The sequence below is a fragment of the Heterocephalus glaber genome, unplaced genomic scaffold (assembly GCF_053883595.1).
Source record: "Heterocephalus glaber isolate CG9 unplaced genomic scaffold, H.glaber_assembly_v1.0 deba00000331, whole genome shotgun sequence".
NCBI classification, from domain to species: Eukaryota; Metazoa; Chordata; class Mammalia; order Rodentia; family Bathyergidae; genus Heterocephalus; species Heterocephalus glaber.
Genome location: NW_028258142.1, coordinates 54,570,165 through 54,642,253, shown reverse-complemented (window position 1 = coordinate 54,642,253; position 72,089 = coordinate 54,570,165). Strand labels below are relative to the sequence as shown.

Sequence of the window (72,089 nt, the reverse complement as noted above, 5' to 3'; positions counted from 1 at the left end):
ATTTGAGCTGAGTCTGACTGATAAGAAGCAGGTTGTATCAGTTAACCTTGATCTTGATTGAATTAACAGACTTCTAGATCATGGGGGAGCTATACTCTCCAGTGGATTATCCCTCTGATCTTCAGAGCACAGGTAGGACCAGTGACTGGAGGTGGGTGACTAGGGAAGTACCTCTGGAGGGTATATCTCTCCCTAGCACCCTTCTTCTCTGCTCTGCTTCCCTGCCACCATCAAGGCAGCAGCTTGCTTCTCCATACTCTTCTGCCATGATCCAGCCTTGTATCCAGACAACCATGAAATGATACCTCTGAGACCATGAGCCAAATACACCATTTTCCCCCTTTAAGTTGCTGATGTCAGGTACTTTGTTCCAGCAATGGGAAAGGGACGAATACATCCATCATGTGGAGATGGGGAGGAAGAATACAAGCACTATGAACAGCTTTTCCACATACCAGGCAGACAAAGCTGCATGTGACTGGAAACTAGAAAGAAAACCAGTGTGGTGGGAATGGAGAGGGAAGTGGGGAGCAGGGTGTGAAGTGAAGTGACGCAAGAAGACAGGACTGGTGAGGGGCTTGGGGTTTATTCAGGGTGTTTGGGAATCCATGGAGGGTCTTGGACAAGTGATACTCTGTGTGACATGGTCTGATTAGATAAATGGGGGCATGATCAACAAGGAATTCTATGAGCAGTAAAGCTCACGGGAAGCTGCAACATGGAAAAGAATTCAGTAGAAGTGGAATAAAAGTTTTCCTGTAGAAGAAGGTGATGGGCCTGTTGGTCACAGCTTTACAAGGCTATGGCTCAGATTACTGAACTTTATTCAGTGGGGGAGGGAACAGAGAATTCTCAGCAGAATGGTGATATAATCAGATTTGAAATTTCCAGACTGCTCCTCAGCAGCTCTGTGGAGAAAAGAGGAGCCAGCTAGGGGAAGAGAGGTGCTGGGAGACCAGATAGCCAGGCAGGAAGTGAGAGGAGCCACAGAGTCAGAGGCAAGCGAGAGGTTAAGAGGGAGAATAGTTGAAGGACGTGAGATGAGAAAAATTTTAAAATGCCAGCAGTGTATACAAAGGACCATTCAGAAAAATCCTGGGTTTTCTGACATGACCAACTGGTTGGCGGTGATTGAGAATACAGAAGTAGGCTCCCGGGAAAAGGTGGAGGGTCCAGTTTGGACACAGTGACTGATTTAGGGGCATCTGAGAGGAGATGTTCCCCAGGTAGAGCTAAGGAGCAGAAGTGTAGTGGAGTTGGGGACCAAGGTGAAGATGGTGATGTTACTTATTTCAAGTTGGTAACCTGAAGCCTGTGGGCCCAGAGAATCACCAGGACAGTGTGACAAGGGTAGACCCAGGGCACCGAAGGACACAGCCCTGGGAACTGCTGACATTTTGAGGCTGGATGGAGGAAAAATAAACTGTGAAGTAGATTGAGAAGGACTGCCAGAGAGGTAGGAGGAAAATAAAATGTATCATCAAGTAAAATAAAAGCAGAAATTAGCTCTGACAATTCACAAGTCTGTAGTAATCTTCGCAAAAGACACTTGGCTGGGGTGGAGGAGGAGACAGGCGCTGTCGGCCGCACTTTCTAACGCCTTTCTGGGAAGAGAAATAGAAAGATGGACAAGGGTATCCGAGAGGGCTGTTTTTCATAGAAGCAGAAATGGTAAGTGTGAGTTTGTGCTTCTGTGTTACAAGGAGCATAGGGGAAGGGACTGACTTTTCCCGACTGCATCGGTGACTGAAAACTGCAGGCCCCCTGGAAAGCATGCAAGGCCAGCCCTGGACACTGCCATACAGAGAGGCAGGGGGCAGCGCCTTCCCACATCTGCCCCTCCCTGAGCAGCCTCTCCTCACTAAACATTGGCTCACTGGCACCGACTGCATTTTGACATTTTCACTTCTTTGGTCAAAACAACTGACAATAGTCTGTCCGTCCGTCTGTCTGTCTGTCTTAAACTTGGCACTATCCAACCCTGGCCCAGTCAGCTGTAAGCTGCTGGGGTCACCTGACATGTGGTGTTTCTTGTCCTGGAGGCTATGGGTGGGGCAGAGGCTATAGCAGACAGACACTGAGGCTGGGCCTGCTTTATGGATGTGGCCTGGGTTACAACTTATCTCCAGTTTTTACTTCCTGGAGTCAGTGTTCTTATCTCCACTTTCCGGAGGAGGAAACAGACTCAGCAAGCCTTGCTAGTTACTCGAGGTCTTGCAGTCAGTAGGGTAGAAGCTGGGAGCAGTGTCGGCCTGTCTGACTCTAAAGCTTGCTCTTCTCCAGACCACATTGTTGAAGCTACTTTCCACTAGGTCTGATGGTAAGAGGCTGGAGACAGGGAGGCCAGTAGAGAGGTGGCCAGTAGAGAGGTTTTTGCAGAAAACACACCTAAGGGTACAAAGCGGGCACTGGGTGTGGGAATGGAGAGAGGCCTACTGGGAGCTGTGCTGAGACTCGTGTTTTAGGTAGAAGGCACAGGCTTAGTCTTGGAGAGTCATAGGCAATCAGCTTGATCACTCTGTCCCCAGATGGCATTGTCAGTGTCCCAGATCTTGGTTTCTAAATGACAATCCAGCCCTGGCTGATTCCAAAGCTGGGGCAGAGAAAGTACAAGGTGAACCCAGGGTGTCTTATTGTGCCAGAAAACAACAATGTGCTCAAAGATTAATAGACTTGGGTCAAAATGACAACAGGCACTGGCCACAACTGCCTTGAAGCAATCTTTACTGGCTGAATGGAGACAATAGAGCAACACAAATAATAATGAGCAAATGAAGCAAAGAGTTTGCATCAGTGATGATGACAGTGATGGTGAGAGAAAGGGCAAGTGCAAAAGAAGTGGGAAGTTATTCTTTACAGAAAATGGAGAGTAAAGATAGGAAACCAACATTTAGCAATGCAGTTAGTGATTTCAAGCAAGCACTGTCAATGATACTAAAACTATTGAGTTGTTGGGAAGCAGGGTTTTCAGACAGACTTGAATCAACGGCAAATTACCTATTAATTACAAAAGTGAAAGTGTATTTTTATGATGGAGAGAACTTGTGAATAATTAGTATTAAATTTAGCATCACAATGGTCAGTATGTGCTCTTTATGTGATGCTATGGGAGGTATATGTTATAATTTATGTAATAATCTTATCATACATTTAACCTGGGTCTAACCGTGAGGAAGCAAATGTACAACATAATAGGTCTAAACTCTTTAAATATTTCAGTGTATTAAAAGACAACAAAAAAGGAGGGGTGATTGTTTTAACTTAGAGGAAACTAAAGAGACATGACAACCAAATGCAAAGTGTGAAGCTTTGTTGGATCCCAGAGTTTTGAAGAAAATAAGTTAACTTTAGGGTAATTAAAGAAATTTGTATATTGACTCTATATAGATGACATTTAAAAATCAGTCCTGAGGATTTTCCAATTCTGAACTAGCATGTAAAGAGCTTAGAAGTTGATACTTTATCCTAGTGAAAAGCTAAACAAACTAAAAGAATCAACCAATCTTCTTAGACTTAGCAGAGCAGAGAAATATTTAAAGTTCTGAGAGAAAAAAAAACCCCCACAAACCTAATGTTACTCTTACTTTTCTTGGATATGATAATAGGATTGTAGTTAAATAGGAGACTGTCTGGGTTTTAGAAGATAGAAATAAGGTTACAACATCATAATGTCAGCAATGGCTTTCAAATTTATAGAGGAATGTTTCCACTTAATAAACTTAAAAATGTGCCTGTTGTTATAATAACTAAACTAGAAAATTACCAAAATGATAAGACAGAATAGAATGTTAAACTATAAAAATGCCATATTCTGATCTGTGAACTGTAAAAGATTAATTCAAACTCTCAAATACCTGAAGTTTTGCTTAACCCAAGAAAGAGTTTATTGATCAAAATAACGTGTAGTGTAATGTTAGCTTGGTTTAATAGAACCATAGAAATGGTTTAGATCCAATAATTCCACTCCTATATATTTACCCTAATGCAGTGAAAACTTATATTCACACAAAATGTGCATTTTATGATTTTATATATAGTAACCCAAAACTAAATGCATTCTCAAAGGTTTCCAGTAGGTGAATGGATAAACAGACTGTTTACGACCATGTGATTGAATACGACTCAGGCATAAAAATGAATGAATTATTGACACATGCAACAAGGTGGAGAAATTACAAAATCATTGAGGAAAGTTAAAGCAGACAGACTTCCAAGATTGGATGCTATAAGAGTCTATTTGTATTATGACAATTGTGAGAAGATAAGATGACATGACATAACAGATCAACAGCTGCCAGCACTGACTACAAAAGGAGAGAAGGGAGATCTTTGCGGTGATGAAATGGTCCTCTATACTAAGGTGGTGGTGGTTTTGTGGATCTATACATGGATTAGCATTCTAAGGACTGTGCACAGAAAAGTCAAAATTATTGTAGGTTAATTTAAAATATACCAAGAGAAAAAAACATAAAAGCTTTAGCTTTTGAATTTTAAAATTTTAATAATTACATATTCAAAGACAAAAGTATCCTAACCCATGATAACAAAGAGTATATTTAAATGACATTAAAATATAAAATCATTGCCATCTGTAAAAATTCATCAAACTAGATAATACTTCTGGGTTGTGCACATTTCTGAATGTATGCTATACATCAATTAAAAGTTTAAAAGTATAAACAAACAATTTACTTGCTCCACTGAATTACTATGTTATAGGCAGAAATAATGCTTTGTTTGATTGAATAACATGTTAGAAATATGCAGGTCTGGAGTTAGGGTGTGATTTCAAATAACTGTAATACTCTTTTTGTTACTTCAAACTTTCCTTCATTTAGGACAGAGTAAAGGGGCATGAAAATATGGACAATTCAAATTCTGTGGTCTTCTTAGCTGCTTTTCATCTAAAATATCACATGAGATCCATGTGCTTGCTGACATTGCTGATAAGCTACCACCACTTCCCTTTACCCAGCGAAAAGCTACATTTCTATGTGCAGTACAAGTGGAAATGGAAGTATTGGTCTGCCCACTGGTGCAATGCCTGATGATCTACAGATTCTAGAGTTGAATAATAACATAATACATCTTGCATTCATATTATGTTTTATATTTTTATGGGGAGGAAGGAAGGAAAGGGAAATTATTGAGTGTTAAATAAATGTCAGGCATTGTGGTAGTGCTTTTGATTTGCTATTCAATTCTCAACATCATCAAGATAGCTGAGGGTATTATCCCCTTTTAACAAAAGTGGGAAATGACTATGGTGATTTTTCAAGGTCTACAAGGAAATGTCTGGTCGAAGTAGGAGTCAACCCCACTGCATGAGCCCCAGAATCAGAATTAGCAGAATGTAATTCCTATCCCCACGACTGTTGTCCCAAGGCCACTCAGACCAGAGTGGTCTCTGCTGTTCAGACAGTTATACAGCAGGACACTTTGCCTCTGATAGGACTGATGGTTTCTTTTGCCACACATTTGTGTCCGCTGAGCCCCTGAGACATACACATGTCCCAGGCATGTGGTATGTTTTATTCCCAGTAAAAGACTGACTACATCATTGGTTGGCTGAAGCCATGAGTATCACTGCCACAGGAACATCAAGTTCCATAAAAATCCTATTGCCTCAAGTATTCAACCTAAGTTCTACAAAGTGATGGAAATTTGTCCTCAAGTGACAACCTCCTTACTACAGAACTTATGGACTCATACACTTGGATTTCTTCCATGGACCAATTCCAGCTGTCCTACCTTTTGATGATTTATTTCCGATACCTTCCAGGCTTTACCTAGGAACTCCACCATGAAAAGACAGCAGGAATTCTAGAGAGTTGTCATGGCAACCCCTAGATATCATCTTCAGAATGCCCCATGGCTGTTGAGTCCAGATTTATCACAATTATATTTCTATATGGAAAGTGGGCTCTTGTACAGACAACCAGACCCCGGAAAATGGATCTGATTTGTAATGATATGGATCACTGTAACACTCCTTGTAGCAAGATTTTAAGAAGCTGCTCTTGATGTGGTGATAATTGTCATATTGACATGGGCTCGTCCCTCAACTGGTGTTGTGTCGAGGGAGGGGATATCTACCCAACCTTTCGTTTTGTCAAAGGAAAACATTGAGTCAAATTTTATGAAAATATTTGATGAGAAATTGGCACCAGCTCCCCTTTTCTCCCTCAAGTGAAGAGAACAGGCTGAGCCCTTATTTCAGGTTCTCATTTTTATTTCTCTTTGTCTCATGAACCATGCTTGAAACAATGGGAACACAAAGCTCACTGACACCAGAGCGGCTTCCAAGCAGGATGGCGCTGGGGCTGCCCAGCATCTTGTGCAGTGGGTGTTTGTCTAGCAGAGTCGTTGCAATTTTTATTGCATCTCATGATGTGCACAGATGTGCTTGGTAAGCATCCCAAGAGGTAAAGAGACTCTGCTCAATATCCTTGTTCCCAAATGACACTACCTTATAGAATTACTTTCTGGGCTACCTCCTTTGGGATGCTGCAACCATTTAAAGTCTCTGGATTTTGGTGTTTTAACAAGGGTTTAATTACTAAGGTAAGTGTATGCACCTGCTAAGGCATTCCTAATTATTTGATAATGGTGCAATCTTTCTCAATACAGCCAGTTTTGTGGTGTAAGCTACACTAATGAAGCACACTGAGAGAACACATTCCCCCAATGTTGGGGAGGCTTATTTAAATTAAATAAATTTGCAAAGGACTGAATTTTTACCACTGGCCTCAACAATTATGCATCAGTATTTCATACTGGGAGCCAGTATGCTTGTGTCAGAATGAGGCGCACTTCCCATTACCATTACTTTTGTTCTTCGAAGTGTCTTTAAGTGAGATAGTGTCACTTTTCAATTTTTATCTTTTCCAGATTGCTTCACACACCCCAACTTGTCCCACTCTGTCTTTAAAAAGCCCCAAACTTAGCACTGTTTTGACAACGCTGAAATTTTTTTTTCTTCTTTTCCACCTGACTCTTACCATTGCCACATGTGGTCTATAGTGACTTAGTAGTAAGATCTTTGCTTGTAACATCTGCAAATTAGCACCTTGCACTGCAGCCTCTCTGGAAACTTGCTGATGGTTTGCAATTGCAGTAAGTCAGAGTTGACACTATATCCAAGTGTTTCAAACTTTGCTGCTTTGGACTAAAAAAAAAGTAGGTTCCAACTGGCAGATGGTTTCCAAATCACCGTTAGGAGCTCCATTAGCAAAGCATTCTGCATCTCACTTCTCAAACACATGCATTCATTTTATTACATGAAGTTACTTGGGAGAGAAATATAATCCTATCAAAAATTGGCTCTATCTTGTTTCTGGTCATTTACTTTTTCTTTCAAAATATTGTAGTGAATCAGCCTAGTTCCACCAAAGGCCATCACTGATGAAATTTTCCAAGATGAGATAAAAGAACATCTTTCATTGTCTGATTTTCCCGAATCTTTGTGTAAGACAAATTAATTTTTATATATTTCCAATAAAATAAATACACCAATGACCTGTCATTGAGAATTGAAAGTATTTACAAGTGATAGTCAAGACAAAAGAGCAATGAGTGAGAACACAGACAAATGAAAACCCCTTACATAAGGGTTGAGGGCTAGCACTGTGTCCAGCCATGGTGAGGACCCATAGGCTGCTAAAGGACAATTTTCAGCTGGGCCAGGGGACAGATGCTACCAGGGGACAGAGCTACCTGGAGCTCCTAACCATGCAAATGGAGATCACACTCCCCTGTTTTGTAGCATCATCAAATAGGGCTGGAGACAGTAGCGGCTGGGGATAATAAGAGCAAAGTGTGTGGGGGGGGCGGGGAGCGGACACACAGCAGAGAGGGTAACTTGCAGTGCCAGGCAAATCAGAAGGCGGAGGGGGCCTCCCAGCTGATTCCTCAGTGTCCTAGAGATTTCTGTTATTAATGTGGCTTGGGGCATGTACTGCTGATAATTACTCCTAGCTGGAATAATTAATAAGAATAATTGCTCGGCATGGAAAGGGAAAAGGAAGCTCTGGGAGGAGGAAGAAGCAGACTAGAGGAGCAAGAGACTCCCGAAGCGCATTTATATAGACAGGAAGCTCAGCAGCAAGCATCCTGAGAATCGAAGAGTTGTCTGGATGCCAAGGGCAAAAGTTAAGAGATATTGAGTGAGGCCAAATTTGATAGTCTTATCGTGGAATGCACTGGAGAAGCAGCCTGTCATGGCTATGGTGAGGGGTGATTCCCCTTGGAAATAAAAGGTGGACGTTGTGGGGGAAAAAATTCAGTGAGAAGGAAATAAGGAAGTGGCCTTAAATGAGCAGATGAATCTGTGTATCTGATATAAACCAGGTTGTGACAGCAGGAGAGGAGCTGCAAGGAAGATGAGGAAAGAATGATGTCTTGATGAGAGTCTGGGAAAGTTTATCCCAGCTTGAAGGAAGAAAAGCATCCATTAAAAGCCAAGCATCAGTGTCGACAGTGTGTAAAATAACCACAATTGTGATGTAATAGGGTAAATTTTCTCAACACTACGTAGGAGTTGCCAGCACAGTTCTTGATATTGTAGCTTTCTACACGTTAAACTTAAACATTCCCCCAAAGGCAGGACAAGCATATGGCTGGCAAAACTTAAAGGAGGGAGGAAAGTGGATGGGAAAATTTAAGCATAAGCAGAGTAAGGGGTCTAGCAGCCAGAGTTCTGATAATGACATGCAGAATAAGGTGGTCAAGTCAAGGGCTGGATGTTCAGTGACCCACTGCAGGAGACAGGGCACCACGTGCAGTGTTGTGTTATGAGATAAGAGAAGCCCATAAAGGCCAGGAATGATTACTTACAATTTCCTTTTCCTAAGGGAATGATACAGGAAGCACAATTAAGGCCAAAAAAGATGGATTTACCAAATTATCTCTACCCAGTATTTGACATTTAGCATTTCAATCGATGATGCCCTTAACCCTCTCTCCATCTGTGTAACATAAATGGATTATAACTGTAAGGCAAGAGAAAGAATTCTACTAAAACAACCAAGGCCATGTGATTGGTGGTGGGCTTTCCAAGGTCCTGCTGCTGCTCAAAGTGGGGTGATACTCCTCTCACTCAGTTCCTATCATCTTGGGGAACCAGCCTGTGCTAAGTAAGGGCTCAGATGTCCTGAGGACAGCTGTGGCTCATCCTGGGTTGAGCCATGTTGTGTCTGTATAACTTTTGGGAAATTAAAAAAGTGAAACGCTAAATGAGCAATGACTTTTTAAAGGCTATGGCAAGACAGCCATGTGTACACCAGCTTCTTGGATTTAGACCAAGAGACAAGGCTATCTAGTGCCACCATGTGAAAGCAGGAGTAAAAGCCTAAGTCCAAGCTCTTATGTTTTTAGGAAGCTTTACTCACCCTAACTGAATAAGGTATTTCTTGGCAAATCAAAAGCAGAACTAGAACTTGAAGTTGGTGGCTACCCTTGGAGGATCCTTCACCTGTAGTCTTGTCCCTGTCCTCCAATCAGGGATGCAGAGGAGAATGGAGGTGAGGCATGAAGAGGGAGTGGGAGTATTTCTGAACAGCCATAAGAGGGCCAGCAGAACCCAGGGTAAACCCGGGCATCCTTGGGACTCCAGTAGATCTGGTAGATGAAACATGCCCTCACTGTTTCTCTGTCAGCTTTCAAAGGTGACGGCTGAGGAAGGTAAGTACTGGCACACAGAGTTGAGCTGTAATATATGGACCTGTGAGGGCTGGGAAGTGGGCAGTGGTGGGAAGAGTGGAGTCCAAGTACAGAGAAGCTGTTGGTCAGTCCTTAGGGAGAAGGGAATAATACACTCTGTACCCTCGCCAACCTATCCAGCTGAAGAACATCTAGACTGCTCAGCTCAATGCTCCTGTTTATGCAGAAGAATCGAGAGTAAAATCTGTTAGCAAGGTATACCCAAAAGTCCAAGGGCTTTGAAGTCACACACATATGAGACTGAATCCTGGTCTTGTGGTTGGCCATAGAGTGGCAGAGAAAGTGCTTAACCTCATAGTCCTCTGCACTATGGACAGTAAAACCTGGTATTTAAAGCAAGTTTGGAATACGGCTAGCTCTTTCCTGGTACATTATAGGTGCTCTATGTATGTCAGTTTCCACTTCTTTCACCCTTCGTAGACATGCATAATGGAATTTCCATTCTTCCTGTCAAATCTTCCTAGCTCATCCATAACTGATTAACTAACACACCTAATTATGAAAGGCACAAGGAGGATGACTGGCTATCTTGCTTTATGATGTTTGAGCATTGAATCATTTCTCTTTCCTCTCCACTAGGTAGCATACTCATTAAGAATGGCATTAACAATTTCTACTCTTACCTGAGTCCATTCAGCATGTACCTTCAACATGAGTGCCTCCCCGCGGTCAGGGAGGTGTATCTGCTTCCAGCATGACCCATGCCTTTATCCTCTCCAGATACTAAGTCCAAAGCTGTAGCTGAGAGCAATAAACTGACGTGAGTCCCTCACCCCACACTTCCACAGGGAGTCTTTTATGGTGCAATAGAAAAATAGTTCTTAACTGTAAGTGGTAAGAAGAGAAAATAATCAAGAACCAGTTGGATAAAGGATCTTATCTCTTAACCCTAAGTTACAGTGCACTTAGTCTATGCATGGCATGAGTTTAATGCATTAACTCATTTAACCTTCAAGTCCAGGCAGCATTGAAGATGGCTTTGAAGATGATGAAACTGAAAGACAATGAGGCTACAGACTTTGCCTAGATGACAATGCTAGGTAGTGGCCAAGTTCAGAGTCCTCCCTCTTGACCTCTACAACACCCAGTCACACAGTAGTTCACTTCTACTCACTCACATCCATTGACAAAGCAAGGCAGGGATATAGCCTCCTCCCTACCTCTATGCTCCACCTTCTCTTCAGTGGCTCATCTTAGTGTTGATTTTCATTCCTCTTAATCCCTATCAAAACATTAGCCCGGGATCAGAGGATGCTGAATGTACGCTGACAGTGTGCTGCGGCTGAAAGAACACATTACCTTTGCTAGTTTCTGGTCTAGGTAGATGTCTCCTCTTCTTTCTCAGTAGAAAGGTCCAAGATGGGTGCATTAAGTTTCTAAACTTTTTTTTTTTTCTTTTTGGTACTGGGGATTGAACTCGGGTCCTTGTGCTTGCACAGCAGGCAGCGAAACCACTGAGCTAAATCCCCAGCCCTGAGTTTCTAAATCATCAAGAGACCAGACTGAGCCAAAAGGAAAACCTCTGTCAATTTGCAAAGTGTCTTTGTTGAGCCAATTTTGAGACTGAGATGGTCTCCAGCAATGCTCTGGCAGTGCCCTGTCCTCGGGGAGTACAGAGGCAGGATATGTGAGCTTCCTGGATGCCTAAGGATACGTTCCACTGTGAGTGGAGCTGCAGGCAATCTGAAGCCCCAAGGGAAGCAGTCCCCAAATATAAGTTTTAACTTGTTTACCTTCAACTTGAAGCCATTCCCTGCGGATCCTGCCATTGGCATTCAATCTATCTCATCTTCTAGAGTTAGGGGCTTGTCTTTTCCCAGCTACACGTAAGGCTATTTTATTTCTCAAATGTTTCAAAACTGAGCCAAATTGTCTCAGTCCCAGAGGAGCAAACAAAACCCTGGCAGGAAAGGCGGCTTTCAAATGTCCTCTCCCCATGGTTCCTTAGGGACAAAGCCACATCAGAGGGACCAGCCCTTTAACCTTGTCTCCCACTCAGCTGTCTGGCCCAGACCAAATAGATGGTTCTATTTCCCTGGCTGTAAGTCTTTCCTTTTTTCATCTCTGCTTGCTGACCTCGAGATCCTTCTCTCTTTTTAGGCTGAAGGTCCAACTTTGCAGACACAGAAGGAGAATGGTGAAGTTTTTAAGTTTAGAGTCATGAGGCAAGGATAAAAGTCTACTTTGTGCACCATATTATTTTCAGCAGACAGAAAAGTAGATGTGCAATGAACAAATAAATCAGAAGATAGCATATCCAGAGGAGGAAGAAAACATTTTCATATACTCAACTGGAGACACACTGAATGCTCAGTTATATAAAAACAGCTTAGTGTGGTGAAAAAAATAGTACGAGAATAAAGTATTCTGTTCATGGCTCCCTATCTGTGAAGCAGAGGGTAAATCTTTTTACTCCTTGAAATCTGAGTTTCTTGTCTGTAAAATAAAAAATTTGGTCAAATAACCTCTGGGCCAGTGTATCAATTAGGATGCTACAAGCAAACTAAGTAGAAGTGGCTTGACAAGTAATGAGAAGTCCAGAGGTTAAGTGGCTCCAGGACTGGGTGGTTCAACTAGAACTGATGTTCAAGCCATAAGGTTTGCTCCTCTTTAAGTTTTGTCCGCTTTAGCATATCTGATTTTCTCCTAGGCTGGTTTTTTTTTCAGGATTCAGTGCTGCTGCCACAAATACCTTTGGCAGGTGGCCACAAGTGGAATAAAATATAGGGACTTCCTTATCTTTTATCGCATCCTCAAAACAAAAAACAAATAAACAAAACCTAATAGACCTCTTCTTATGTCTAATTGGAGAGTATTACATAGCAGTCACTTGAGTTAAATCCCCAAGGACTTAGATCATTTGAGATATGATTCAACCTCTTTGCTTGGGGATAGGATGTTCAGTCTCCTGTCTGTGAAGGGCAGGCTAACTCCAAGGTCAATGATCTTGAAGACTGATGACAATGATAATAGCAGAGAATAGTGGTTCGGTAGGAGGCCAGTAGCATCTGCCACAAATAACATGTGAATGGAAGGGAATAAGAAAGACAAAAAGCTAAGTTGGAGAGAGGAATAGAAGGAGGATAATGGAAAGGCAACACCCCATGTGACAAGTCCCTCAAAAGCATGATTGTCACATGCAAGGTTGTCACATGTTTATCTAAAGCAGCTCTAGGGATTCACCTGATACTTGTTATAACTTCATCTCCTCCTTTGCACTCCATAAAGAGTGCATCTATGAATTGGGTAGAAGGAGGAAGGGACCTGCCCTTAACTTTCAGAGGACTCTTGGAAGATCCCAAGCAGGTTTTGATGGATTAGGTCACTGTGCTACTCTCTTCTGTAGAAGCGCAGGGGAGGGAGTCCCCCACCTATGTGGGTAGACTACACCTGTCCAACCTCCTTCCTTGCAATGGTATGTTTTTGTTAGTCCCCTTTCCGAGCATTTGTGCACATCAATCCATTTACTTGGACTTCCTCCTACACTTTGTTTCCATCCTCCTCTCTGTCTTCTCCTCCAAGGTGTCCTTTTCTCTGGGTAGCTGCCTCTGATCTTCAAGATCCTGAGTCATCCTGGTCTCAAGGATTTGCTCCACTTAACTTCTGGTTACACTTTATTATAGTTGCCTGTCCACTGCCTGTTCTCTCCACTAGGTAGCATACTTCTTAAAAGCAATGACTGTGCCATGCACATGACTATTCCCAGCACACAGTATAGGGATTTGCATTCAGTGAGGACTCAAAACATGTTTGTTGTGGCTCAACTCTGTAATCTCAGCACTCTGGAAGGTTAAGGCAGGAGGACTGAGAGTTCAAGGCCAGCTTGGGCAACTTATCAAAACTTGTTCTCCAAACAAAATTAAGAGAAAACTGGGGATGTAGCTCAGTGGTAGAGTATTTGCCTAGCATATGCAAGGCCTTGGGTTCAATCCACAATACCACAGTACAAACAAACACCAAAAACCATGTTTGTTAAACTAATGAATAAATAGTAGGCCTGGCAGTAAAAATACCTTAGAATCAATGGTTGATCCTTTACAAGTACAGTGTCATTGAGCTTCTTTTTTTTTTTTTAATTTATTTTTTATTAAATTCTTTTATTGGTACATTGTAGGTATACAACACAATTACAATTCTCATTGGGAATTGTACCTTTACATAACGCATCTTGGTTCTTATTTTTTCCCCATTCCTAGCCCTCCCTTCACACCCTCTACCCTTCCCTATTTACAAAGACTTTATTTCCATTTTTGCCATTTCTCAGCATTTTTCCTTTCCCTTCTTTCCTTTCCCCTGCCCCTCCCACTACCCATACCCCTTTGGACCTTTTCTTCCTATTTTGCATTATCAATTATTCATTTTAATCAATGGTACATTTTAGGTATACAGTATAATGGCATTCATCATTGGAAATTTGCACCTTTACATAGTCTCTCTTGGTTCTTATTTTTCCCCCTTGCCCAGCCCTCCCTTCAACCCCTCCAGTCCTCCCTATTTACAAAGATTTTGTTCCTATTTTTCCATTTTCTCATATTAATCCCATTCCCTTCTATCCTTTCCCCTAGCCCTCCCACTTTCTTCCCCTTTGCCCCTTTTCTTCCTATTTCACATTACCTATTATACATTTAGTCCTTATTTACACTTTCAGTTTCTCACACCAGAGAAACTATTCAGTATTTATACGTGTGTCCTATTTATTTCACTTAAGAGTATCGCCTCAATGTGCATCCACTTAGCTATAAATGTCTCTAATTTCTCACTTTTTATGGCTGAGTAGTACTCCATTTTATTAAAAAACCACATTTTCTTTATCCAATCTCCAGTTGATGGGCATTTGGGCTGTTTCCAAGTTTTAGCTATTACAAACTGTGCTGCTATGAACATGGGTGCACAGATATCACTGTGGTATGATTCTTTGAATTCTTTGGGGAAGATCCCCAGCAGTGGAATAGAGGAGTCAAATGGGACTTCCAGTCCTAGTTCTTTAAGGTATCCCCATGCTGATTTCCACAGTGGTTGCATCAGTCTACACTCCCACCAGCAGTGGAGCACTGTTCCTCTTTGCCCACAGCCCCGCCAGTATTTGTTATTGGTTGATTTCATGATAGCAACCATTCTTTCTGGAGTGAAGTGGAATCTCAGCATTGTTTTCATTTGCGTCTCTCAAATGACGAGTGATGTTGAACATTTTTTCATGTATTTATTGGCTATTTCTACTTCTTTGTCTGAGAAATGTCTGTTCATTTCAGATGCCCATTTTCAGATTGGGTCTTTAAATTTGGGAGGTCTGATCTTTTTAAGTTCTTTATAGATTCGAGATAGTAGACCTTTGCCTGAGGAAGAGCAGGTGAAGATTTTTTCCCACATTGTGGGTTGTCTCTTCACACTTCTGGTGGTTTCTCTTGCTGTGCAGAAGCCTTTTAATAAGAAGAGATCTCACTTGTTGATTGTTTGTGCTAGTTCACTGGGAACTGAGGTTTTGTTCATAAAATCTTTTCCTACACCGATGTCTTCAAGGGTTCTACCTAACCTCTGTTCCAACTGGTTCAGAGTTTCTATTTTAATATTTAGATCTTTAATCCATTTTGATTTTAGTTTAGTGCATGATGAGAGATACAGGTCTAGTTTTAATCTTTGGCAAGTTGAAGCCCAATTTTTCCAGCACCATTTATTAAAGAGGCTATCTTTCCTCCAGTGAGGGTGTTTGGCTCCTTTATCAAAGATGAGATGGCTGAGTGTGTCTGGCGTTGTTTCTGCATCTTCTAATCTGTTCCACTGGTCCTCAGATCAGTTTCTTTGCCAGTATCATGCTGTTTTATCACAGTAGCTTTGTAGTAGAGTTGCAGGTTGGGGATTGTGATACCCCCTGCCATGTCTCTGTTACCTAGAATTGCTTTTGCTATTCTGGGTCTCTTCTTGTTCCAAATGAATTTTTAGATTGTTTTCTCAAGGTCTATGAAGTATGCTGCTGGGATCTCAATTGGAATTGCATTAAATCTATATAGCAGTTTTGGAAGTATGGCCATTTTCACTGTATTAATCCTTCCTACCCAGGAGCAGGGGATGTCTGTCCATTTTCGGATATCATCTTCAATTTCTCTTTTCACAGTGCCATAGTTTTCAGAGAAGAGGTCTTTGATTTCTTTCATTAGGTTGATTCCTAGGTATTTCAGTTTTTTGGATGCTATTGTGAAAGGAATTATTTGCCCTATTTCTCTCTCAGTGAGTCTGTCATTGGTGTAGAGGAAAGCTGTTGATTTTTGTGTGTTGACCTTGTAACCAGCTACTTGACTGAATTTGGTTATTAAGTCTAGAAGACTTTTGGTGGAGTTCTTGGGGTCTTCTATATAGAGTATCATGTCATCTGCAAATAATGACAATTTGACTTCTTCATTGCCTATGTTTATTCCTTTTATTTCTTTCTCTTGTCTAGTTGCCATGGCTGTTTCCAGAACTATATTGACCAAGAGTGGTGATAGTGGACATCCTTGTCTTGCTCCTGATTTTAGCGTGAAGGGTTTCAGTTTTTGACCATTTAGTGTGATACTGGCTGTTGGTTTTTCATAGATGGCTTCTATCAGTTTGAGGTAGAGACCATCTATTCCAATTTTTTGTAGGGTTTTTATCATAAATGCATGTTGGATTTTGTCAAATGCTTTTTCTGCATCTATGGAGATAATCATATGGTTTTTGTCCTTGGCTCTATTGATATAGTGTATTACATTGATTGATTTTCGTGTATTGAACCATCCCTGCATCCCTGGGATGAATCCCACTTGATCAGGGTGTATGATCTTCTTGATGATCTTCTGCATTCTATTTGCCAGTATCTTATTAAGGATTTTTGCATCTATGTTCATTAGTGAGATTGGCCTATAGTTCTCTTTTTCGGTTGGGTCTTTCTCTGCTTTGGGGATCAAGGTGATGCTTGCTTCCAGGAATGAATTTGGGAGTATTGCTTCCCTTTCAATTTCATTGAAGTGTTTAAACAGTAGTGGCAGCAGTTCCTCTCTAAATGTCTTGTAGAATTCAGCAGTGAAGCCATCATGTCCTGGGCTTTTCTTAGTTGATAAGTTTTTAATTACATTTTCAATTTCATTGATTGATATTGGGTTGTTCAGAATTTTTAGGTCTTCTTCGTTCAACTTTGGTAATTCATATGTATCTAGAAATCTGTCCATTTCTTCTGTGTTGTACATCTTATTGGCGTATAGGTTCTGGAAGTAGGTATTGATGATCCTCTGGATTTCTGCTGGGTCTGCTGTAATTTCACTCTTTTCATTCCTAATTGCATGGATTTGGGCCTATTCTTTCCTTTTTCTGACAAGGTTGGCTAAGGGTTTGTCCATTTTATTGATTCTTTTGAGGAACCAACTCTTGACTTCATTGATTTTTTGTATCATTCTCTTAGTCTCCATTGCATTGATTTCTGCTCTGATCTTTAAAATTTCCTCCCTTGTGTGAGATTTGGGATTGTCCTGCTCTTCTTTTTCTAGAAGCTTGAGATTCAGCATCAGGTTGTTTAATTGGGCTTGTTCTGTTTTCCTAATATGCATATGCACTGCTGTGAATTTCCCTCGTAAGACTGCTTTCATTGTGTCCCATAGATGCTGATATGTTGTACTGTCATTGTCATTTAATTGAAGGAACTGTCTGATTTCTTCTTGAATTTCCTCTGTGACCCATTGGTTATTCAGAAGTGTGTTGTTCAATTTCCACATGTTTATGAAATTTTTTGAGTTTCTTTTGCTATGGATCTCCAATTTCATTGCACTATGGTCTGATAATATACAGGGGATAACTTCAATTCCTTTGCATGTGGTCTCTTTTGGAGAATGACCCATGTGGAGCTGATAAGAATGTGTATTCTGATTTTGTGGGGTGGAAGACTCTGTAAACATCTGTTAAGTTCATTTGTTCAAGAGTTCAATTGAGTTCTAGTATTTCATTACTTATTTTTTGTCTAGTTGATCTATCTATTTGTGACAGTGGGGTTTTGAGGTCCCCCATTACAATTGTATTAGCGCATATATGACTTTTCATGTCCGTTAGTATTTGTTTTATATAGTTGGGTGCACTAGTGTTTGGTGCATAGATATTTATGATTGTCATCTCTTCCTCTTGGATTCTTCCCTTTACAAGGATGTAGTGTCCTTCTTCATCTCTCTTAATCAGTGTTGGTTTGAAATCTACTTGATCTGCAAAGAAGATAGCTACTCCTGCTTTTTTTGGGGTTCCTGTTACATGGAGTATTGTTTTCCACCCTTTAACTTTCAGTCTATGAGTTTCCTTTTGAATGAAGTGTGTTTCTTGTATGCAGCATATTGTTGGATTTTGCTTCTTGACCTATTCTGACAGTCTATTTCTTTTGATTGGTGAATTGAGACCATTAACATTGATGGTTATCACTGAAATGTATTGACTTGTCATTGCCATGACTTTTTCTTTTTGTTGGGTTCTCCCCCTTTCCATTTAATTTCTTGTCATGCCAGATGGGTTCACTCTGCTTTGCTTCCTGGGGTTGTGATCCTCAATGTCTGTTCCTAGGATATTGTGTAAAATTCTTTGGAGTGCTGGTTTGGTATTCATGAAGTTCCTAAGGTGCTCTTTGTCATGAAAGTATCTTATTTCTCCATCCATTTTGAAAGATAGTTTTGGAGGGTACATCAATCTGAGTTGGAGGCTGTTTTCTTTTAGGGCTTGGAATATGTCACTCCAAGATCTTCTTGCCTTGATGGTTTGTGTTGAGAAGTCTGCTGTGATTCTGATGGGCTTTCCTTTGTATGTGATTTGTTTCTTTTCTCTAACTGCTTGTAAAACTTTTTCTTCTGTTGTGTTTCTGGAATCTTAACAATTATATGCCTATGTGCAGATTTTTTTTGATCAAGGCTATTTGGAGTCCTATATGCCACACTTATCTGTATGTCAAGTTCTTTTCCCCTGCTTGGGAAGTTTTCTGCCACTATTTCTGTGAAGAGATTTTTTATGTCATGTCCACTCTCTCCTGTTTCTTCATTGAGTCCAATCAGTCTTATGTTATTCTTCTTTGCATCATCTAGCAGCTGCTGGATTGATTTCTCATGTTCCCTTATAATTTTGAAGCAATTTTTCTTTTCCTGGTCACTAATTGCAATCTTATCTTCTCTATCTGAAATTCTGTCCTCACATTGGCTCATTCTGCTGTATAGACTTTCAATGGAGTTTTTCATGTCCTGGAAATCGATTTGCATCTGTTTTATGGATTCCATTTGTTTCCTATGTTGGGATTCCATCATGTTCCTGAGCTCCTCTCTAGATTTATTAATCATGTCTTGCACTAGGGGCACAATTTCTCCTGTTATCTGAGAAATTATTTCTGATTTCCTTTTTTCCAGATCCCTTTTTGTTGCCAGTTCAGTGGGTCCAGGTGGTTGAGTATCAGAGTGTTCCATCTCATTTCCCTTTGGGGTTGCTATAGGTGATCTGGAAGTCTGGTTTTGAGACTTATTTATGTGTTTTCTCATTTTGACTGGGGTGGGGGGCTGTTAGCACCTGCACGGATTACCTCCTCTGAGCTGGGAGAGGTGGGACAGGGGCCGGGAGCAGCAGTAGGGATGGTGGGCCAAAAGCCCTTTCTTGTGGGCTGGGAGCAGTGGGAGGGATGATGACTGGGAAGCCCCTTCCTCTGCACCAGGAGCAGTGGGATGGCAACTCAGAAGCCCCTACCTCTGGGCCGGGAGCAGTGGGAGGGATCGTGGCCCAGAAGCCCCTTCCTCTGGGCCAGGAGCAGTGGGACTCTGTACCGTGGTCTGGTGGTCTGGTGTCCTCTGTGTTTTTGTAGTGTGGAACCAGGTGGCTGCCTGTCTGCAGTGGGGTGATTCGGTGTCTCGTCATTGAGCTTCTTAATGAAACTGTTACATAGTTTGGTTCTAAAGACCATTACTTCTCCCATTAGGAAACTGTTGTCTGAGGTTGCAGCTTTCTATGTCTAACCAGAAATCAAAGTGCATCAAAATATTAGATCTTATAGATTTTGGGATGTGTGTATGTGTGTGTGTTTATGTATGCTAAAGAAGACTAGTCGGATTTTAATACAATCCTTTCTATCTTCTTAAGTCTAAAGTAGATCTGTCTTTGTCATATACCTGATGGGAGCACTAAGGATGCTGTGAAGAAACATTTCCTTCCTTCCTTTTCTTCCTTCCTTCTTTCTTTCCTTCCTTCCTTCCTTCTTTCTTCCCTCCCTCCCTTCCTTCCTTCTTTCCTTCCTTCCTTCCACTGAAAAATTACTATTGCTTCTGTGATGAAAACTGCTGGGCACAGAAGCACAGTGGGGACAAGAAAAGCATTCCTTGCATTTATTTTTTATTTATTTATTTATTCTTTTTTGGTACCGGGGATCGAACTCGGGTCCTTTCGCTTGCGCAGCAGGCGCTGAAACCACTGAGCTAAATCCCCAGCCCTATCCTTGCATTTAGATTTTAAATAAGCAACTGCTTTGGGAAGAGACAGGAGCCCATTACAGTTCAAAAGGAGGAAGGAATTTCCGTTCTGCAGGAGGAACTCATAGGAGCATCTCCAGCCTTTCTGTCCATTGTTCACACTTTTCCCAAGAGTGGAGCCTACTGACCAATGAGAGGGAAAGAGGAACTGAGCATGCCCAGTGGACTCAGTTACCCTCTTCTCCCCTTTCCAGGCTGGTCTCATCCAGGACCCAACCCTTCCTCTGCCCACAGAAGATGGCCTCGTCCTAGAGTCCTGAGGATATCAAGTGTGATGTGTACTGGGACACACAGGATCATGGGAGTATGTGAAAGCTGAAGAGAACAAACTTTAGGGGAGAAAACTTTCTTGAGCAAGTAGCATTTGAGCTGAAGCCAGAAACTAAACCATGAAGGAGACACGATAAGGTGAAAAGGGAGGGTCTGTGTGAGCCTGGGAAAGAATGGTAAGCTTGGAAAGTTCTCATGAAGGATGAGGGTAGAGAAAGAAGAGCTCACTGATTTAGTTTTCTTCCTGGTATTACAAAGGGTCATAGCTTGAGCTGGAATAGAAGGGATGTTGTTGTACTTTCTCATTTATTCATTCACTACCAACACTATCCTAGGTAAAGTGAAGATAATCCTGACTTAGACTTGGTTCCACATCTCAGATACTGTACAATGGGACTGCAGAGTTGTAAATAAGTCTGCTCATCAAATCTTATAGTAGGTGCTCTGTTAGAAGACAAGGACACAGAATTTATGGGTGGTAGAAACTGGGACATCACAAGAGATAGAGAAGAAGTGACCCTTGAATTGAGTTTTGGAAACGAGTGCATTTTCACCAAGTCAAAAAGAAATCTTTTTTTTTTGTTTTTTACCAACCTTGGTGTCTGCCTCCTTGAACCTTTCTGCTTTATGGATCTAGAGACCATGTGATGCAGTCTTCTCCCATTGCGGTCTTCCTTCCAAATTCCAGCCAGGATGATGTCACTATGAGACTGTGCCTAGTGTCCATGGGATAAAATTCCAAGGCACATAAAAAATGAAGTGAGATTGCTTTAAAAAAGAACGAATAAGCCTCAGCTTAATAAAATAGTCATAACTTTGTGGGAGATATGTAAAATAGTTTGCATCACTGACCTGTCCCAGATGGAAAACATAAGGAAAGGCTGTATCTTGCCACAGATGTATGGTGGGCATGGTTACAAGTGGACATGCATAGTGTATAAGTATGGAATAAATGTTTCAGAGACTAATTTTTTCCAGCTTCTTGGAAAATAGGTATTTATGTTAATGTACATCCCAAATATACTCACAAATTCCAATGTATTAAAAGTGTATCTAGAATCAATGAGATGTCAGAGAGAATATGGTCATCAGAAAAGAAAAAATGGTACTACTAAATATTCAAGAGAAGGTAAAGAATGTTAGACTCAACACAATCTGCAGGCCCACACAAATAAAAAGGTGTATAGGAAAGGAACTTGCAGAAGACTACAGAGCCAAAAGCTTATCAGTGCCCTCTGGGAATGGCATGGCTGGCATCATGCTGGGAGGAGGCAAGAACACACAGCAGGTGGGGAAGTGAAATGCAAGATGCCAGGGAAACCCACTGGCTGTAGCTGAGGTCACTCCACTGCAAACTGCAGGTCAGACACAGACAGTTAAGGCTGAGGAGAGGAAAGTGGGAAGTATTCTAATGAGAATACAATTAATTCAAGGAATCTCAGAAACCAGATATGAACTCTGCCAGATGTTAAAAGATCCAAGAGAGGGTATTTAGGGTTTTGTAGCAGGCTTGATCAATTTCAGAGGAGTAGGCAAATTGGCAGCTGCCCTCCTGTAGCTGGGCTTTGCCTAACAGGTCCAAATAAGTACCATCCTTCCTCTTGGAGCAGTGTGACTGGAAACCCTCAGCCAGGTGAAGGCAGCTCCAGCTGGCCCCTATGTGCCATCTCAAGAAGCTGGTGAAGGCCCTACCACCTAAGAAATTTCTCCAAGAATTGCAGGGCTCAGGAGGAAGGCATGGCTTCCTGTGGGTGTTGGACTGGAGATAATAAAATGACACATGACAGTCTGATGCTGGGGCTAAAAGCAGCAGGAGCTTAATACCCAAGGGGCAAAAGATGAAAACACAGCTGAAGAACAATGTCTTGCTGAAGAGAAATGTTGAGTGCGACCCCCACAGGGGCCACTGTGAGGGCCTTTAAGGACTTTATGTCCGCATGATTAGCCAAGATGAAGGGGCCAGCTGCAAACTTTAATTTCCTGATGACACAAAGGAACCATGAACAATATATAGATAGGATTTGAATTTGTAATAAGCACTGGCCTAATCCACAGCCAAGGATAGTCTGAGTGGACAAAAAACAAAACAAAACAAAAACTCATGAAGTATCTGGGTCCCCATTCAGACCCACCCTTTACTGGGAGTTTTACTTCAAGCAATTTATCTTAGAGGAACTACTAGGGTTGGCTGTGGGAAAAATAAAAAGTCATGCACTTTTGCATGACTGGGACCCTGAATTCCTGACAAATCCCTCTGTTCTCCCAGCAAGATGACAGCGTTTGTGTAACAATGCTGTGTGCACCTGGCTGGGAGAATGTTCTGGATAAAGGATGCCCACAATAGCCCGCTGAGAATACTTTGTCAGACACCAACCTTTTCTTATTGAACTCTTAATCTTGAGCCAAGGAGGTAAATTTTCAAAAATAGTACTTTCCTCATTCTTAGCAGACAAAAATATAATATTTGGGATTTTTTTTTTCTGTTGTTGTCCAAATCAAAGTAGCTGCTGGAAAAGAAAAGCTCAACCTTCATCTTTGTTCTTACCCTTTCAGCTCTAACCATCTTGAAGTGTTAAGGTGAATAATTAAAAAATGTTTAGGTCAACAGGAAATGGCTCTTGATGGGGACTGGTTTTCATAGGGCAGGGAAAGCCCAGGACAAAAGGGGCCAGATGTTTTGACAAGGCACTGAGGAGCTAGGAATTTGGGAAACGGAAAGATGCTTTTCAGCAATTCTCAGAAGAGGGGCATTTTGTCCCAGACACTTGGGCGGATCTGCTGGCAAGAGCATCTCTTTAAAAGGCAAAAGAGAGCTTTGCATGTGCATCGGTACTGTGGCTCTGACAGGGTAATCTTATTAATTATGAAAAGCTCCACAGAGGAAGCCCTTACCCATGTTAGGAGCTTCATTGACATCTCCTTTAGTGCTCTGTGGCAAGCCTGCAAAATTGGCTTCATCATTCTGGTTTTAAGGGTCAGTTTGTTTAGCCTGTGCAAACTTACTTCACCATCCCAGACAGTCCCACTGCTAAATATTGTGGTTAAAATTGGAGCTCAGACCCTGTGACTCCAGAGCCTTACTGTAGTCCCCTTAGGATGTCAGAAATGATGAGAATGGCAACGCTATCCCATGCTGACTGCTGAATATCCAATGCTGACTGGGACCTGATTCTATTAGACATTAATGCTGTTGCTAAAAGCAAAAACCCCTGGTCCCATGTGAGGGTATTTATCCTGCTCCTCCCGTCCCTCATTGCCACCTTCGCCCCCAAGAAAAATATCAATAACAAGGGACTTCCCAAGCCATCATTTTCAACCTGGACTTCTTTGCTTTGATGGCTGAATCCTTTACATGGTGGCATCAGGGAAGGAGAATAATAGGGATGATTCTAGTCCTGAGAAGAACTCAGGCTGGATTTTCTTTATTCCTTCTTTTAACACAAAAAGAATGGAAACAGTGAGCTTGCTGTGCTGGCTAATAAGAAAATCCTTTAAATCCTTCTGTGCGATACATAGATACGTGTGTTCTTATGAGCCAGACTTTGGAAGCCAAGGTCAAGTTCTAGTGCTCAGAAACTCGATCCTTGAGTCCCCCTCTTTGGGACTGAAAGGCACCTCAAGGTCGAAGCTGGCTGAACACAGCTTTGCCAGCTGTCAGGATCAGGATCTGGTGGCCTCCTGGGCACAGCTGCTGGAGCAGTTGGGCTCTGTTCTGAAGGGGAACGTGCCACCACAAACTGCCTGGGCGGTGATGGGGATGGTGAGGTTTAGAATGAAGAAGGTCCATTGTCATGGGCTGGTTTTCACTGCACGACCTTGCCTCTGCCTAGCAACTCTGCCTTCATGTGGCTCCTCCTTTGCTTCCCATCCCACTTGGTCTCCAAAACTTTCTGAGCAGAGCAGGCTTCCTGGTCATCCTAGTGGGGGAAAGTTGGCTATTTAGTCCCTGAATATTTCTGATCCATAATGTTCCTCTGAATGATGCTGGGAAATGTCTGTGAGGGGAGGTTTGCTGCAGGCTGGGCTGCCAGAGTGTCCTACACCCATCCATCCTTCTTGTCTAGGACGATAAAGCTAATTAATGTGACCAAAGAAAAGATGAGCTGTTAATAATAGGTGCCAAGAAAGTGTTGGGGAATCCAAGACTAACGGCCTTTGACTCATGCTGCTCAACAGCTTAAATTTCAGTTTTGAAAATTACTTTGGTTTTACTTAAATCATCTTTTGTGCCAGGCAGCCAATTTTAAGAACCAATGCGTGACAAAGCCTTCCCATCTGCAGGGAAGAGTCTTTCCATTTTATTTGACCCCTAGATACTACAGGGGTAAAGTGGTTTATTCACAGCTTGTCCAAAGCTTCACTGAAGAAGGAGAGAGAAGGGAATTTATAAGTGATTTCTTTGGTCGGTCCAGTTAAGAAGGAATGAAGTAATGAAGTTAAAACTGTCTTTCAATTTCCTCCTCTGAAGAATGTGCTGCTAAGTGAATTAATGAGTTGTTTCTTATATCTGAAGATCTGTGATAGCTCATATCTTCTGAAAGGAGTCCAACATGCTTAATTTTAGTGGAAGTAAGTAGCTGTGCATTATTGAAAACTAGCAAAGGAATTTTATAAGCTCTTAGGAGACTACCATGTCTGTTAATACATGCATGGATCAGTCACTAAAGTAGTAATGCTGTTCATGGTGCAGGAATACCATGCAGTTTGATGCACCAGGGTTTAGATTCTTTTGCTGCCCCTTGATAGCAGGTGGATCCAAGAATGTTACTGAGGCTCAGTTTTCCAACTTACTAGATGAGGGTAATAATACCACTTACCTCCCCGAATTGTTATGAGAAGGGTATTAGTTAAGGCTCTCTAGGGGAACAGAGTCAATAGAAAATATGTGTATAATTATGTAGGGATTTAATAGGTGGACTAACAGGATCAGATACCAGAGAGTCCACAATAGCTGTCTGTGTGAGGACAGCCAGAGGATCCAGTAGCTCCTTAGCCCAAGAAGCTGGAAACCATAGAACAAGAGGAATTAAGGGTGTAGTACCAGCCTAAGATTGAGGGCCTAGAGGCAAACTGGTGCTTCTTAATGTAGTCAAGTTGAGATCATGATTAGCCATCACAAGGAGTCAATGAAATAGAAATATGTTGATCTCCTTGGGCCTGTGGTGGCCTTACAGCAATTGTTCAATAAGCAAGTCCTAGTTCAGATAATGTCTATCTCAGCTAACCATAAAACTAAGTATGCCAATGTGTGTGAAGGGATGTGTTCATAATAGGAACCACAAATATGGGTACTCTTCCTACATCTGCCATATCTTAGTGGCTATGTTTGTTGAAACATTAGATATACAGCTATATTTGTGTTCATTTTCTATACATTGGGCCATTATGTGTATTTTATCTTGTGGATTTTTTGGTTTCATCTGCCTACCACTTTCAAATCAATGTGACTGTCAAAGGGACCAAATGCTGATTCACACACAACATGTACCCAAGTTCAGTCACGCATAAATTCCACATCATGCAGCCATATTAAAGACTAGGAACCAGAGTGGTACTGGGCTCTCATGTGCACAGAGTCACCTGGTCAACCTCAGACATATCTGTCTGGTTTGGAGCTATAAACCAGAACTCCTTCCTTGGCTTGCCCCTCAGGCCTCAGAAATCTCTTATAGCAAAGAGTATATCTATAGGCCTGAGTCTATGATTTATAATAGTCCTTATGTATTCCAAGTCATGGGGATAGGAAGAAGGCACTAAATGCCAAGGTTTTAAAGACAGTGCCTCACAGAAATGACCATAAATAGCAGCTCAGGAGGCCACTTACAGGAAGTTAGACCCGTTTAGGACTAGGGGCTATTACAGTGTGAGCTTATCATAACTTGATTCAAGTGCAATAAGCGAGAAGTGAAGATGACCAGTCAGTGTTAGAAAGCCAAGTGTAGATCAGATAACCACATTAAAAAGATTAAAATGTCCAGCCTGCTATAAATGCCTGCTAAAATCCTAAAAAGGAGTCTGGAGAGACTCATAAAATCATAACTAAGAAAGTAAGGGAGCCCTGAAGCTTTAACCAGATGTTCCTGTGATATGAATGACTATGTTAGTAAATTTTCATCCTAGCAATACAGCTTTGTATTGATCTTTTGCTTTTATTAGTCAGTGCTGCTATGAGATTAAATATTGTCTGGAAGGAAATACAGGCTTTCCTCTCTAGAAGACTCTTCTCAGTAACCCAACGTTTGTTATCGCCGAGCGCACGAGGGAGTTTATAATGAATTGCACAAGAGTGGAAGCTCAAGTCTATAAAAAGCTATATAGGGGGTAGCCTTATAGAGAATAGCCTCATGTGGGAAGCAGCATTGTGCTGCACCGAGGAGGAAACCTACAGAGAGCTGTCTGAAACTGAAACAGACCTGAGCATTTTATTACCAGGAGCACCAATCCGCAATATACAGTGCTAAACACTTAATCTATGGTTAGGTCTCACTTCAGATCCAAGCCGAAGTCAGCAGAATTAAATCTTCAAGTGTATTTCAGCAGCCTTAAATCCTTCTGATACTGTTAGCAATGGCAGGGTTCCAAAATGCATTCTGTTAATAAGACAGTAAAGTATAAAATGGAGTTATCTCCTTCAAGGAGAAAAACACAGAGTAAAGGCAACGAGTCTTGTAAAATTACTTTCCCAGTATTCGAGGCCTTTCTACCTGAGTTTCTTTCAATTTGTTCTTTTACTACCAAACCAGTCTCCTTGAAAAATAGCAAGGCAGGAAAAAAAAAGGAAAAAGAAAATTCACTCCCTGCTATTTTTATGTATAAAAAAAAATGTTCTAAAAAATCTTAGGATTTTCCCTTCATATTTTTTACAGGTCAGAGGAAGTTAAGATTTTGCCAATCAGTTTGTGACATGCAGTATCAAGTCTCCTTGGGCCAGCAAAAAGAATTCAGCAGCTGTTACTTTTTCTTTCTCACTTAACATAACTTTTGGTTTACCTGTAGCTGAAAGAAATTTATGCAGCACACACAGGGCTGTTGTTCAAGTCTCCAAGGCAACTCTATTAGCTTTCCCAAGAGCAGCATCAAAAGCTTGTTAAGAGGCAGCACAAATGGAAGGAAAGAAGGAAGGAAGGAAGGAAGGAAGGAAGGAAGGAAGGAAGGAAGGAAGGAAGGAAGGAAGGAAGGAAGGAAGGAAAGAGAAAAGGGAGAGGAATAAAAGGAAAGACACCACATGTTCATTTCCAACCCTCTTTAAATACATAGCATGGAAGTGGAGAGCCAGACTTGCTCAAAGGAACAAAGTGAAAATGATGCCTAACATTTTCTCATCAGCTCTCACATCCCAGACCTGCTGCACAGATGGGATAAGAGACCCCCACTGCTCTGAGATCCCTGCAGGGCAGCATTGGGTGAGTTAAGTAATGAATTTTAACTTTGACTCTGAATTTCTGTGCTCTCACGAGTTTCAGTCAAACTCTTCCTTGATGTGTCAGTGTGTACCACTGTTGGCAATTTCATGTTCTTTAGGTTTTTGGGTTTTTTTTGACCTGTCCAAGAGTTAGAAAAAAGATAGAAATTCCCTAGTGTTGCCGAGCTAATGTAGTACAAAACTGAGCTGTAGTAATCCACTGAGCAGGTACAAAAATATATGAACATATAGATGTGTACTGTATCATAGAATTCATCTAGAAAACAGATACATGTGTGGTATACTGGCAAATATCTGAAATATTTATATATAATACCTGCATATAGTACCTGTGTATATTGTGCATACCTTTATATTTTGAACAAAGACATAATAATAAAAAATACAAATTAAATATACATTTTACCACATAGAATTATGAAATTGAGGACAAGAACGTAAGACCTACTTTCCAATAGAGCTTATAATCATAAAAGGTTCAGAAGTTCTTATAAATTAGTTTTGTTGAGTTAAACAAGATATACAAATTCTCTTAGAGACTTTTCTTCAGTAACTGCCTAACATAAAATCTGAAAAAGATTTTCATTCTCCTCTTCTGACTGCTGGATTTTCTACAGACCTTTTGCATTAGTCAGGTTTCTTATCACTGGTACACAACATTTGTCAACCACAGTTTAAGAGAGGAGAGGCTTAGTTTGGCTCACAATTTCAGGAGATTCAGTCCATGTTCTGCTGGCTCTAAGGCAGCAACATCATGGTGGAAGGGAATGGCAGAGCAACTATATTCAGCTCATGGCAGCCAGGAAGCAGAGCAAGGGAATAGCACCAGAAAGGAAAGGGCAAGGGACTGGAAATAGACCCCATGGACACATCTCCATGACTCACCTACACCGCCCTCCAGAATTGGGCTTTACTAATCCCCCTGGGTGGCTCCCAAGCCAATCAAGTTGACGCTTGTTATGGTTTATATCTAGAATGTCCCCCAAATTCTCATGTGCTCAGTGGTGGGGCTGTTCAAAAGTGATCAGGTCATGGGGCTGCTGTATTCATCAGTTGATTCATTCACTGATGAGTTTAGTAGCTGAGTGTGCTGTTAGGAGGTAAGGTATAGTCGGGGTGTGACCTGGATATATCTCCCTCCCTGGTTCCTCCTTTTTCCCTCTGTTTCCTGGCTGTCATGACTGGAACAGTTTTCCTCTGTAGCAGGTCCTTTCACCATGGTGTATCTGCATTTGATCCTCCTGACCATGGACTGCAACTTCTGAAACTGTGAGCCACAACAAATTTCTCCACCTTTAAGTGGTGGATGTTGGGTATTATGTCTCAGAAATGGGAAAGTAAGACAATACTCAACCATAACTATTCTGTTATGACATGGTAGTTAGCATTTATGGACCATAATTTATCCCCATTGTTTCTTAGTCAACTTAATGAGAGTGGGAGGATATCAGGCCCTTGTAGAATTGATTTGAGAGACATTCTAATCTCAGTACAATTTAAAAGGTGCTGTGTTTTATAGGAACCCAACCACAAGTCATAGAAAACTTCTGAAAATGATGCATAATTGTTATTCGTTCCATTTGCTTCAATGTAGGAAGTATTCTTTGGTGAACTTATTCTGAGTGCCCAAGCTGTTGGTCACCTGCAGTTCCCAGGGCCTGGCTATTACTGTCTGAGACAGACATCTCCAGTTATGTCCATCATGCTTTGCTTTAAGGCCCAACTCTAAACCATCCTAAGTCCTGCCGATGGAAATGAAGCCCTTCCTTATATAGTCTCCATTTATAACTATTAATGCTATTTCTGTAAGTGACTTCAGGCCATATTCTGAGCAACTAGGCTGTATTCGCGTCACATTTTATCCCTTTCTGTGCCTAGAGCAGAGTCTTGCATCACAAATGTCCTGCATAAATGCCCCTAGAACTGTCTTTTCTAACAACTGAGAATTAAGCCCATCTATCGGGAAGGGTATGAAGATGAATGACAGTAGCAAAGGACAGAAACTTACTCTAATGATGTCACAGATGAAGCAAACACACACCTGGTCCCAGACCTTTGGTAGGGCATTTACATAAAAGCAAATTAACTTTAAGAGAATTTAATGAGTAAAGTGCATGGTATTCACCCTCCAGGTGGTCTCTGGGGAGGACGTTAGCACAATGGGAAGAAGCAGGGATCCGAAGACGTTGCTGCTGACCCCAGGAGGACAAAGATTGTACTCTCCATCTCTGCTCTGCATATTTCAAAATGACAATAAAGGAAACAATTTATGGTGGACTCCAGGTGCCCCTGGCTGTGAAACTCTTTCTGTCACAGCAGAGAGATGAAAAAGAAGCCCCCTTTCCATGAATGACTCTGAGCCACATAAATACTGTGCCATTTGTACTTGTAGCAGTGTGTTGCACATCTGTATTTCCTCTCCCTAGAACTCTGGCAGGTCAGTTACTCCTCACATCCTCCATACCAGACTAAGGCACCTGAGACGATTCCAGGAAGAGCTGAAGAGCCCTAAAAAGGTGCCCAATGGTGACATTTTGATGGTGTCTTGTGATGGTCCCCATTATAATTTGCATCATTCTGCAGTGACAAGATGTTGTCTTATCTTGAGATCATCTCAGTGCTGGCAAACCTATGGCATGTGTGCTACAGCCAGTTGTTTCTTATTATTGAAAGTTCCATAAAGTTTGCCATCGCTGTAATATGCAGCACTGTCTTAGAGCCTATGGTACTGCTTTTTCCTCCTCATCTGCCCAAAGAAAGAGGTCCCAGGAGACAGTGTTGTTAAAATCCTCCATAGTTTTGGACTTCTGAAATGTCTAATTCAATGATTCTGGGTGACACCTGGGCTTCTGGACTTTAATATATAGTCCAACTCTGGTGACTCTTATTTCAAAAGGTTGACAAACATGAGCCTAAGGCTAAACGAAGGATGATTAAGCTGGATTATTTTCTACTCAGGGGATTTTATTGCATTTTTGGATTTTGGAGTCTTTTTGGATTTGGGATAGTAAGTATGAAACAATTAGGAGAAATGGCTTCCCTACTTTTTACATTTGAGGAAAGAAAATTTAGTGCTTATAGTATAAACTCAGTTTAACAAACAAACATATTTGTGCCTCAAGTACATTGGGTTAGTTGCTGGACATTCAAAATGTGGGTAGAACTGGGATTCATTCCTGTGTTCAAGCAGCAAACAGGGATCAAAAAGAATTACCATCCCAGCTCAGACAACGGTCTTTCCCATTCATTCACTTCTCTGTCTGGAAAAGGACAGAAAGAAACATTAGCTAGAAGGTCATGGTTCATCTTTAATGTCAAACTTCCCATAAACATCCTGTGTTTCCTATCTAAGCCCAGGGGCCTATTGTCCATGCAGATACCACTGATAACAGGGCACAAAGGGATATCAAAGATCATCTAGCTGTGCTCTATCTCACTAAAGGAAACTAAAGTCTGAAGAGCTAAAGGGACTTGTGGAAGATTGCAAGCTAGTTGGTAACAAAGCTTATACTAACTCTAAGTCTTCCTACTCAGTGCTTTTCCTACATACCATGCTGCCTGGGAGGAGTTTCCCATTAGTTTATTCACCTATTCTAGATATCTAGCAAGCACTTGCCATATGCCAAGCCCTGGCTGTGTACCGAGAGTGCAAAGTTGAGTAAGATCTTCTTTCTGTCCTTATATCCTTATAATCTAGGGTAGAAAGAGATTAGAAAACAGGCCAAAGCCAATTTCCTTTGATTTTTTGCTATTAACGTAGCTCCTTTACTTCATGCCTCCCTAAGTGATTTTCGGACTCAAGTTATATCCTCCATACCCTCTTGCTACTGTTTACCACCCTGGATCCTTTTTGACCAGATCTCGTATAACATCTACCTAGCAGGATGTGTCTTTACCTGTCACTGTCACTGAGACTTTGAAGGAGACAATGAGTCACACCAAGTCTTCCAGAGGTAGATGCTCCATGCTTTGGTACAGGATGGAAAAAGAACTGGTTTGCTTTTGGATTCATTTCACATGGTGGGCTTTGGACCTGGGGCAGTCTGTGGATCCATAATTCTCAGACTGTCTTCCAGTTCTTAACACATCCAACAGATGATTATCTCAGATTTAGTTTGAATTTTTCCCCTCCACACCTCGCCTTCCATGGTCATGGATGGCAGCCCATAATGTCTGTCCATTCACACAGCCTTTTCTGATGAATCTAGAGTTTATTTCTCTTTATTTGGAAATTTACAAATAAAAGATTTTAGCTACAAGTGTAATTTTGGAAATCTCACTGGGGAGGTATTTTCCTCCCGGCTGAATAAATCATTTCAATTTGACCTCCTCAATTACAAAAGCAAATGAAGGGGCAGAATAGATTCCAACTCTTCTGAAACTCCACATCATCTGACCCAGCCACTCCCTCAACTGCTGACTTTGGCTTCACTGTTCAGTGAAGGCAAATCAAGGTAACGAATTGCATTTTCAGCTATAAACCTAAACCTTTATCCCACAAGAGCCACAGTACTCTGAAGGTGCTCACATTCATATTACAGTAAAATGCCAGTGACTCAGAGAAACAAGCCCATAGTGCACCACCTTCAAGTGTACTTAATTACTTTGCTAATATGTATATGAAGTTTCAGAAACATACATAATCGGTGATGCATTTGGAAGACACATTTTTCTCTTTAGAAAGCAACCCCATGTCTTATTTTTCTCTCAAAAAACTTAATTTGCACACTTTTGACATAACAAACTCAATTCAGTTTGTTCTTAAGCCTTAATATCAGTAATTCATAGAGTTGTTGAGTAACTGTCATGTGCCTAGCTCGGAGCTATGGGTTACAAGGGACAAATTAGATGTATATGAGATAGACCCTGTACTTGTGGGCTTTATAATCTTACTGAAGAGGAAAACATACATGAAATAATTGGAACAGATCTGGAAGGATCTTAAAGTCTATCTAGTCCATTTCCTTGCAGTAGCTATTTCTGTTATGTGTCAGTATTTATGGCTCTCTTCTCTTCTGCAGGCCCTTTCTCCACGCCTTGAACTTTAGGTAAATTATATGACTTTCTTTGACCAGATAATGAAAATAGAAGGGATTTGTGTCCCACATCAGTGGAAGCCTTTGGGAACTGGGACACAAGTCTTCATTTCCCTTTTTCCCATGAAGTAGCAATTATGGAGGAGGCTTCATGAAGGAAGGGCAGAAAGACCAAATCAGGGAGTGTGGAATGTAGAGGGTTATCTTGGGGATCCCACAGAATGTTTGAGCTAGAAAAACAATTTTTTATGTGTGTTAGGCCACTGAGATTTTAGAGTGGTTTGTTACCAATACATAATCTAGCATCAACTGACTAAATCCTTTCTTTTATAGATGGGACAATTTAAGTATTACCATGTATAGTCTAGAACTTCAATGTAGTTAGAGTTCAATATAATCATATTTGAAGACTTCTTCAATAGTTGAATAGGTGAAGACTTCTTCATGAAGGATGTCTACCTTGAGCTTCTGTTTATAACACAGGTATGATTAATTCTGTGATATTGGTAGAGGCATTAATGGTGGCAGAGATGAGACAATCCAGATCAGGAGAAGACAAGAAGAAAATGAATGTCTAATTATAAAACCAACATCCAAGCTTACTATGAGTGAATATGGAACTAATAAGCATAACTGTCTCAACCCTTCCCTTGAAATACTTCTATTTCTTTAGAAAGCTTTATTTGGGATACTGGAAACACTTCCTTGTCAGATTTCTTCCCATTTTCTCTGGCTGAGATTAAGAGGTATTTCTCTTTGTGCTCAAATCTCTTGTCTTCATTTCTGCAGTGATCTCATTTTCATATTTTCCTGAGAGTTTGCCCAAATAGTTGTCTCTTCTTTTCCTCCATTACTTTAAGTTGATCTGTTTGTGCTGATTTCATACCTTCACCTGATAAACTAGGCAAATGACCTCCAATTTAACATAAAAACTATTTCAAAACATGCAAAACCAACATAAACATATCTGTATTTGCCTTCACTTTGTCACACTCTCCCAGTTTTTCTTCAGAACCAAATTTATTTTTTAAAGGCCATCTACACTCTTTATCTGCACTTTCTTAGCCCATCTCAGAAACTTCCAGAATGAGGTACCCCTGTCCTCCTGATGGCCACGATCAGTGGATAATCTTACTGCGCCTATTGACCATGACTCACCCCGATTTCTAAGGGTCTAAGCTCTTCTGGATTCCGCTTTACCACTTTCTCTTGATCTACTTTAAGATTTTTTCTTTCTCTAATAGCCTTTAAAATTTTTATCATTAATTAAGTTTATCAGTACAATTTACATATACATAATGATCATATTCATCATATGTAATTTGTACCTGTACACGATCTATCTTGATTGATATTTTCCCCATTCCCCTCCCCCCTTCTACCCCTCTTCCCTTTCTAATTTTCGAGAGTTTTGTTTCCATTTTATCTCTTTTCTTTTTCTTTTCCCTTCCTTCCTTTCCCTCACCCACCCCGTGCTCCTTTCCATTTGAGCATTTTCTTCTTATTTCACAATATCTATTATACATTTTGATCCTTATTTACACTTTCAATTTCTCATGTCAAAGAAACAATGCAATCTTTACACACGTATGTCCGATTTATTTCACTTAAGGGTATGGTCTCTAGGTACATCATTTAGCTATAATGTCTCAAGTTTATCCTCCTTTATGGCTGAGTAGTACTCCATTGTATTAAAAAAAAAACCCATATCTTCTTTATCCATTCATTGGTTGATGGGCATTTGGGTTGTTTCCAAGATTTAGCTATTACAAACTGTGCTGCTATAAAAATCAGTGTACATCTATCACTGTGACATGATGCTTTTAATTCTTTTGTGAAGATACCAAGAAGAGGGAGAGCTGGGTCAAATGAAAATTCTAGTCCTAGTTTTCTGAGGAATCTCCACATAAATTTCCTCAGTAATTGCACCAGTCTACACTTTCACCAACAGTGGAGAATGGTCCATTTTTCCCCCACAGCCCCACCAACATTTGTTATTGGTTGATTTCTTGATAATAGTCATTGTTTCTGGAGTGAGACAGAATCTCAGCATTGTTTTAATTTGCATCTCTCAGATGACCAGTGATGTTGGATATTTTTTCAAATATTCATTTGCCATTTGTACTTTTTCATCTCAGATGCCCATTATTGATTTTTTTCAGTTCTTTATATATTCCAGATAACAGTCTTTTTTCTAAGGAACAGCTAGCAAAATTTTTTCCTAATCTATTGGTTGTCTCTTTATTCTGTTGGTGATTTCTTTTGCTGTGCAAAAGCTTTTTAATAAGATGAGATCCCAGTTGTTGACACGTTGCAATATTTCCTGCGCAATCAGGGTTTTGTTCATAAGGTCTTTGCCTACAAGAGTTCCACCTATTATCTCTTCCAAAAGATTTAGGGTTTCTGTTTTAATATTTATATTTTTTATTTTTTTGTTTTGTTTTGTTTTTAGTACGAGGCATTGAACTCAGGATCTTGAGCTTGTGAGGCAGGCGACAGAACCACTGAGCTAAATCCCCAGCCCTGTTTTAGTATTTAGATCCTTGATCCATTTCTATTTTAATTTAGTGCATGGTGAGAGTCATGGGTGTAGTTTTAGCCTTCAGCATGTGGAAAGCTAGCTTTTCCAGCACCATTTATTAAAGAGGCTGTGTTTCTTCCAGTGAAAATGTTTGAACCCTTGGTTGAAGATAAGGTGGCTGATTGGGCTGGGGATTTAGCCCAGTGGTTCTGTCGGCTGCCTTGCAAGCACAAGGATCCGAGTTCAATCCTCAGTACCAAAAAAAAAAAAAGATAAGGTGGCTGATTGTGTTTGGAGTTGCTTCTGCATCTTCTAATCTGTTCCACTGATACTTGGGTCTGTTTTTTTTTGCCAGTTCTGTGTTGTTTTTATTACAGTAGCTCTGTAGTATAGTTTCAAGGCAGGGATTGTGATGGCCCCTGCTTTGTCTTTGTTGCCCAGAATTGTTTTTGCTATTCTAGGTCTCTTCTAATTCCAAATGAATTTTAGAAGTGTTTTCTCTAGTTCTGTGAGGTATGCTATTGGTATTTTGATTGGGATTGCATTAAATCTGTATAACAATATTGAGAGTTTGGCCAATTTTAATATGTTGGTTCTTCCTTCCCAGAAGTAAAGGATATCTTTCCATTTTCTGATATTCTCTTCAATCTCCTTTTTCAGAGTACTATAATTTTCAATGTAAAGATCTTTTATTTCCTTTGTTAGATTGATTCCTAAGTCTTTGTTTTTTTTTTTTTTTTTTTTTTTTTTTGGTACCAGGGATTGAACTCTGGACCTTGCCCTTGCACTTGCTAGGCAGGCGCTGGAACCACTGAGCTAAATCCCCGGCCCTAGTATTTTATTATTTTGATGCTCCTATAAAAGGTTTGGTTTCTCCAATTTCTCTCTCAGTAAGTTTGTTATTTATGTACAGGAATGCTATTAATTTTGTGTGTTGACTTTATATCCAGCTACACAACTGAATTTGGTTATTAGATCAAGAAGTCTTTTGGTGGAGTTTTTAGGGTCTTCTATGTAGAGTATCGTGTCATCTGCAAATAATGATAGTTTAGCTTCTTCCTTTCCTATCTTTATTATTTTCTCTTGTCTAATTGCTCTGTCTAATGTTTCCAGAATTATATTGAATAGGAGTGGTGATAGTGGGCATCCTTGTCTTATTCCTGATTTTAGAGTGAAAGCTTTCAGTTTTTGACCATTTAGTACGATGTTGGTTATTGGTTTGTTATAGATGGCTTTATTGATATTGAGATAAAGAAAATCTATTCCAATTTTCTGTGGGGTTTTTCTTTAACTTAAATGGACGTTGGACTTTGTCAAATGCTTTTTTTTGCATCTATTGAGATGATCATGTGATTTTTGTCCCTGGCTCTGTTAATATGATGTATTACATTGATTGATTTGTGTGTGTTGAATCATCCTTGCATCCCCGGGATGAATCCTACTTGGTCGTGATGTATAATCTTCTTGATGATTTGCTGCATTCTGTTTGCCTATATCTTACTGAGGATTTTTGTGTTTATTTTCATTAGGGAGATTGGCCTGTAGTTCTCTTTTTGGGTTGGATTCTTCTCTGGTTTTGGTATCAAGGCAATACTTGCCTCTAGGAATGACTTTGGGAACATTACTTTTCTTTCAATTTCATTAAAGAATTTAAGGAGTAGTGGCATTAGGTCTTCTCTAAATTTCTTGTAGAATTCAGCAGTGAATCCATAAGCACCTCAGCTTTTCTTTGTTGGTAGGTTTTTAATTATCTCTTCAATTTAATTGACTGTTATTTGGTTCTTTAGAATTTTTATATCTTCTTGATTCAGCTTTGATAATTCATATGTATCAAGGAATCTATTTCTTCTGTTTTTCATCTTATTAGAATAAAGTTTTTCTATAAATAGATGATGATCTTTATTTCTGCAGGATCCCCCCTTTTCATTCCTAATTACATGGATTTGAGCCTTTTCTTTCTTTCTTTTGATAAGGTTGGTTAAGGGCTTGTCAATTTTATTTAATCTTTCAAAGAAGCCACATTTCCAGTCATTGTTTCTTAGTGTTGTTTTCTTAGTCTTGATTGCATTTATTTCTGCTCTAATCTTTATTCCCTCATACAAACTTTGGGCTTGACTTGTTCTTTTTCTAGAAGTTTGAGGTTCAACATTAGCTTGTTTATTTGAGCTCACTGTTTTCCTGATGTGAGTGTTCACTGCTAAAAATTTCCCTCTTAAGACTGCTTTCATTGCATACCATAAATTCTGGTTTGTTGTATTGGCACTATCATTTAATTGTAGAAACTGTATAATTTCTTCTTTAATTTCATCTGTGACTCATTGGTTGTTCAGGAGGGTGTTGTTTAATTTCTGTGTGTTTATGCAGTTTTTGTGGTTTCTTTTGCCATTGATTTCCAATTTCATTGCACTATGGTTTCATAATATGCACGGGATAATTTCAATTCCTTTGCATTTATTTAAGCATGTTCTATGAGTCAGTATGTGGTCTATTTTGGGGAATGTCCCATGCACAGCTGAGATGAATGTGTATTCTAATGTATTGGGGTGGAATACTCTGTAGACATCTACTAAGTCCATTTGTTCAAAGGTTTGGTTCAATTCTGATATTTCTGTGTTGATTTTTGTCTAGTTCATCTGTCTATTCATGATAGTGGGATATTGACATTCCCTAGTACAATTGTGTTAGTGCTTATTTGATTTTTCATGTCCATTAATACTTGTTTTATAAAGTTTTCTGCAGCATTATTTGGTTCATATATATTTATGATTGTTATCTCTTCTTGTTTTCCTTTAACAAGTATGTAGTGACCATCTTTCTCTCTTCTTATCAGTCTTGGCTTGAAGTTCACTTTGTCTACAAATAGAATAGCTGTCCCTGCTTTTCCCCAAGTTCCTCTTACAGGAAGTATTGTGTTTGATCCTTTGACTTTCAGTCTATGAATTTCTTTTTTTTTAAATGAATTTCTTTTTGAGTTAAATGTGTTATAAAGGAAACACATTTAACTTTATGCAGGAAATTGTTGGATTTTGTTTCTTCATCCATTCTGCTAGTCTGTTTCTTTTGATTGGTGAATTGAGACCATTTACATTGATGGTTATTACTGATATGTATTGGTTCCCTGTCTTTCCCCTCTGTTTAATTGCTTGCCCTGCCTGGTGGCTTCTTTTGATTGGTGTTCTTGGAATTGTTGTCTTTATTATCTCTTCCTGAAATATCTTTTAGAACATTTTGTAGAGCTGGTTTGGTGGTCAGGAATTTCTTCAGTTGGCCTTTGTCATGGAAGTACCTTATTTCTCCATTGACTCTGAAAGATAATTTTGCAGGGTACATCAATCTTGGTTGGAGGTTGTTTTCTTTTTCTTTCTTTCTTTCTTTCTTTTTTATTTATTTATTTATTTTTTGCTGTACTGGGGATTGAATGCAGGACCTTGCGCTTGTGAGGCAGTAAAGGTGCTACTAAGCTAAATCCCTGGCCCAAGGTTGTTTTCTTTCAAGACCTGAAATACTTCACTCCAAGCTCTCCTTGACTTAAGGGTTTGTGTTGAGAAGTCTGCTGTGATTCTGATGGGCTTTCTTTTATAGGTGATTTTCTTCTTTCCTTTCACAGCCTTTAATATTCTGTTCTTGTGCTGAATTTCTGGGATCTTGATTATTATATGCCTTATTGTAGATTTATTTTGGTCATGGCTGATTGGAGTTCTATATGCCTCACTTATCTGGATGTCCAATTCTTTTTCCATGCTTGGAAAGTGTTCTGCCATGACTTCTGTGAACAAATTTTTTTTATGTCCTTTGTGCTGATTCCTGCTTTTTCATTGACTCTGATCAATCTTATGTTTTCTTCTTTGCATTTGCAGCTACTGGGTTGTTTTTTCATGGTTCTTGATATTTTTAAGAGATCTTTCTTTTCATGATAGCTAATCACAATCCTGTCTTCTGGATCTGATATTCTGTCTTCACTTTTGTTCATTTGGGTTTGCAAACTTTCAGTGGAATTTTTAATTTCCTAGAGAACTGTTTGAATCACTTTCATGGATTCTATTTCTTTCCTATGTTGGGTATTCATGGCTTCCATTATTGACCTAAGTTCTTCTTTTTTTAAATCTATGTCTACTCTAGATTTGCTGAGCAAGTCCTTCATTATGATGGTGATCTCTTTTTTTATCTAAGAGATTATTTCTTCTCTGATTTTCTCTATAGCCTTATTCACCTGTTTATTTATTTCTGCTGCTATCATTTCAGAAAATTCCAGTGAGTAGCTTCTAATTTTCTTTATCTCATTGTCCCCTGGATTTGTCCTGGGTAGGCTGGAGGTCTGGAGTTGCATTTTGATTCTGTGTATTGTCATTTTTTAAAAAAATTTTAAATTGTTTTCTGTGTTGATGCTTCTTTCTTTCTTTCTTTCTTTCTTTCTTTCTCTCTCTCTCTCTCTCCATTCCTTTCTTTCTCTCTCTTTCTTTCTCTCTTTCTCTCTCTCTCCCTTCCTTTCTTCCCCTCTTTCTTTCTTTCTTTCTTTCTTTCTTTCTTTCTTTCTTTCTTTCTTTGCAGTACTGGGGATTGGACTCAGAACCTTATGTATGCAAGGCAGGCACTGTACCACTGAGCTAAATCCCTGGGCCCTGTAATTTTCTTATGTTAGGTAGATTTATCACTAGGATTGAGGCTTCCATAGGAAATATCTATTACTCAGGGATGTCTTCTAAGTGTAGTGGGCTCTTGGTCTTTGTGTCTGACCCAAGATCTTACCTTGCCAATTTATTAAGGATAAGTTGCTATCTATTTGTCTCAGCTATCTGTCCTTCGGTAATGAACTACCATTATGATTATGACCCCAGATAATCACAGCATTGTCTTACAATGATGAACAACTGATTACAGGTATGGCATCCTGGCTAAAATAGTACAATTAGCAACAACAACATCATCAATCACAGCCTAAAAACTGACAAACTGTGATAACTGCTAATTTGGTATCTTTAACCATAGGAACAAGATCTATAGTTATATAACAACATCCAATATAAACCAAGAACTTATATGCAATGAGTTTCCCCTTGATAGAGTGATTTTACCCTGGAAGGGGTGGTAGATTTAAGAGGGATAGAGGACAAGACAGTGATAACTAATGAGAAATATAGAAGAACCAGGGCTAAAGGACAGAGGATCATCACTCAAGCTCTGGGAAATGGGAGAAGGGGACAGGAGAGAAAGAATGAAAAAGAAAGCAAAAGAATATTGAAGTGAACCAGAAAGACTAGCAACAATGTTCATTCACATGAAAATATCAAGAAAAAAAATCAAGAAAGACTGTTTAGGAAAGAGAGAAACAGGACAGGCAAAACAAAAAAACAGTAAAAGTCAAAACCTAACCCCCCCCCACACACAAAATAACAAACAGATAAATGAAAACTAAACAAATTAACAAACAAAGAGAGAAAGAAGCAAAAGAAATTTCCTCTGGTGCCCAGAGTTTTGTGGTGGTGTCCAAGTCAGAGTACAAATCCCTACTGGGGGACCCCGCCAAGTCTTCAGCAGGTTTAGTGCTGAGTACGGGCTGATCTTGGCCTCTGTATGTGGGGGTTGGAGCCAGTCTTTAGCCAACAGCTTTGTGGATGGTCTGCCCATGTCTCTTTACCCTGTTTGTCTCTGTGTTGCTCTCCCAGTTTCTGTGATGTCCTCAAACAGAGCCAATCAGAGGCTGCTCCCAGTCCCTGTACAATTGGCCCCTCTCTATCTTGCACAGCCCTCTCTGTTCCACACCACTGGCTCCTCTCTCCCGCTGCCCTCCTTGTCCCCCTGCCATTGCCCGAGATTGCTTGCATTGCTAGTGGTGATGTGGTTCCACTCACTATTCTCAATGCTGCTTCTTGTCCCTAATGTTGTTGCTAAAGGTTCCAGTCAGTCACTATGGCACAAAATAGAGAGAAAAAAAAAAACTGTCAGCCCTTGGGGAGGGATTAGCTTCCTGGTCACTTGCCCCTGTGTGTGCCAGTGAAATTTGTTGCCAGGCTGCAGTGTTCTCTGTTTGCAGGAAAGCAAAAGAGGCAAAGGGCCTTATATTCCAGAACTATCCTGTGTGGATTGAGTTTGCCACACATTTACAGTCTCTCCATTTTGGGGGGGACTTCCTGAGAATGACTGTGGCTCCACACACTGGTGGAAGTCCCATGGTCAGCCCTGTGAGCTGGATAATTGTGTTATAATGGGCTATGCCTATGTTTTCTTTGATCTACAAGTCTCTTATTTCAGATTGATCTTGACATCGGGGTGTATGTCTCCCCCTTCCTTCCAATACCTGTGTTTTTAGTTGATTTTCTCTGAGTAGCTCCAACATGGTTCCTCCTCTATTCAGCCATGTTGAATCTCCTCTCTAATAGCGTTTTAAAAGTGATACCCTGGGGCTGGGGATTTAGCTCAGTGATTCCACAGCCTGCCTCACAAGCACAAGGACCCAAGTTTGATCCCCAGTACCAAAAAAAAAAAGTGATCTGATATTTATGTCTTCAGCCCTCCTTCTTCTCGCTTTTCAAGCACTGTGAGGCCAACCTTATACTTTCTTATGCTTTAACCACAAGTCAACATGTTAAATTTCACCAAATCTATAGCTCTGGTCCAGATAGCTCTCAAGGATTTCATTAATATGTATCCTGTTTCCTCACTTAGATGTCTTTGTCAAATTAATAGGTAAAGAGTCAAACTCATTCTTCATCATCCTAAACCTCCTCTTACCCCCCAAATCATTATCTTTATAAATAACTTCATCTACTATCTACTCCCTCAAACTACAAGCCTGGTTCAGTCATCTTTCATTATAATTAGACTTCACAGCTTGAACCAAACATATGAATACTTCTCAATTTCCAACCTCCTTCTCCTTTTAGGCCAACCCTGCTATTGGTTTAATTTAAGGCTCTGTTATCCTTTATTTTAACTTGATCATTTTCTTAATCCCATTAAGACTCCCTCCAAACCATTCTTCACACTTCAGACAAAGTAATCTAAAATTTCCAAGTGTTCAGATCATTCCTCTAAATGATTCTGGGTGGCAGCTGAATGTTTGAACACGTGTACATGACCTGATCTTTTATGACCTGATCCATGCCTGGGTGTCCAACCTTCTCTGTTGCTATTCCCTTCTTCACTCTTACCCTATTAAGGGCCAAGATATACTGGCCCTGGAGCAAGCTGCAGTTTCTCTTGCCTTCATGATGTGGCCTTTTCTGCCTGCAATACCCAGTGGCTTTCTCTGGCATTTCCCACCTGGCTTCAAGTCCCAGCAGATGAAACCTCTGTCCTGTGAAGCCCAGGTGCTTCCTCTTCGGGGCCCCCAGTGCCGTGAACACACATCTACAATGCTTCTGTCATGATGTATTATGACTCTGTGTGTGTCTCTTCCTGGCTGAAGGTGCAGGATCACTGAGCGGGGTGTGTGGTGTATTCCTTTTTGGATTCATGTGCCTAGAACAGTGTGTGGAATATCATTATAGAAATTTTATGAAAAATAACTTGAAATTTTGATTTGCTTTTTCTCTTGCAAATTTCTTCACATTTCATCTACAAATCACCACTTAACTTGCCCCCCCTTTTTTTCCTCAAATTTATCTAAAAGGCCACCAGTCTACCTGTGTTTCAATACATGTAGGATTAGGCCTTCAAATTGATGCCTGATGAAACAGCACCTTGTCATCAAAATTTCCAGAATGGCCCTGTAGGTTCAGAGCTCTATAGCTATGCGATACACACTTGGCAAACACATGGATTCTTTTTTACTTTGCTCATCTCCTGCACAGCTTAGAAGTCCCTTCAGAGCCACAGGTGGGCACCAAGACAGCTTGATCTTCCAGGCTTACTGTTGTTTCTAAAGCGAGGCTGTGTCATTCAATCTGCTTTCTGGATGAGTGGAGGACACCAAATCAGTCAGTGTGTTGATGCAAGGAACAGGGCTAGACATGCTTCAGTTTTACAAAGAAACATCAGACTGAAGCCCATATTCTGATTTTTTGATGTGTGATAGTACTGTAAATTCTCTTTCTTCATTTTCTCAATCTCATTAACTTCATTCTCGGTTGCTTCATTATTTTCAAAGCTGTCTTCTTGTAGCTACATTTTTTTCCTAACCCACTAATCTGTCAGCGGTTACAGTATTTTTAATTATATTTTGCCAATATTTCTTTCCTTGTCACCATTTATTTTTAATTCACATGCATATAACACTTTTATTATGATGCACAAGAATGGCTGCATGTGATAGGCAATGTAGAGTTACCGAAGTTTATAGCACTATTGCCTCTTGAGCGCTTACAGTGCAACTGCAATTCTTACTCTGCCCAGACTATTGAAGAAACCATTAGGAAGGATGGAGACCCCTGTTGGCAGGCTCTGAAGGTTGACTCTGTATCAGTCATTACCACAGGAAGCCTAGTTGTTCTGAATTTGAACCTTTTTGTTTTAAATTGCTATCCTAAGCAGCAGGATATTCCCATAAAGCATTTAAAAAGTGGACCTTCAATGGCAAACTGTCTTCAAGGTCACAGCTACAGTAAACTAATCCCTGCACTTCAAGTGCCATGACACATGATGAATACCACGAGTTAGGAGGAGGTGTGGTGGGGAGAGGGGCATGGTTATAAGTTGAGCCATTTAAGAGCAGGTGTTCTGCAGAATAACTCAATGAGCTGCACTAGGACTCAGGCTGAATTTCAGGCTCCAGGTGCTCACCTTGGGACTCTGGCTCAAAAAATGGAGATTCAGGCTTGAACTGCAGCTCAGTGGTAGAGCGTATACTTAGCACGTGCAAGGCCCTAGGTTCTTGGGTTTAATCCCCAGCATCATCAGAAAAAGTAAAACAAAAAAAGAAATAAAAAGACGCTTTCTGGCTACATACCAAGGGGCAGAGGAAAGCTAATACAATCAGATAACATGTATTGAGTATTTACTATTTGATAAGTGTCATGCTAAATACATCACCTAACCTCAAAGTAAACCTATGAATTTATTATTTTTTATTATTATCACTTTAGTATTTCCACATTGAAAATGAAAAAACCAGCAAGTGAAGGTAAAACAATGTGAACAAAGTCACAAAGCAATTAGCAGGTGATATAGTTAGGAGTTGAACTGAGGTTTTGTTACCCCAAAGTCCTTTATCTTCAGATACCACATTAATAAAAAATAATTGGAAAAATATAAAATCAAATGGGATATTAGAAATTCCTTCTTGTCTCTCCAGCTCCTTTGGTCCTCTTCTCTTCTTACACTTAGATCCTTATTGAGCTCAACCATTCCTACAGCTTTAAGTAACAACTGTCTAATGATGAACTCCCAATTTGTATTCTCAGCCCACACCTCTTTAGTGAATTACAAACTCATACATCCAATTGCCTTCTGGCATCTGCTCCTGGGTAGCAAGGAGATAGTTCAAATTTATCCCCACCCTGAGTGGATTTCTCCCCCACAGTCCTGGTTTTCCCATAGCCTTCTATTTTCCAGGTGATGGCAAATCTATCCTCCTAGTTTTTCACGTCAAAACCCTGGGAGTGTTTCCCCCCTCTAAGCCACACTTGAATCCAACTGTCAGAAAATCCTGCCCAATCCACCTTCAAAGTTTGTTCAGAATCCGAACTGTTCTCATACCTATCTATGAAACAAGTCTTGACCACCATCCTCTCACCAGAATTTCTGCAATAATCCCATAATTGGGTTCTCTGTTTCCAACCCTGTGATAATTAAGTTTGATCGTTCATGTGATTGGATTAAGACATGCTTCCAGGTGTGTCTATAGGGGCATTTGCAGAGATGACTGCTACATGGAACAGCATAGGCTCTCACTCTCTGCTTCCTGTTCGCCATGAAGGTGCACAGCTTTCCTCCACCACACCCTTGCATCTTAGTTCTTCTTTTTTCTCCCATTACCTGTGCTCCCTTCACCCCCTCCACCCTTCCCTATTTACATAGACTTTGTTTCTATTTTTTTTCTTTCTCATAATTTTTCCTTTCCCCTTCCCCTCCCACTACCCCTATGCCTTTGGACCTTTTCCTATTTCAAATTATCAATTATTCATTTAAATCATTTTCATCCTTATTTACACTTACAGTGTCTCATGCTAGAGAAACTATTCGGTATTTACACCACGTGGGTCCTATTTATTTCACTTAAGAGTATGGCCTCAATATGCATCCATTTAGCTATAAATGACTCTAGTTTCTCATTCTTTATGGCTGAGTAGTACTCCATTTTATAAAAAAAACCCCACATCTTCTTTATCCAGTTTCCAGTTGATGGACAATTGGGCTGTTTCCAAACCTTAGCTATTACAAAATGTGTCACTATAAACATAGGTGCACATATATCACTGTGGTATGATTCTTTTAATTTTGGGGGGAAGATACCCAGCAGGGGAATAGCTGGGTCAAATGGGACCTCTAGTCCTAGTTCTTTGAGGTATTTTCATATGGATTTCCACAGAGGTTGCACCAGTCTGCACTCCACCAACAATGGAAAAGGGTTCCTTTCTCTCCACACCCCTACCAGCATTTGTTATTGGTTGATTTCCTTTTTTTCCCCCATTAACTTTATTGGTAAATTTTTGGTATAAAATACAGTTACATTCATCATTGGGATCTTGTACCATTACATGAGTCTCTTGGTTCTTATTTTTTTCCCCCTTCCCTTGCCTACCCTTCCCTATTTGCAAAGACCTTGTTTCCATTTTTTTTCCTCTTCTCATATTTTTTCCTTTCCCTTTTTTCCCTTCCCCTACCCTTCCCATTTACCTTTCTCTTTTAGACCTTTTCTTCCTATTACACAATATCAGTTATACATTTTTTAAATTACACTATTAAGATCTAGAAGACTTTACCACAGATTTTACAGAATTTAAAAGTATATAGAAAGCATATTACAAAAATCTTTTTTGAAATAAATTTGACAACTTCTAAGAAGTACTTTGGAAGACAAATTAATGAAACTAACTCTGGAGGAAATATAAAATTTGAATAGCACCTATTAAAGAAAGTATATTCCTAGCTTGAAAACCTACCTATATGACAACAGCAGGCTCATATGCATTTTAACTGATAAATTATATCAAACAATTAAAGCAGAAAAAAGAAGAAACACATCTCCCCTCATTTTAGGAAATCAACATTGTGCTAATTCTAAAACTGGATAAAGATAATAGAAGAAAAAAGTATGAACATAGATACAAATTTGTTTCACAAAACAAGTAATTAGAAGACAGATCTGACAGTATATAGAAAGTGGTTTTGTTACAGGGATGGCAGTGTTGGTTCAGGATTGGAAGATCCATCCCCAAAAGTCATCATTTTAACAGAGGAAAGAAAAAAGCCATATGATCCTGTCACTAGTTGGAGAAAAAGTATTGGACTAAATTCTACAGCTGTTCATGGTAAAAGCTATCAGGAGACTAGAAATAGAACAGAAACTTCTCAACAGATTAAAGACATATACTCCATACTTCCAGCAAAAACCCCTTATATGAATGGAGAAGACACAATGCTTTCTCCTTAAGGTGGGGAACAAGGGCAGATATGCTTACTCTTTATCTGTCCATTGAACTTTGAAACCTAGGCCCCACCAAAATAGTCTGGCAATAAAATGACACAACTAGGATAGGATTGGCACGGCAGAAGCAAAATCTTTATATGTAGATGAAATGATCATCTACAGAGAAAATACTAAGAAATCTCTAGGAGCCCCTAGAACTTGTACTTGAATTTAGCAGGATTAGAAAACACAGGGTAAATATAAAAATTCAGGACTGTGTATACTTACTATAAATGAAGAACTGGATATTGACATTTTAAAGTTATGTAGGAGTACAAAGGACCTAGAAAAGTTAAAAACAAAAACAAAAACAAAAGCAAAAGCAGTGTTGGAAGACGTTTACTACCTAATTTTAACACTTCTTCTAAAGCTACAGTAATCAAGGCAGTATTGGTGTAAGGAAAGACATATAGATCATTGGAATAAAACAGAGAATCTAGAAATAGAACCACACATATATGGCCCACTGAGTTTTGAAAGATTATTTAACATTAACATTTTATAGAATATAAACTCAATTCAAGAGCCAAAGAAGAGATAGTGTTTTCAGCAAATGGCACTAGAACACCTGGTATCTGTATATAAAAAATTAACCTCAACCCTTTTTTCCATACATGAAAATAACTTGAAGGGATCTATGAACTTAAATAAGAAAGCCTAAAAGTATGAAACTTTAAGAAGAAATTATAAGGGAAAACATTTATGAATTCAGGGTACGCAAGAACTACCTAGGATACAAAAGACATGATGTATAAAAGAAAAAAATTGATAAATGAGATTCCATCAAAATTTAGAACTTTAAATGACATCATTAAAATGAAAAGTAGTCCTTAAAAAGACCATATTTCCAATGCATATAACCTATGACCAGAATATATAAAGGATTCTTAGAGTTCATTAATAGACCACCCAATTAAAATGTAGACATAAGAAGATGATAAATAGCCAGTACAGCACAAGGAATGGTGTGCAACTCTAGAATCAGAAAAATACTAATCAGTATAATAATGAGATTGAATTATACACTCATTAGGGAGATGAAGTCAAAAGTTTTAAAAGCCTTGTCATGACTTTTTCCTTTTGTTGGATTCCTCCCCTTGGCGTTTAATTTGTCATGCCCAATGGATTCATTCTGCTGGGTTTCCTGGGGTTGTGATCCTCATTGTCTTTTCCTAGAGTATTGTCTAAAATTTTTTGGAGTGCCAGTTTGATATTCATGAAGTTCCTGAGGTGCTCTTCATCATGAAAGTATCTTATTTCTCCATTAATTTTGAAAGATAGTTTTGCAGGGTACATCAATCTGGGTTGGAGGCTGTTTTCCTTTAGGTCTTGAAATACATCACTCCAAGCTCTTCTTGCCTTGAGGGTTTGCATTGAGAAGTCTGCTGTGATTCTGATGGGCTTTCCTTTGTATGTGATTTGTTTCTTTTCTCTCACTGCTTGTAGAATTTTGTTCTTCTGTTGGATTTCTGGATTCTTAACTATTATATGCCTATGTGTAGATATTTTTTGATCAAGGTTATTTGGAGTCCTATATGCCTCACTTATCTCTATGTCAAATTCTTTTCCCCTGCTTGGGAAGTTTTCTGCCATCACTTCTGTGAACAGTTTTTTTATGTCATCTGCACTCTCTCCTCTTTCTTCATTGACTCCAATCAGTCTTACGTTATTCTTCTTTGCATCGTCTAGCAGCTGCTGGATTAATTTCTTGTGCTCCCTTACAATTTTAAAGCAATTTTTCTTTTCCTCCTCACTAATTGCAATCTTATCTTCTATATGTGAAATTCTATCCTCACATTGGTTCATTCTGCTGCGCAGACTTTCGATGGAGTTTTTCATCTCCTGGAAATCTATTTGCATCTGTTTTATGGATTCCATTTGTTTCCTATGTTGGGATTCCATCATGTTCCTCAGATCCTCTATTTTTTTTCTGTGTCCTCTCTAGATTTATTAATCATGTCTTGAACCATGAGCAAAATCTTTGCTGTTATCTGAGTAATTATTTTTTATCTCATTTTTCCCAGATCCTCTGTTGTTGCCAGTTCAGAGAGTCCAGATGGTTGAGTATCAGATTGCTCCAACTCGTTTCCCTTTGGGGTTGCTGTAGATGATCTGGAAGTCTGTTTTTGAGGCTTGTTTATGTGTTTTCTCATTTCCACAGGGGAGGGGGTGCTTCTGGCACCCACACGGCTTACCTTCTCTGCCCTCGGAGCTTGCGATGGTGGTGGGGAGCTTCCTTCCAAGTGCTGGGACCAGCTGAGCTTCTTTGTTCTAGGAGCCTGGGATGGCAGTGGGGGAGCTTCCTTCTGGGTGCTGGGACTGGATGAGCTTCAATCTGGTTGATTTCTTGACAGCAGCCATTCTTTGTGGGGTGAGGTGGAATCTCAGTGTTGTTTTCATCTGCATCTCTCAAATGACCAGTGATGTTGAACATTTTTTCATATTTTTTTTTTACCTCTTTGAGGAATGTCTGTTCATTTCAGATGCCCATTTTTGAATTGGGTCTTTGAATTTGGGGGGTCTGATTTTTTTCAATTCTTTGTATACTCAAGATAGTAGACCTTTTTCTGAGGTACAGCTGCTAAAACTTTATAGGTTAACTCTTAGCTCTGTTGGTAGTTTCTCTTGCAGTGCAGAAGCTTTTTAATAAGATGAGATCCCAGTTGTTGATTCTTTGTGTTAGATCCCATGCTACTGAAGTTTTGTTCATAGTCTTTTCCTATGCCAGTGTCATTGAGAGTTCTACCTAACTGATCTTCCAGCAAGTTTACTATTTCTGTCTTGATATTTAGCTCTTTAATCCACTTCGATCTTAGTTTAGTGCATGGTGATAGATATGGGTCTAGTTTTAATCTTTGGCAGGTTGAAATCCAGTTTTTCCAACACCATTTATTGAATAGTCTATCTTTTCTCCAATGAGGGTGGTTGGCTCCTTTGTCAAAGATGAGGTGGCTGAGTATGTCTGGAATTGTTTCTGCATCTTCTAATCTATTCTACTGATCTTCAGGTCTGTTTCTTTGCCAGTACCATGCTGTTTTTATCACAGTAGCTTTGTAGTATAGTTTCAAGTTGGGGACTGTGATACCCTCAGCCATGTCTCTGTTGCCCAGAATTGCATTTGCTATTCTAGGTTTCTTCTGCTTCCAAATGAATTTTTGGATTGTTTTCTCTAGTTCTGTGAAGTATATTGTTGGAGTTTCAATCAGTATTGCATTAAATGTATATAGTAGTTTTGGAAATACAGCCATTTTCACTATATTGATTCTTCCTACCCAGGAACAAGGGATATCTTTCCATTTTCTTATATCCTCTTCGATCTCTTTCTTCAGAGTGCTGTAGTTTTCAGTGTAGAGGTCTTTTGCTTCCTTTGTTAGGTTGATTCCTAGATATTTCATATTTTTAGATGCTACTGTAAAAAGAATTATTTCCCGAATTTCTCTCTCAATGCGTCTGCTATTTGCGTATAAGAAGGCTATTGTTCTTTGAGTGTTGACCTTGTATCCAGCTACTCTACTGAATCTGTCAATTAGGTCTAGAAGACTTTTGACTGAGTTTTTTGGGTCTTCTGTGTAAAGTATCATATCATCAGCAAATAATGACAGTTTTACTTCTTCCTTTCCTATCTTTATTCCTTTTATTTCTTTCACTTGTCTAATTGCTATGGCTAATGTTTCCAGAACAATATTGAACAGGAGCAGTGATAGTGGGCATCCTTGTCTTGTTCCTGATTTTAGTGTGAAAGTTTTCAGTTTTTGACCATTTAGTATGATGTTGGCTGTTGGTTTTTCATAGATAGCCTTAATCAGGTTGAGATAAAGACCTTCTAGTCCAATTTTCTGTAGCGTTTTTTATCATGAATGGGTGCTGGATTTTGTCAAATGCCTTTGCTGCATCTATTGAGATGATCATATGGTTTTTGTCCTTGACTCTGTTAATATAGTGTATTACATTTATTGATATACAGATGTTGAACCATCCTTGCATCCCTGGGATAAATCCGACTTGGTCAGGATGTATGATCTTCTTGATGACACTCTGTGTTCTGTTTGCCAGTATCTTGTTGAGGATTTTTGCATCTATGTTCATTAGGGAGATTGGTCTGTAGTTCTCTTTTTGGGTTTAGTCGTTCCCTGGTTTTGGAATCAAAGTAACACTTGCTTCCAGGAAAGAATTTGGAAGCCTTGCTTCCCTTTTAATTTCCTTGATGAGTTTAAAGAGTAATGGTGATAGCCCTTCTTTAAATGTCTTGTAGAATTCAACAGTGAACCCAACAGCACCTGGGGTTTTCTTTGTTGGTAAATTTTTTATTACATTTTCAATTTCACTCATTGTTATTGGGGTGTTTAGAATTTCTATGTCTTCTTCATTTAACTTTGGCAATTCGTATGTATCCAGGAATCTGTCCATTTCTTCTGTGTTTTCCATTTTATTAGAGTACAGATTCTCAAAGTAGGTATTGATGATCCTCTGAATTTCTTCTAGATCTGTTGTGGCTTCACCTTTTTCATTCTTAATTGCATGGATTTGAGCCTTTTCTTTCCTTTTTTTGATAAGGTTGGCTAAAAGTTTATCAATTTTATTTATTCTTTCAAAAAACCAGCTCTTCAATTCATTGATTTTTTTGTATTGTTCTCTTAGTCTCCATTGTATTAATTTCTGTTCAGATCTTTATAATTTCCTTTCTTTTATGAGCTTTGGGTTTGTTATGCTCTTATTTTTCTAGGAGCTTGAGGTTCTGCATTAGGTTATTTAACTGAGTTCTCTCTGTTGTCCTAATATGGGCATTCACTGCTATGAATTTCCCGTGTAGAACTGCTTTCATTGTGTCCCACAGATTCCTGTATGTTGTACTGGCATTATCATTTACTTGTAGAAACTGTCTAATTTCTTCTTTCATTTCCTCTGTGATCCATTGGTCGTTCAGGAGAGTGTTATTCAATTTCCATGTGTTTGTGGGTGTTTTGCTGTTTCTTATGTTATTGATCTCCAATTTTATTGCACTAAAAGTTACATTTTTAAAAGACAAATATGATATACTTCTTGGTTGTATATATATTGCCTTCCCTTTGTTTATAGCTTTATTTAAAGCTCTTTCCCTTTGGTCCAGAATCCCTTAGAATTCTGACAATATATATGAACTTCCAAGAAAAGTACAAAGAAATATCAAAGTTACTTTATATATGCAGGGATTGATGAATGATCTGAATCTATCTTGCAAAGCACTCAGAGTCCATGAAGTCTAAATCCATGATTTTAAACCATAGGAAAACCCGCCAACATTTTTCAGTATCTGGTTCATCCCCATCACAGTCTCATATCATATGATGATTGTGACCCTTCCAGCTCAAAGGTGACATTTCTTCATCTCCCCAGGAAGTTGATTTTTCCTTTTCCTTTTCTGTGCCTCCAAAGCATACAGCCTAATTATTATGTTAGGCTACAAACTTTCAGAATGTTTTCTGCCCCTAGAGTTCCCAATTCTTTAAGGAAGAATAATACTTAATTTTTAGTTTGTGTCTAGTCCTACCACAGACCCCAAGATGTAGTTAGTATTTAGTAAATATTTATTGGGTGATTATATTTAAGATAAAAATCACAAGAAGGGATGGTGAATCTTTCCTTCTTCCATTCTCTCTGAGTCAATCCAAAAGCAGATAGTTCGGGTGCATCAGATTACAATGATTGTAATGATTAGTAACCAAGATAAGCTTCCTTTCAGATCTATCTTTGGCATTACAGCTATTCCCATTGATCTTTGCATTTCTTATTTCTGGAACTGAGATGAAATTTTGCACCTCTTTTGATTGCTGAAGAAATAAACTCTGTCCAGTTTTCCTTCTCTTCATACAAATACAGTAGTCTCTCCTTGTGGTTTTGCTTTCTTCATTTTCAGCTATCCATGGTCAAAAGTGGTCGGAAATTATCAGGTGGATAATTTCAGAATTAAACAATTTATATATTTTAAATAACTTTTATTATATATTGTTGTAATTGTTATATTTTCTCATTTATTGTTGTTAGTCTCTTAATGTGTCTACTTCATAAAATAGTATCTATATATAAGAAAAAAATCATCATATACACCCAGTTCTATACTATCCATGATTTTTCACCTTCACTGGGGGTCTTGGAATGTATCCCCTACAGATAGTGGGGACTACTGTACACCCTCAGGAGTGTAAGCTTCATGACTGACTAACCTTCTCATCAAGTCTTTATATCTGGTTGCAGTTTTTTTCCTGGGATCCAAAGCTTGAAGCAGAGTTTCTCATAGGATGCTCCTTGGACTTCCTGTGTCAGAATCACCTTGGATACTTGTTAAAGACAGACTCTGGAGCCTACCTGAAACATACAAAATAGTGCTTTTGAGAGCCGGAAAGATGTTTGGGAGCCACCATTTAAAAACTTTCACATAAGGATGCCCTAGACACTAAAATTTGGAAACCACTGATATAAAACTTACTTTCTTTTCCCATTTTATGCACCCTGACTTTGGGCTTCTTCCTTTCATCTTGACTCTTCATCACCAAGATGATACCTTGAATTCATCATGACTGACACTCCCTTTTTGTTCCATAAATAGAAACAAGGGGGAAAGTTTGGTGCCAGGAATACCTGGGTCAAAAGTCCCAATGTCCTATCTGCCATGTACTTCCTGTATGAAGCTATTTAAACTCTCTGAATCTCATTTTCTTTTGCTGGAAGATGGACTGATAATACCTACCACATAGGATAGTTTTGAGAATGTCACAGTATAACATATGTTAATTATTTATTTAACATGGTTCACAAAAAATAATGTACTAATGCAGTGGTTAATAGTAATAGGCTTGATAAATAATACTGGAATGTGTCATTTTCCCATCAAGATAAATATATCTTTTAATATATGTAAGTTTTCATGTACATATGCATGTGTGTATATTTATATACTTATTTTTTTCATTTATTGACTTCTAATTTGTAGAGCTTTTCTCCTTATTCACCTAAGCGGTTTGTCCTATTTTCTAGCTTCTATCTGCCCATCTAGCATTTTAACTATCAACCTCAGCTCTGTACTGAAGCTAGTTAAATATCAAATTTTATTCAGCACTTAGAAAATTGCTTCATTCTATCAGGAAATTTTTAAAGCACTCAGATGAATCACTATGAAGACTAATTTTGAAAACCATGTTTGATCAGCGATACAGTTTTGGTTGATAGTTCTGTTATTCCCAAAGGAAGCTTACCAAAATATTTTCAAAGGAGAGCAGTTGAAATGAAGGAAGGAGTATGGGAGGAGACAAACGTGGGGAACAGCCAGGCTTAATAAGAATTGTTCATCAGAGTTTTCATTTATTAGACAAGTTTATGAACTGTGAATCATGTTGATAGAGCCTCTTTATCAACTATGACCAAACTGAGATTCTGGAAAGATCTCTTCAATAATGCAAAGAAAATGGTTCAAGGAGATTCTCAAAGATTTTTCTATAGAAAAGATAGTGAAGCAATATTTAAGTCAGACTTCACTCTCCTGCACTAAATTTTTTCATGATCACAGTGACTCTGATATCATCTAGAATTTCTTCATCATTAGAAATCTTTAAGTGAGAGTGAAGCTGCAACACATTTCCATTTTTTAGTGTAAAAATTTCAGCAGGCATTCTATCTACTCCTGAACTGTTCCTATATCCAATTGATTACTTTCAGATCTAATGCAATAACACCAAGAACTCAAGTATTTGGAAAGTTTCAAGTGAGATTCTGTCAAATGTAATCTCCAATATGCATTTTCCCACTTTGCAACTGTCTCCAGGTCTTAACACCTAGGATTGGAAGTAGCCTTACTATAATGGGGGTGATCTGAGGTAGGGAGGAGAACAGAACATTCAGAGAAGAGATTAAATTCACAAAAACATTTGTTAGCTCTGAGACAAGGTTTCCAGAGAGCATTTTCAAAAAGTAAGGAGCAATGGGGCCTGAATCTGGAGAAAAGGAAACTCTGACCAGTATGAGGATGGGAGCACAGACAAGCTGACAAGGTAACCATGGCATACCACAAGATGGATGAGAATTATATGTCTTCTTAGAAGGCTTCACCAGAGCATCTCAGCAGCTTTTTCTTTATTGAGGAGCTTCCTTATATTTTTACTTCCTTCGCGCTCCAGTTCTGACCCATAACATTACCATTTAGTCAATGTTCAGTTACTGTAATAAATACCTGGGGCAATCAAATTACAGACAGAAGTTTTATTCTGATTCACAGTTTGGGAAGTTGTTGCCCATCATCAGGCAGATTTATTGCTTTCAGGCTTCCAGTGAGGGTGCTAGAGAGCAATGGCAGAAATGGGGAGCAAAACCTCTCACAATCTCACAAAGCCATATCCCCAATAACCTAAAGACCTCTCTTTAGTCCCTACCTCTTAAAGTTTCTCCCACCTTCCAGTAGGAACATGCTGGGGACCAAAACTTCAACACATGGATTTTGGGAGACCTTTTACATCTAAATTATAGCAGTCACTTTTTTTCTTGTATCTTTGTTATGGCTTGTGTCTAGATGTCCCCCCAAAGCTTCATGTAGTCATAGGTGGGGCTTTTCAGAGGTGGCTGGATCTAGTGTGTGATGCTGGGATTAAGGGTGTGTGATTACTAAATTAGTTCACTGACTGGTTTGGCATAGTTTTGGATGTTGATAATGGGAAGGCCCACTCTGGGTGTGAATGTTACCTGTCCTAAGGGTGTGTATCCTAGATAGAATAGAAGGGATAGAAAGAGGGCTGCTGTCATTGTTCACTTGCTACTTGCTCCTTTTGCTGCCTGTTGCCTGCCATGAGCTGCTCTCCTCTGCCATGCCCCTCTGACAAGCCACCCTGCCTTGGGGCAGCCAATTATGGATTGAAACCTCTCCAAACTGTGAGCAAATAAATCTTTTCTCCTTTCACTTTGGGTGTCAGGTATTCTGTCTCAGCAACACAAAAAGTAATTATGACAATCTTCAATCTCTTCCCCTATTTTACTTTGATAACCACATATCTGGCTGAGCATAGAATATTCTCTTTATCCTTCCCTGTGCATATATTTAGGATGCTGATTATTTCTGGGGAGAGCCACAACCAGACTGCTGGGGCTGGGGCTAGAAATTCACATGATATAAATGCAAAAAAAATGGACAATCTTGATTTTCTCTACTCATTGCTGTCAACTCTTCTCCAAAATCTTTATATCTATGTCCCTTCAGCCTTCTTTTTTTGTCTTAGCAAATCATCACCTATTTTGCTGGAAATATGAATATTTTTGGCAGGAACTCTTCCTGTTCTTGCTCCCAACCCCTCACACTGAGTGAGCCACACTCTCTAACTCTTCCCTCTTTTATTCTCATACATGGAAAGGGAGAGCTCTGGACCATGGACTTCTGTTCTACAAGCTTTTTCTTCTCTGCTTTATCTCTTCAACCTTTCCTTTCATGGTTTCTTTTGATCAGCAAAACCAGAAAATATTTTTTTCCATCTTAACCTGAAGTTCCCATCACCAACTGCCCTCCCTTCCCCCCTTATAATTAAGCATCTTTAAAGAACAGTTCATGTTTGCCATCTTTATTTCTTTGTCTTCTGTGGAGTGGCTTATGTCCCTTCCTCACCACTAAATCCAATTCAATTTTTCAATCCTTATCTGACTTGGCCCTCTCAGTCTCCCCCAACCAGGAAATTCTTCACATTCTTTTCCTAACTTTTCAGCCTAGTCTTTCTCACTCACCTACCTAGGTCCCACCTTCATTTCCACCCCTTTACTTTCAGTTTTGGGTTAATTTGAAGACATCAGATATTTGCATATTCATTTGCATATGCATGTTCATTATTCATGATCTTTGGTATTATTGCTATTTTTCTAATTTGCAAGAGTGATTATAGAGTTTGAAGTTACCAAGCTTTACTTTGTTTATAAACATTGAAAAATTTTTCAAATTTTTCATTTTTCCTTTCAACTTAATTTTATATGGCAAAATCTAGTGATCTTTTAGAGTTTCTCTTTTGAATGTCTTGCTTAGAAAGACCTTGTCTACACTCATATTAAATATTGATCTATTTTTCTTCTAATAGCTTTGTGATGTACTTTTTTGTTTAACACTTAAATTTATCTGAAATTTATTTTGGTGGAAGTGTATTAGAATATTGCAAATGGTAAGACACGTGCTCCAGAACCACTGAATAATCTTTTTTAAAGGTATTTGAAATATTATCTTTTCCATTCTGACTATCAATTTCTTATAGTTTTGTTAAATCTGTAAATGAATTTAGAAGAATATGTATAACTGTGTGCTTAGTATAGCTTGGAGTTAGGGATTGGGAACAGGAAAAGTACGTGATCCCATCAAAATTACCTATATTTTTTCTCAGCTTTTCACTCCAGGTACAATGTTTGCCTTTTTGATTCTCAGAAAAAAAGCAAACTGTCCTACCCAGAATTCTCCTATTTCTTATTAATTTCATTTCTAGATTTTAGTTACCTCTGTGAATAGAATTTTTGTTTTTATATAGAGGCTTTATATGTTAATACAGTTATTTTACAAAACCCTCTGAGTAATTTTAATAATTTTGCAGTTTATCTGTATGGTTTTAGAAAAGAGTATTTTAGTACATAACCTGTAAAAAAAGTGATTACATCTTTTTATAATAAATGTACATTCTTTATTTTGTTTTATTCCCTACCACAATGTGAAAAAATGTCAGAGAAATACTAAAAGTAGTAAAAGTATTCCTTGAACCTAATTTGAAGGTCTAAGATTTTATATTGGGAATGATGTTGGCTCCTTAATAAACAAATTTGATATGTGTGTATTTATTTGAATACACCTGTGTCTCCATATGGGTAATCACAAACCAGCATTAGTGGCTGCTTCTGGGAAGGGCTTTGACTGATGGAATAGAAAGGTAGTGTTATATTCAGTGAATAAACTTTTATGTCTTTTGAATTTTGTTGTTTCACATCAACAACTCATTCAAAATAGAAACAATAGAATTAACAAATCCAAGCAGCATTGAGGTGCTTATTTGAAAAGCATTTTCTTAGTACCAGTTTGTAAGTCTTTTTTAAAAGAAATCAGCAATGGGTAGTGAATTAAACATGTGTTTCTATATTCATTGGTGTATCACATAATTTTTTATTAGATCGTTTGACATACTGAAAATGTGCCTGATTTAACACCATCTTCATTGGATGTTGTATTTTAGCCTATCTTCTGGTGGGGTAAACTAATATATTTTATTCAGCATTTTTGTATCTGTGATCGTAAATAAGACAGTCTTGCAGCGTATGAGTGGTAGTTGTGGTGGGGTTTTTGGTCAAGTTCTGATAACAGTATTGCAAAGCAAATTGAGATGTTCCCCATATTTCTCTGTATGCAAAAATTTATTTAGCATCAGATTTTTCCAGTGCTTGAAAAATTGAAAGAATTCACCCATAAAACTATCTCGATGTAAAGCTTCTTTGTAAGAAATGTTTTGATAAAAATCTTCATTTTTTCCAAGGCTATGATTCTATTAAGGTTTTCAACTAAGCTAATATGCTTTAATACTGTTCATGAATTACTGACTTGAAAGATATTTTCTGAAAATAGGACATGTGTAATTTTATACAGTGCCCAAACCACACTGTGGTCACCAACTTACAAAAATCACTGAGAAGTAAATATATTAATATAGAAGTTTATTTTCTGATGTTAAAACATGCAAACTTTCTCTCACAAATTATCAAATCTTACTAAAATGGTAATGTATGTTTATATCTGGAAAGACCGTCTGAATTTTTAAATTAATGCACATGGCTGCATGTGTTCATTGATAACATGAGTTAACTCTTGCAAAAATTTGATTTTCTGCTCAGAGTCCATAATGGTAGGAACTGAAATGACAAGTTTATCTTACTCCAGAGAACAAATCTCTGTAAGTCAACCGTATCTCTGCCACTCGTGAATCATCAAGTCCCGGCTTTACTTGTGGGATAAATATATCTGTTATGTATACCTTCTTGTCCTTTTTGTATAACTATATATTTCCTTCTTTGCATCCACTTTTATTTATGTGCATCCTACCTCTGATACTCACAGTGGAGACTTAACTTGGAACCAATCAATTAAGTCCACCTGTTTTCTTTTTGCTGTACAACACTGCTGAATCCAAACAGCAAATTTGCCAGGGTCTTTACCATATTTTCTTCAAAGTAGAGGCAGGAGCTGGAAAAGGGAGTGAGCTGAACATTTGATCAAGATGACAAGCACCAGTGGATTCCTGCTGTTAGCTAGAACACAAGCCCGATGACATGTATTTGGTGTCATTCCGATGTAGATTCTGACAGAGGCCAATTTATGGTCCAATTTATGTCTTGACTCTCATACGAAGGCCAAGCAAGCTATAAAATGTAATAAGAATTTCTTCAATCAATGTCCAGAGGAAAAACAAATCACTCAGTTACTGACACAATATTGCATCAACACTCCGGTAAAGTTCTTACAAGTGTGTGACATGCCCCCAAGCTACAAGGAGCAGGAGAGTGAAAACACGGAATAACAATGCCACTTCCTAATAGTGGGGCTTCTGAACGTCATCACTGCTAACAGGGCAGGCTGACTTTGCCTTTCATTCTGATACTGTAGCATCCCCATCTGGGGGAAGGGAGCGGGGAGGAGAATTCACTAAATTCTATTTCCTTCTAGTACTCTGGTTTCAGACTAATTTCTGACTTTCATGCTATGAACTCCTCCATTCCTTTTCTCCCCATCTCCTTCCTTCCCACAATCGCCCTTTTACACAGAGAGTTATTTATTTGTCCCTTGGCGCATCATTTCAACTCAGGCTCCTACTGAGGTAACACCGATTAGTCCCCAATCACAGGTTCTATTCAGCCAGTTGTGAGCTTTTGTATTTTCCCTCTGTTTCTTCTTTTAGATGTTTTCCAACCAGATACATGCCATTAAGCTCTGTTACAAGTCCATGCCTGAAGGGTTCTGGGACAAAGAAAAGGAGGGGGAGCCAGCTATCATGAGATCCATTTTAATTGTATCTGATTGGTTTCTGCCACATCTAGTTTTCAGATGGTCGTTGTATAAGACACACACACACACACACACACAAACACACACACACATTCACGTGGGCACACACATGCAGAGTAAAAAGCTGTAGGAGCACCATTTTGCTCTGTTGCAATTGTGGCCTCATCTATTTGTATGCTTAGGTCTGAGAGAGAGTAATTTTGTTTATTGGTATGGGACAAAATGGCTAACCTGGGGCACTTCGTATTTTGAAGTGTTTGCCTTCAGAACATTGGGAAAGTTACAGGGCCGGCTAGGAAAAGAGTACATGTTATTTGAAAAAAGGTATATTTTACCCTTTTATAAAAGAATAGGGAAGAAGCAGAACAAATGAGTGCTGGGAGATATTCTTATGTATTGGGTTGAGAGGAGGAGGCAAAGCTGGTTTGTATTCACTTTCTCTGGTCTGTTGGTTGTATACCAGGTTGGGAAGTTTTCCCTAATTCAGCAGCACTTTTGCAAAGATAAATGTTATAGGACATGAGACAGTCATGTAGTCATTGTCATCAGCCCTTGGTAGTATATTTCATATATTTCTAAAAAGGAAGAACACTCTTTCCAAGCAAGGCAAACTCCAAGAAAGGATGGTCCCAAATACTGGCTTTGTTTCTGAAAACTTACCAGACCACAGTAGCTCAGAATTAACCACTTTTTCTTATTCTCTAAAAGCAAGTCAGCTGTGATCCGCTATTGTCAGGGAAATCCAGATATTGGGGGCCTTGAAGCCAATACAACTCAGTAGGTTTTATTAAAACTATACCCTACATATATCACAGCACGGTGGGTCAAGGTGGCCAAACGGTTATACTGTGGGAGGGTATTCACCACTAAAAACCATGACTTCAAAATGTTTTTATGGCAGAAGAAATTAGGAAGTTATAAAAAAGGAAAAGTCAGATATTTAAAATAAAATGATGTAATATACATTCAAATATATATATATATATGGCAAAAGGACTGGAAGAAATAGAACATGATCATGGTGATGATATTATAGATACATCAGTTCTCTTTTTAAAACCATTTTCTGAGTTTTTCAAAACTTTAGTCATGGACATGTGGCACTTTTATAATCTAAAAAATATTCAACAGGAAGAAAAGGTGAAATGAGTTCAGAACGCAATTCCTCACACACTTTCTGAGTGCTGTACTTCTATTTGCAGCACCAAACTCGGATCAGAGATGGGTGGATGACATGTACTTGGGTCAACTTCACAATCGGGAAGGAAAAACAATACGAAGTGATAATGTAAAAATCATTAATTATTTAGAATGGGAGAAGAGATTGCAACTTATTGGATCCTGGGAGATTCATATTCCTTTGCCCTGAGCTGTCTCTAGGCATTTATAGGTGTGGACACATAAAAGTGCTTTCTAGGTACGACCTGGCTTCCCTTCCCCAGCTAGAACCTTTGCGGCCACCAGGAGCTCCCAGGATTCCCAGGACTGGCTTGGATGAGCAGTTAATGAAGATGTCTTTTCAGTTACCGTTTCTCAGTAATGTGTGTCTCTTTCCATGTTTTTCATATTTTATATATTTGTATGCATGTTACAGAATTTGCTTTAAAATTTCCCTTTTTCTGATCATTTTCTAATTTCTCATAGGCTGAACATTTTTTGGAAAATGTTATTTTTAATGACAAATAACCCCTGATTATATAGATGTGCCACAATTATGTAACCCTAATTACGAACCCCCTGCCTGACCCAGTGTATTATGTTCTATGTAGCCTATCTTTTCTATAAATAAGTGTAATATCCTAGAGAATCCTTCCAACACCTTTAGTATCCCCACTTTATTTGTTTGCCTTTGAGACAGCAATAATATGGAAAGCTTGGAGTTAGGCATTGAGGAAGTGGAGAAGGAGAATGGGAAGAATATGAGTAAAATTTACTACTATGTCTATATTCCCACAGAAGAAAATTCCATGTGCCAAATAGTTTATTAAACATATTAGAGAAAAACTAAGTAATAGTATTTAGCTCAATTTTCACAACCCTCCCAAAATGTTAAACATAGATTTAGGGGAGCTATATAGATAACAACATAGATTAAAAAGGACAATAGATTCCGTTAAAGCAGCACCCAGAGAAATGGTTTGTTCGCTTAATTGGAATGATGGCCAAGGGAGCCATTCGGAGCAGAACATCTTAATAACTCTAAGCAATAATAAATAAATCGTTCACTTAATTCATTTCAATGCCTCGTCGGCCTGGCGGTACCCAAAAATCTACATGAAACAGTATCCCATTGTATTCCTCTGGGGGTTGCTTCCTTCCACCTTGTTTTGAATCTGTATACAAATACTTCAAACTTTATATTTAGTATCAAAGCCAGGTATATGGATCACGTGAAATGTCTAGGGTTCTTGTTTGGAGTCAGAATTCTGACAGCTACCACCAGAACATGATACAATTTTAAACAAGGTTCCCTTGGATTTAGTGGCTGCCTCCCTGTCTAGGACAAGTTCTAAAAAAGTGTTTCAGTGTGAGGCATCCACTTGTGATTACAGTATCCTTAACGTGAAGAAGACTCGGCCTTGGTTTCCACAAACATCTATGCAATGTGTATATTGTAAATGAAATTGAATAGTGTGTTCCACCTCCTTCATCTCATTTGATTCTCAGTAGAGCCCTCTGAAGCTGATTCTGAAGCCCATTTCCATAGGTAGACAGTGAGGCTCAGAGGCCTTTAGTAAGCCCATGAACCCTCATTTATGTACACATTTATCTGTTCTGGAGACTTTGGGATGCGTATTCTTTTCCAAGACCTGAACAAAGCCTCTGGGGTTCCATCTTAAGTATGTCATGATCCCCACCTTCTGACTGCTTAGAGTCTTTCGTGGCAAGCAGTGTGGACATGACCCAGATTAGCAAATGGTGAACGGTGCAGAAATGGGAGGAAAGGGTGTGGGGTTGAAGGATCACAGAGAGGCAGTAGATAGTACAGTGTTGGGATGGAAATAAATAGGCTAAGGAGCAGGTGTCCTGACAAGGGCAGAGAGGATACAGGGGAGAAGGGTTACAAGCATGCCAAGCAGAGGCGCTGGAGGATGCAGAAGCCTGAAGGTGAAGAAGAGAACAAAGAGAGTGAAGAGTAGGGCATGTCAGAGGGTAAAGTGCGCACACAACACAATTATGGAGTTGAGAGCAAACCTGGAGATGCAAACCTTAAGGTTGATAAGCCCAATTAAAGCACTTAGTATTAAATCAAAATGAAAGTCATTGCGTGTGTTAAGCAAGGCTAGACATAGCCAGACCTGTGGTTAGAAAGAGCACTCTGACTGCCACTGGAGAATTATTATAGGTTATAAAAGTGATAATGTGGCAAGAGGCAGGAGGCTACTAGGTAATCCAGGCAAGAAAGATGATGACAGGCAGCTAACACAGGGGCAGTGGTAATGAAGAGAATGGATCTGAGAGTTGTTTATGAGGAAGAATTAACATGAAGTAAACTTTCATTGAAAGGTAGAAGGGAGAGGGAGAAAAGCTGTGACTTTGGCTGGAAAAGTGATAAATAATACCATTCACTGAGATAGGTAATATGACACAGAAGGAGAGATCTGATTCTGAAATCAAGATCTCTGCTATGATTTGAACAAGCAGAGTTTGAGGTACCTGTAGATGTCAAGCTGGAGATGCTACAGACATAATTGGGCTTACGAACCCAAAGGCAGGAGCCATGGATTAAGAGTCCATTGCAAACAGGGGTTAATACAAAGTACATGTGGAGTTGATGAAAAGCAATGAGTAGTAGGAGGAATTCTTTAAGGAGATTGAGAAGGAATGATTGGGGAAGTAAACCAAAAAAAGAACCCAAAGAATAATAATCAGCTTCAAAAAGAAGAAACTGACTTGCCATGTTATATATGGGCCAGGAAGATAAGGGCTGAAAATTATCCATTAGCTTTTGTAAGCAGGAGGTCACTGGTGATTTCATCAAGGTCACCTTCACAGAGCAAATGGTGGAAACCAGCAAATGGTGCTGTGGGTCTAAGAACAGAAAAAGAGATACAGTTGAAGCCAAGACTGAGAGCTAACCCATTCTTGAGAAGTCTGAGAGAGAAGAATGAAGACTGAGTCCTATCATTCTACAGTGGGATGCAATTTCAAGGGAGGATTTTGTCAAATGGAGCTGTGTGGATGTGGGTGTGTGCTCAGGTGTGCATATGTGCAAATGTAGTGTTTTCCTTCTTTCTGTGTTTGTATGTGGTTTGGGCCTGAGGGATGGGATTACAAGGAAACCGTATCTTCTGATTTCTATTCCAAGATCTTTTGGTTATACCACAAGTACAGAGACTGTACTACAAAATTGATATAATAGACTCTGTGAAACTGTTTCCAGAGCCAGAAGCGTCTTTGTCCTAACCCTAGGCTAAATGGTTATTATTTATGCTATCAAAATTAATAAATGCAGATCATGTGCAGGAAACCACGAAGGCCAGATTATTCCTGCCCAAATTAGTCAATAATGAACAAGACTGGGAGGGGCAATATTCTAGACAAATAAGCTATTTTTGAGGACTTCTTTTAGGGAGAGAGACTTAAAGAAGCAATATAACATAGCTGATTTTGGCCTTTAATTTAATCCTTTGGATTGTGAATATTCCAAATATATTCTAAGAAAAAGACATCCTGTCTCCATGGTTGATAATCTTGATGGGGGGCAGTGAGCATATTTTTATAATATGCTTTGGAATCAAAATATTTTTCTATGTTCTCTATCACGTGGCCTTTGGGCAATGACTAAGAGGGCTTACAAGACACTTTCTTGTTTATTAAGACTTCTACCCTAGAATGGGTAAAAGAAGGGAAAAGATTCTGAAATTTAATTCTTCTACTTCATTAATAGTTTAACTTCTGAGAAAACCTCCAAAAACTATAGGAAAAAAACTATAAATGATTGCTTTAAGGGATATTTCTGCTTCCTACCTAAACTTGGCTATTACACCATGGCAAACAGTTGGGTATGATGAAGCCCAAAGTCTGTCATTAGAATGAGACACTTAAATGAACAATAAAAAAAAGAAATTAAGAAAACATTTCCATATATAATACCAATAAAAACCAGAAACATTTGGAACAAATTTGACCAAACAAAGGTAGAAAGAAATATTTGTGTACTTAAAACTGTAAAACATTCCTGAAATAGTTAAAGAAGAAAGAAGGCTTAAATGCAATGACATCCCAAGTTTATAGATTGGAGGATGTAACATTGCTAAGATGTTGATCTACAGATTCAACAAAGTCCTTTTCAAGATTCCATCTGCCTTTAAAAAATTGTTCATATGGAAATATGTTCATATGGAAATGCAAAGGACTCTAGCCAAACAACCTTGAAAATGAACAAACCTTGAGAACTCTTACTTCACTATTTCAGAAATTACCACAAACCCACAGCAAAAAAGAAGAAAAAAAGAAATAACACTGTACTGTTACAAGGATAATATACTAATGGAATAGAATTGAGTCCAGAGATGAACTTTCTTTTATAGTTGATAAGTTTTTGACAAGGGACCAAACCAATTCACTGAAGATCAATCTTTTTAATATGTAGTTCTGGGAAACTAGATGTGCACATACAAAAAGGTGGAGAATATGCCTTACCTCTTATCACATGCAAAAACTAAAATGGATCAAGGTCTAGATGTAAGAGCTAAAACTACAAAATTCTTATACAAATCATAAGCATAATTCTATGTGACCTTGAATTAAACCATGATTTTTAGATATTATGCTAAAAATATAAGCCACAAAACAATAAATAGGTAAATTGCATTACATAGCAATCTTAAATATTTGTATTTCAAAGGACACCATCAAGAAAGTGAAAAGACAATCTACTGAATGGGAGGAAATTATTTGCAAATCATATATCTGATAAGGGACCAGAATACATGAATAAATCTTATAACTCAACAGTAAGAAGACATATAGCCCAATTGAGATATATTTGAACAGATATTTCCCCAAAGAAGATATATAAATGGCCAATTAAGCAATGAAAAGATACTCATCAGCATTAGCCTCCAGGGAAATACAAATAAAAGCCATAATGAGATATCACTTCACACCTACTAAGATGGTCAAAAAAAGAAAAAAAAAAATTGAAAAGGAAAAAAAGAGAAAATGCTAAGTGTTGACCAGGAGTTCTCATCCTTGCTTGTGGGAATGTAAAATGGTACAGCTGTTTTGTAAAAGGATTTGGCAGTAACCCAAAATGTCAAATATAAAGTTTCCATATAACACAACAATTCTTCTCCTAGGTATACACCCAAGAGAAAAGAAAACATATGTCAACACAAAAATTTACATATGGATGCTCAAGGAAGTATGGTTCATAATATTCAAATAGAGGGAACAGCTCAAATACCTATCAATTAATGGATAAATCAAGTGCAATATACCCATATGAGGGAATATTATTCAGCCATAAAAAGAATGAACTACTGATACATGATACAACATGCATGAAATCTAAAAAGGGGAAATCTATAATATAGAAAGTAAATTAGTGTTTTTTTTAAGAGCTGAGAGGTGGGGTGGGTGAGGACTGGGAGAGATAAGGGAATTAAAGTTGAAAGCTATGGGATTTCTTTTTGAGATAATAAAAACAATCTCAAATTGGAGATGTTTGCACATGCCCGTGAATATACTAAAAACCATTGATCTTATACTTTAAATGAATTAATTATATGGTATGACAATTCTATCTCAATAAAACTATTTAAAATATTTGCTTATGAATAAAATACTGATACATGCTACAACAGGGTGAATCTCAGAAATATTGTACTCAGTGGAAGAAACCATTCACAAAAGAACATATATTGTATGATTTTGGTCATATGAAAGTTTCAAAATAGGTAGATATACAGAGATAGGGAGTAGATCAGTGGTTGCTAGGAGATTAAAGGAGAACAGGATAGGAGTTATTGGGCCATGGAGAATGTTCTGGATTTAGGCAGTGAGAAAGAACACACACCTTTGGAAGACACTGAATAACATGGAGTTATACACTTTAAAAGGGAGTGTTCTGTGTTATGTGAACTGTATCTCTTTTTTTTTTTTTTTTTTTGTACCAGGGATCAAACTCGGGCCCTTGTGCTTGAGCGGCAGGTGATGAAACCACTGAGCTAAATCCCTGGCCCCATATCTCAATTTTAAAAAAAGAAAGAAAGGAGAAATTAATAATTACTTGAGAAAGACCTTTGCTTATCAGCTCTCACCTTATGATGACCCCTCAGTCCCATCAAACCCTCAGAAAGGTGACAATGGACTATATTGTTTTATTTCTGTTTAAATATTAAAGCAAAAGATATATTTTATCTATATAGAGATATTTTTAATATAGAATGTAAAGAATCTTGAAGTAAAAATGTACATTAAAAATTATTTTATGAAATCTGTTTCAGAAACATAGGCTTTAGTGAGAACTCTGCCCTTGGAGGTCCACAGAATGTTTGAGACCACAAACTTGGAAAACCCTATAGGATGGGTACAGTCTCTGCCCTCAATGGTTGTCCAGTAAGGTTACTTAACCCTCCTTGAATTTCTTAAACAGCAGAAGGGACTCCATCTGGCCTGGGTGTCCCCAGCTCCTTCTGGGTGAGTCATTCAGTCTCTGAATGCTGAAGAAAGCCAAGTAGACAGAACAATGGTTCTTTCATCACAGGAGACTTGAGGACCATCAAGTCTAAAGACAAAACAAAAACACACAGACTGACAAATGGAACAGCAAACCCCACTTCTGGAACCAGACATTAGACCCAACTTTAATCCCTCATAACAACCCCAATCTTCAGTCTGCTCAGAGGCTTGGGACAGTCCTGAGTGAATGAGCAGCATCTCCTTCAGAGTGGGCCTCATCAAGACACATACTGCTGCCAGCCAGGTGTGGAGGACCAGCCTGTGGTCATGGATCCAGCCAGCCAAGTGCTGTGGATGGTACAGTAACTCAGCACTACTATGGCAGGGATAAGGAGAGGAGAGAAACATGAGCTCCCACTCAAAATCATCCTGAAACTTTTGTAATCCGTGTGTTCATACTGTCGTCAGCCTGCAGCCCATCCAAGCCCACTTTACACCTTTCCTCTCTTACTTTTCCCTAGTGGGGTGGTGCAGAGAGTGAGAAATCCTTACAGTGAGATGCTTTGGGTGCTGAGGATGGCCAGAGCAGGCTGACCAGGAGCTTTCTTCTGAGTCCTGGCTGGTTCTGTCCTTCTGGCTGCTTGATTTGAGACCAACATTTACTCCCTATGTACTGAAGTTTCCTCATCTCTAAGATGGTTATCTACATTCCTACTTCCAGGAGTTGTGTTGAGAATTAAAGAAATAGCATATGCTTATTTTAAAAGATAGGTATTATTTTTTAAAATAATGATAACATACAATCTGTGCTCATGATGCCTCTATATTAACCCTCCTATTCCCCTAATATTCTCTAACTTGGGTTGGGTTCTGCTACAACAGATTTTATCCAGCTTTGCTCATTATATCATGATGAATAAAGGAACACTTCTTATGGTGTGCGTTAATAACCTGGGAAGCTGACAGAACTGTTTTCTCTTTCCTGACCCAAACACGCACCACTATGGTTCTAGGAAAATGGCTTACTCTTTTCAAATCTGTTTGATTATGTGTGGAATAAAGATTTTTGTAAGACAATATGTTTAAAGTTTGTAAAAGATTATTTGGGATATATCTAGTGTTTATAAATGATCCTAATAGCACTTCTCCTCCTCCTATATGCTGAATTATCTGTATTCGTGTTTCTTAGATAATCTAAATCAATTAAATCACTTTGGTCAGCTCAAAAATCAATAATCTGTTGGATAACTGATTTATCCATGATAAATTGCACAGAAAGTGGCTGAAATGTACAAACTGATATTGTTATGGTCTGGTGATTCTGCTAAGTAGGGAAGCTCTTTTTAGAGTTTTAAAATTTATAGGCTACAGAAATTTGTCTCCAGGGTGCCCTCTTCCCTTCCCTTCCCTTCCCTTCCCTTCCCTTCCCTTCCCTTCCCTTCCCTCCTCTCCTCTCCTTTCCTCTTCTCTTCTCTCCCCTTCTCTCTCATCGTCTGGTTCCAGCTTAGTACTGCTTTCAGAAGTACTCAGTCCGCCTTTCATTTTTTTTCCATATAAATGTAGAAACATATTTCTCCAATTTACTGAAAAGTATCTCCCAAAGGGACCAAGAGAGGCAGGAAATTAAACTGTGGTGCTGAAATCATTTCACCACTCCAGCTTTACCCCACAAATGTAAATTTAGGGAATTCCACTTGTCAAAGTCCTCTTTGAAGCTTTGAATAATTGGATCCCAATTATTCTTAACCACATTATTCAGGCCTATGTTCAACTTAATATCTAAATAGGTTACATTTTTTGCCATCTACTAAAATTCCCCAAAGTGAATATTGCCACATTATGCTCTTCAGTTAAGAGTGAAATTTCTGACTAAAAATGTTTTTACTCATATCCCGAGGTGGCTGCAAAATCCTCCATGATAACGAAAGCTGTGTGAATTGGCATCACATTTGAATTGGTATTAAGTTGTAGTAAAAATATGCTCAGGAAGAAGGAATCATTGTACTTCGCCCCAATCACTTTAATACCTGAGACATCTTCTTTCTCACTAATAGCTCTTCCTAATGGTTATGAAGTCAAAACAGACAGCAAGGAAGATAAAGAAAAAGCACAGTAACTGGAAAAGATCCTTTGAACTGGTTAAATACAATATAAATTACATGTTCTTACTTTACTCTTAAAAGCAGGAGTTAATGTGTAAAACAGTGGCACACATATTTCTGCTGTTATATAATTTTCTTTTAGTTTTCTGTTTCATACAGAGCACTGTCATCAAATGATTACAGTATATTTTCAGGAACTCTCATCAATTTTTTCTTTTAACTTTGCCAGAGAGAAAGAATAGCACACTCTTCCTCTTAAAATGGTAATTAAGTAGATGTTTCAGTGCAGCATACAAAATCAAGAAACTATTACTATTATCATTATGTTTGTTATGCAAGTAGGTGCTATTCTTGCTTTTTCTTGTCATTCAGGTGCTTAAACCTAAATGGAGTGTCACTGTCTTGGATTAAAGTAAGAGAGTTAAAATTGTTAAGTATCTGAGTCTCACACAAAGCTTGCTATATATGTCTCATGTCTTGTCTAATCATATTTACTCTTCACACCAATTGAGGGTTAAAGAAGATCAATAATGTACTTCAGTTTCTACCAGTAGGAAGTGAAAGAATTGTTATTCGTGCTCTGATATCACAGGTCTGTTTGTCCCACCACATTAGTGGCTCTTGGCTGCTGGTGATGTTGCTCTCAAGGGAGCATTTGCCTCTATCTAGAGATATTTTTAATGGTCAGAACTGCTGCAGTGCAGGTGGCATTGTTCCTCACACCAAAGAGTTGTCTTGTCCAAAATTACTGTTATGTTGAGTTTGAGAACTCTTGTCTCATATCTTGTCACAGATGAGGAAATTGATAATACGTAATAAAACTTCATACCAGACATGAGTGGACAGTGGATGTACATTTTGTGATTACTTGGGATATAATTATTGCATGCATTTATTGATCATAACTTAATAGCACAGCCAAAGGTGAAAAGGAGGGAACAAGAAGCAAACTGGGTCATAGAAACGAATCACTTGTGAATAATTTTTTCTTTTTTACTTTTTTTTTTTTTGCCCCTTGGGATAGTTTTAAAAGTGAACAATCCATTTGTGGTGAGAAAACAGTTATTTTTTAGAAACTTATTTAACTTTTGCATTTTCCCTTGATTTTAAATTATAAAATTTTCAAGACAGAGTAAACAATATTAAGTCAATAGATTCAAAGTCCAGAGTTTTTAAATCCATAAGATATGTTAGGTAGCATATGAAGTTGATATTAGTAATAGTTCTATACATAGGAGTATAATCACATACTGTTTGTTATTTAAATACAAGGAAAGAGATAAACATGGTGAAAATAATGACTAATTCACAGGGTACTCATAAGCCCCACACAAGTTTCTCCATGAATTTGCCTGATGCTCTGTTATTTCCCTGAAGTACCACTAGACAGGTGAAAGACAGTAAGTAGCACCAAAAGATTTCCTGAAGTGAAAAGATACAGTTCAGATGTCTAGAATTACCAGGACATCTAGAGTTGACAGGACAGAGTAACAAAGTGCAGAAAGCTGAGCAGTCCAAAGATCTGAGTGTTAAACTAAGAAATGATCAGTGTGTGCATATAAGAAAACTGGTGCTAGCAGGGTATGAAACTCGAAAGAATTAGAGGTAGCAATGCTGTGAACTCATATAGAGCTGGAAATAGTGCCTGATCCTATCAGCCAGGCTAGAAACTGCCAGGATCCATGAGACACTGGGTAGAAGACTCAGAAAAGTCCTGCCTCTGTGGAGAGGAATACTTAGCACTGGACTGAGCAAGGCTTTTACCTGACAAATCTTAAAATCAAGATCTGAGAGGCTTAACATTTTTAAGTAACTTGATTAAATCCACCCCCCTCCAAAAAAAAAGAGATAAAAATATCTGTAGGAATTCAAAAATATTTCTTATTTAAAAGTCAAAATTCACAATGTTTAGCATCCAATAAAAATTTGTTTGGCATACAAAGAAGCAAGAAAATAGCTACTATTATGGGGGGAGGTGATCAACCGCAACAGACTTGGAACTGACAGATGTTGGAATTAGCAAACAAGGGCAGTTAAGGGAAATTTAAGACTATATTCCACATACTCCAAAAGTTAACTCAAATGGTGGATCTATTTTGAAGGAGCAAATCAAATTTCTAGAAATGAAAACTACAATGGATGAGAATAAAAATACATTGAATAAGTTTAAAATTAGATTATACAATGAAGAAAAGACTAGTGAATCTGAGGAACAATAAAAATAAAACACATATTCAAATATAATAAGTAAAACATATTAATTTAAAAAATGAATACAGCATTAATGATTTTTGGACAATTTCTGGCAGCCCTG

General features: G+C 38.9%; 1 long non-coding RNA gene across 1 annotated transcript; it reads right to left on the bottom strand.

Annotated features, from left to right (window-relative positions):
• Nucleotides 1–53,217: 53,217 nt before the first annotated feature.
• LOC147830139 (uncharacterized) lies at nt 53,218–61,514 on the bottom strand. The gene is made up of 3 exons (XR_015442720.1): nt 61,219–61,514; nt 59,098–59,225; nt 53,218–53,359 (listed from the first exon to the last, which is right to left on the bottom strand). It is a non-coding gene; the product is annotated as an uncharacterized LOC147830139 (long non-coding RNA).
• Between the last annotated feature and the right edge of the window lie 10,575 nt (nt 61,515–72,089).